This window comes from Perca fluviatilis, chromosome 8, assembly GCF_010015445.1.
Source record: "Perca fluviatilis chromosome 8, GENO_Pfluv_1.0, whole genome shotgun sequence".
Taxonomy (NCBI): Eukaryota; Metazoa; Chordata; class Actinopteri; order Perciformes; family Percidae; genus Perca; species Perca fluviatilis.
The window spans coordinates 11,140,195-11,212,283 of NC_053119.1; the positions used below are offsets into that span (position 1 = coordinate 11,140,195).

At 40.2% G+C, this 72,089-nt stretch overlaps 3 protein-coding genes across 7 annotated transcripts in view; all 3 read right to left on the reverse strand.

The window, feature by feature from the left end:
* Nucleotides 1-6,475: 6,475 nt before the first annotated feature.
* On the reverse strand, nt 6,476-29,729 carry sin3aa (SIN3 transcription regulator family member Aa). 5 transcript variants are annotated; one of them, XM_039807907.1, is made up of 22 exons: nt 27,220-27,469; nt 24,958-25,174; nt 23,840-24,037; nt 22,599-22,705; nt 20,474-20,768; nt 19,554-19,802; nt 18,313-18,465; nt 17,893-18,048; nt 17,669-17,758; nt 16,497-16,615; nt 16,179-16,389; nt 15,786-15,902; nt 14,307-14,545; nt 13,586-13,769; nt 12,734-13,310; nt 12,109-12,278; nt 11,788-11,961; nt 10,575-10,667; nt 9,964-10,058; nt 9,854-9,875; nt 9,460-9,652; nt 8,237-8,368 (listed from the first exon to the last, which is right to left on the reverse strand). In XM_039807907.1, the coding sequence occupies exons 2-21, from the start codon at nt 25,141-25,143 to the stop codon at nt 9,509-9,511; spliced, it is 3,579 nt and encodes a 1,192-aa protein (XP_039663841.1). In that variant the 5' UTR covers nt 25,144-25,174; nt 27,220-27,469; the 3' UTR covers nt 8,237-8,368; nt 9,460-9,508. The 5 variants fall into 5 exon arrangements, with proteins under 5 accessions (XP_039663839.1, XP_039663838.1, XP_039663840.1 ...); XM_039807905.1 differs by lacking the exons at nt 9,854-9,875; nt 27,220-27,469 and adding an exon at nt 29,704-29,729 and having other exon boundaries at nt 6,476-8,368; XM_039807904.1 differs by lacking the exon at nt 9,854-9,875 and having other exon boundaries at nt 6,476-8,368; nt 27,220-27,467.
* A 3,629-nt stretch (nt 29,730-33,358) lies between these two features.
* ptpn9a (protein tyrosine phosphatase non-receptor type 9a) lies at nt 33,359-59,271 on the reverse strand. Its single transcript, XM_039808176.1, has 13 exons — nt 58,693-59,271; nt 48,606-48,749; nt 44,864-44,953; nt 41,722-41,846; nt 41,159-41,264; nt 40,260-40,370; nt 39,435-39,751; nt 38,797-38,884; nt 38,358-38,427; nt 37,504-37,582; nt 37,130-37,351; nt 36,286-36,350; nt 33,359-35,931 (listed from the first exon to the last, which is right to left on the reverse strand). Exons 1-13 carry the CDS (start codon nt 58,723-58,725, stop codon nt 35,741-35,743), a joined length of 1,641 nt encoding a protein of 546 aa, XP_039664110.1. The 5' UTR covers nt 58,726-59,271; the 3' UTR covers nt 33,359-35,740.
* Nucleotides 59,272-65,259: 5,988 nt separating this feature from the next.
* snupn (snurportin 1) overlaps nt 65,260-72,089 on the reverse strand; it is a 10,040-nt gene continuing 3,210 nt past the window's right edge. The window contains exons 3-9 of the mRNA XM_039809719.1: nt 71,668-71,851; nt 70,812-70,916; nt 68,004-68,100; nt 67,381-67,478; nt 67,137-67,214; nt 66,545-66,625; nt 65,260-66,333 (exon numbers count right to left, since the gene is read on the reverse strand). Of these exons, the coding sequence (XP_039665653.1) occupies nt 66,013-66,333; nt 66,545-66,625; nt 67,137-67,214; nt 67,381-67,478; nt 68,004-68,100; nt 70,812-70,916; nt 71,668-71,851 (964 nt within the window). The 3' untranslated portion in view covers nt 65,260-66,012. The remainder of the gene's footprint in view (nt 66,334-66,544; nt 66,626-67,136; nt 67,215-67,380; nt 67,479-68,003; nt 68,101-70,811; nt 70,917-71,667; nt 71,852-72,089) is intronic.

Below are 72,089 nucleotides of genomic sequence, written 5' to 3' on the forward strand. Positions count from 1 at the left end.
GAAGAAGAAGAAGAAGAAGAAGAAGAAAAAGAAGAAAAAGAAGAAGAAGAAGAAGACATGAACAAACATGATGACGACAAAGAAAAACATTTACATTTAAAGTACCTGCCTAATATGCTCACCCAAAGCAACCTTTGCGTGTATTACATGTCAAACAGAGATAATAGAAATGTTATAATAGTGTTTTTGCATGTATTAGCCCATTAACTATTATTTGTACATACTTTAGATTACTGCAGATCATCTTTTGCATATCTGTGGTGAATATTCTAAATGAAAGGTCCACATTTCCAATGGTTTTTAGTCAGATTCTCTGGCTTTCTTCCTGGTTTCTATTTATTTCAGCAGGGAATGACGACCAACCTGCAGAAACCTTCTTTAAATAGATAATTTATCACATTTCCCTCCTTTACTTTTTGTCATTTTGTAGTTATTTTTTCATTCAGATAATTTGTCCATGGAGGTGCATTCAAGGACAATCTATATTTCAGAGTTGCAACCAAACCCAACGCAATCACGTCATCCTTGTCACACAGTCAATGTTTGCTTATCGTTTGTCCTCTGGTTCTGTATTCCAATAGCTATGCAATGCTTTAACTTGTACACTTTCAAATCACGGATTGCGGAGGATATTTTTTCTTTTTTCCACCCGGAAATGTCCTGTCCATGCAGGGGATTCAAACTGCCAACCTTCATGTTGCCAGCCTGCGTTTTTACAAGGTTCGGTTCACCCAGAATTTCTTTTTGAAATCTTATCTTTGGTGATGTCTATCCATGCAGTCAGTTTGGTTTTACGTGCTTAGGTTTTGTCTCTAATAATTCTGCAGCCACAAGAATACAATGGAGGCAGACACAATTTCATTTGGGGTGCTAAAAATGTTGAAAAATTACATTTAAAAAAACTCAACATCGATGTCTTTCCAGAAGCTGTGTCCCTGTTATACGTATAGCTACCAGAGCTATAGTGCCTTCGGCCACCAACAATTAGATTCACCTCCTCTGTATTGGGTGGAGGTGGATGTCTCAGAGATGGATATCTGAAAACCTGGGCGAATAGAAGCAAAACTATTAGATATCACTAGAGGTAAGTAATTACATGTTAACTCCCGTGTCTGTAGAGTGATTATATACTGTATGTAGGATGAGAATTTATTTTTAAAGGCATTATGTTTAGCAATGTAAAACTAGATGTACAATTGTGACTGTCAGAACAAATGAGATCATGGTCAACCCAAGTGACACGTTGAAACTCTTGGCAGTGATGCTGCTGTTTGTCAACGGTTGTTATACAAAACATGTGGGATATGGATCTACATGCCAGTAATTTGGGCAGAGCCACAGTAAAACAGCTTTGTTAATAAATCTAAACATGAATCACTAGTTAAGTGTTTGAATGTGATTCAAAACACATGCCCCATTGGTCATGTTTACAAGATAATCATTTCATCATGTTGAGCAGAAAACAAAGTTGACAGTAATTTCAAATGTTCACATTGCCATCATATGCGTCATACTTAATCAACAGTCAAATTCTCAATCTTTGAGTGCAGACTTCCAGATTGCTGCTAGTGTCCATTAGTCCACTGCTGATGTGATATGTTTAATGTGGTTGGATATGGATATTAACACCAGTAGAATGTGTTGTACTTTCCAATGTATTTCTAATGTACTCAAACAAGCCGGCATTGCTGTACCGCTGGGTTAACAATGCAAGAACAAGACATGCTCGCTGTTCTGTATGACTGTACTTAGCAGGTATAATGTTGACCATATGTACCATCTTAGTTTAGTGTTAGCATGCTGTCAGTTGAAAGTAAGAAAAAAAAGTGTTGCACACTCAGGCCCGAATAGCACCTCATGACAGCCCTTGGTGTGCGTTACTTTTCTATATCATAGATTGCTTACCAAAGTTACCAAAAAGCACTAAACATAAAGTGCAGCTGAGGCTGATGGGAATTACTTTTGCAGGTATTTGGTCATAAACCAAAGTAATGGACAAATTGAAAATTTGACCCGATGATGCCGCTAAATAAAAAGTCAGAGGATCGCCAAAGTTCTTTTTCCTGCGAGTGGCATGAATGTGTGAACCACATTTCATGGCAATCCATCCAGTAGTTGGTCAGAAATTTCACTCAAATCCATAACAGTGAACCTCATGGTGGTGCTAGAGGATCGCCAAAGTGTTTTTTGATTCATCCTCTGGGGACCCTGAATGTCTGAATCAGATTTTTTGGTAATCCATCCAATAGTTGTCGAGATATTTCAGCCTGGACCAACGCCAACATTTTCATCTCCAGAGCCACGCCGCAAACAAGTCTACAACCTGTGTGCAAAGTGTGTGAGAAGGTGCATAGTGGTTTCTATTTTCCAAACAGTGCAGCTTGTGGTCTGTAGCTTAGATGTAAGGACATGAGATATCCATCCAGAGCAGGGCGGACTAGGATAAGTGGCATTCTTCTGTTCGACAACTCTGCTGTAGAATGGCCATTAATATGTTAAAACAGTTGGTGGGGAGTTTTTTTCTGATCTGTTGAAGTTGCTGGACCTGAGCATGTAAACTTGACTGTTCAGCACAGGAGCTGGCAGTGCTTATGTAAGAGTGCCAGACTTCACTAATCCTTTTATAGGAGGAGAGGAGCCTGCAGGGTTTCTCATCATCAAGACAAATCAGCCTGTAAAGGAGAGACATCTCAGCTGGGCTGTGCATCCACCACCACACAGAAAAAGATCCTCTCATATAGACACAAACTGACTCTGAACGCAGCTGGTAGAAATCACCCATGAAGTTGTGAGACAGATGAGTTGGGGGGGAAAAAAGGATGAGTGCTTTATGTTATTTATAGCTGCTGTAATTCATGCTTCTTATTCTTCTAATCCGCTGGTCTTCAAACCTTATAACCCATTCCAAAAATACATAATAGTTTTGAATTATCTGCCCTTATTCAGCAGAGCTATTGATGTCTTGTGCACACAGAGTGAAAACCTGCCATCACCCAAATGCTGCAAACGTCTTGTCATGATTGCCAAGATTGTCCACTCCATCAGGAAGTAAAGGACAAATATTCCGACGTTTTCTTCCTCTTCTGTAAAAGAGTGAAAGTTCCCGAATAAAGACCAGAAATCTACTGTACGTGGTAACTGTCAGTGAGTTAATTGCTCTGCATTGTGAGTAACAAGGCCTCCAAGCTTAAGGGGCAATGCCAACTCTGTAGTTGTGACAATAGCTCTGCTCTCTGAGTCAGAAGTTGCGGAAGTGCGGACATTAGGGAGCTGAAAGCTGTTGAAAAGTTCCGGAGTGTGCACTCCGAGGAAGAAATCACGCAGAAGAGCTTTGGGAAAGAAAAAGAAAACTCCCCCTCAGCCGGTGCTGCCTTTGTGGAACTCATTGTTAGCGCTGCCAGTGGGAGGCATGGAGGGCTCTGTTGGCATGTGTCAGCCTCACTCCTCATCAGGACCTCTGCACCGCAATGGCCAAGTGTGTTTTTTTTTGTTTTTTTTTAAGGGGCTTAAAGCTGCAGGTACTGTAAAGGAGGTGAAGTTTGGGTTTTGAGGACATGTTCTGTCTCACTTCTCTCTACTCTCACTGTACAGTATGTGGGACCACCCGTAGAGGCCTGACTGGAGCCGGGCCAGTTTCTCAGTGGAATTCACCTTTTGCATCACAGAGCAGATTGTCCCCCCCATCAGATCTCAAACTCACACAAAGCTGCCAAGAGATGTTGGCCCTGCCTCTCAACAGTTACTGATGACCTAATGTCTTGAAGACCTCCAGTTTGGTGGCTCAACTAGGCTGAAACAGCCGCACGTGATCATTTTTAGAGCCTTTCGCACTGACGTATGATTAACTGACTTCTAATAAAAGAAACAGCGTATGGGTTGTTTTCTAGAGATGATTTAAATTTGCTTTAAATTTACATCCCACAGTGTTACCCAAAATGTGCTTTTGCCAGTTTCTAAACTAGGGAAACATGTATCAGCGTGCACCATTTTTTTCCATTATTCGGTCATGGAGAAAAAGAAAATTCAAATGTGAAACCAACAAGGGGATATTTTACTGTCCTTTTGACGTCTCATAGCTATACAGGAGTTCACTGATGAGCCATAACATATTATATTGAAATCTAAGCAGAAAACCTATTAAATGATTTGTTGATTAAAGCAAAAATAACAAACAATCAATGGTTTCTACTTTTTTTTTTTTTTTTTTTATAAATTTATATATATATATATATATATATATATATATATATATAAATAAATGTATGGATTGGCTACTTGTCTCCGTTTAATTTAATTCAATATTGGTCGTACAACAAAAGTTATCCCCTTGGAATATGTGTAATTTGTAATGGAAATTTTCACATTTTATAGACTAAACAATCTAGATAAATCCATATACACTCATTACTGGAAACAGAGTCTGCTGATGACCACCTACTGCCTGGATTTTACTGCTTCTGCTGTGATGAAAACTGAAACTGATCCAATAATCCTGGAGGGAAGAAAGCAGAGAATCACATGTACTTAATCAGCTAATGAATAACGTGTACTTTACCATACCATAGAGACCATAAAGCTGTGATGAAGTGTCTTCAATTTATCTTTATATGAATATTTGGCTAGCCGGCTCAACTGCAACCAAGAAAATGATAGCTCAATGCTCCCCACTCGCTTTGTATAAAACAGTGGTTAGCGTATCTTCTAAACATAGTTATGCTTGTGCGCTCTACAGCAAGGATTAACAAAGCCAAGTCATCAACTATCAGCCTATGGAAAAGCACAACAGCACAAACATCAGACCTAATGACATCAGCGCCACAAGAACTAGAGGAGAGTGACTAGGCAAGGTGTGATTTCTGTTCGTTTGTTTTGTTTTCCTCGAGACCGCAGAGGGTGGGGGTGGGGGGAGAGGGTTTTTGTTCTTGTTCAATTTGTGTTTCTCTGTTCTGTGTACCATCTGATTTTACCTGGCACATATTGTGGAATTTGTTCTGTACGTCTGAATGATAAATGGTGCTAATAACAATACAAAATTGATCTAAAAAAAATATGAACCAATGTAAAATCAATACTCTATGTGTACAATACAAGGAGCTCTTTATGTTGGTGGATAGTTCAAGGACTCCATCTGCAGGATTTAAAGGGAATACATTTGATGGACGTTTATACAAAAGACCACCTTTGTACTGACAACTACTTGCTGATGCATGTTCAAAGAGGCTTTTTTTTAACCTCTGTCTCTACATGTGTGATCTACCAATCAGTGTTTCAGCAGGGTTAACCAAGTTCAAATTAAGATTTTTCACAGTCATACAGACTAAAATATGAAAGTATGAAGGAAAACCAGAAGGGACAACATGGACTAGAATTATTCGTTATTATATTACATATTTTCAGTACTTCCCAGCAGTATATAGCAGTTATTATAATAATTAATAATTCCTAATGATATACTTAATTAAATTAATGCGACCTGGATCCGGAGAAGCAGCAGAAAATGGATTGATGAATTTACCAAATAGAAATGCTTAATTCAATCAACTTCTGGCTAAAGTCAAGACTGGCCCATTTAGTACCGATGAGCTTCGTAGCTACTGTAGCTAGACGTAGTGACACCGTTAGCCACAGGTCTGATGGTGCTCACTGAAACTCCTCAAAAAATGGTTGAACAGCTTCCTGGGCGCAGAATCCACAGTTGAAGTGTGCAACGTCTCCTGAAAGCCTACAATCAAATACAAAAACATTTAATAACTAACATCATTGCCTACAGCAGGAAAGAGGAAAATATTGAAGACATTTTTTAACTCAAATTTAAGACTTTCTAATAACTTCTAAGGCCTTTTTTTTTTAAAAAGACTTCAGCGCTTTAAAAGAGAAATACAGAATCATAGTTTTAAGCCTTTGGCATTTCATAAAAAGAAAAAATATTCCAAAGATTCTGCACAACTAGTATAATATGTAATAAATATACTGTAGCTGGTGTTAGTATAATATAACTGGTGGTTTATAGTCAAGTACTGCGTGTTCAAACTTTTAATCTGCTGTTACTATAATTAATCAAGTTGTCTAATTGGATGTGAACGAGCCTGGTTTGCTTCTTGTAGTCTTGAGTACCAGGAAGTACATTTTAAAAATTTTATCTGACAAGAAACCCAAGTCTAATCTGCATATATTTATTGAGTGTTTGATAGAGGTTAACAGAAAAGGTTCTCCACAGCGCTGTGTCAGCGCTGCAGTATGGTCTGGCTACACCACCTATCTATTCTAAAACACTCTTGTTTGTATTTCTTTAAACCAATCACAACTATCCTGGGCGGCGCTAAACCCCGATAGAAAAGGTGAAGGGGGGGGGGGAGGAACATCTGGTGCGTATGTCAGGCCTTATCCCAGCAATGTACATCCGTTCAGCCAGACTACCCGCAACACGGACGACTGAATGTGAAAAAAGAAATCACTCAACAACTGCACAAAGGGCTCCGTAGGCTACAAATGTCGTTTTTATTATTACTTTAAATAATGTCTAAATAAAGGGACTAAAGACATGCTTGTGTGACTTCTTCCATTATCAAAAATATGGTGTGGGGTGATGTTTACAGCAGAAATCTATCCAGGGAGGGAAGCGTGCGTCACCAGGTGAGACCGTTGTGGAGTCAATTCATCCGAAGGCAAATGAAACGAGTCCCACCATCACCACGGACGGTGTTGGTTGTCAAAAGTGGGGCAGTGATTTTTTTTTAACAACCAAATGTCACATTCAGAAGAAAAAAAAAAAACTAAACTTTTTTCTCATATATAAAAACTGAAAGGCCTGGATATATTTCTACTTTTCCACATTTTTACTACAGAAATTAAAAAGAAAGGAACACACAAAGGGGGAAAACCGCTATTTTTTATAATCAACTCCCTTTGGTAAAAACTGTAATAAATGGTCTTGCATTTGTCTTTTTCATATACATACTAACTTTAGCCATTCATCACTAAAGTCCACAGTAAGCTTGGAAAGTATTACTAGCACAACAACACAGATCTGTCATAAAAAGTCTGAGACTATATACAGTGTATTTACAATGTGAACGGCATGTGGACAGTCCTCCCAGAATGAGTCGAGTGTGTGTTTGTGTGTGTGTGTGTGTGTGTACAAGCTGGTGTATTGGCAGAGGGCATTTTAAAAAGGTTGACTTCCAGGGCGGCGAGGATCATTTGTGTTAATAGAACTATATATAATATATATATATACACAACACATACACTGGAATACATGTCAGTATCTGACATTCACAAGCTGTACAATTTTACAGTCTGAGACCAAACAGTGTTGTGAGGCTAATTTTCTTTCTTTTTCAGTGTTTTTTTTAATTTTATTTTATTTTTTAAATAAATGCAACAGTGCTTTTGATGTTAACCCGACAATACTGTTTGGGGCTCAGGCACAGTTTCTAATAATGCTGCCATGTGTTTCGGAAAAGGAAATGTAACCCTCTTTCGTCCGTGATAGGTACATAATTGTGATTTGGCCTTAACGCAGGAATGTCAGAACCAGATCTCTCTGACTTTGTTGTGCTCTCTTCCAAACCTTCAATCTGGTACACAAAACTTTTCAAACATTTTCCTCTTTCTAAATAAGTGCACTTGTCCACCATATTGTTTTCCATGGATACTGTAGAATAACACTATCATAAAGAAATCCCTGTATGATGGATTGATTTCGATGGAGCTCTTACTCTGATGGCTTTCAGTCAAAAATCTAAACTGAAGCCCAGTTGTGATAAAGTACAAAAAGCACCACTCTATCGCACACAGACTCACTGTCGCAAAGCCCCTGTAGAAAAAGCTCAGGGAAGTTTGTTTGAGAAGTGGCTCCGAGTGCTGGTAAGAGCTCAGGTCTGCGACCGGATCATGACGATTCCTAAGTTTTGGCACCAAAGGCCCTGCGAAAAAATGGGCCCAGCTAAAAACGCTGGTAAAATCAGTAATCCTGCCGCCCTGGGTGCAACATACACGGTAGCTAGCTTAATTGTGCTCCCATGTCGGCCTTAAAAACACATTAATAAGCCCTCGTCCCTACCTCTACTTTTGACCTGTTTTGACTTCAGACCCAACACCCCCAGATATCAGTCTCTCTCCCGTTTCTCCTCAGCTACGGCGCCTTGCTAGGTGGGCCGTATTTGACGCGGTACTTGTTGATGTTCACAAAGTGAAGGATTTCTGGATTGCGGCTGGTGGTGCAGGGTAATAGGCCTTCACGAGCGTCGCCCATCAGCCACTTATTGGTCTCGGCGTTCATGTCGTGAGAGACGTGCTCCTTGGCCCACACGTCCACCCAGGCTTGGAAGCGTTTGTGCAGCCGTATGCTCACCCTCTCGTGTGACTGAGGAAAAATGAGACGTTGTTATAAAACTCAGTGGGTAGACAATGACATTTACGGATAGGATTCTTAAGTGACTAGAGATGATTAGTACATGGCAGAACAAACCTTTAACACTGAACACTCAAGGTAAACTGAATGTTCTGAATCATTAGTGCTACGATGAGTAGCTTTTTGCATTAGAGCTCCCCTCACTGGTGACTAACAGTCCCAACATGCAACTGTCAGCTCAGCTGTGATATAAATGTTACGTCCCTCTATAAGGCTATTAGTCCTATGAGCAGGGCTTACATAGGCTTAGTTTGTACTAAACTTAAATGAATAGTTTGACATTTTGGGAAAGATGCCGTCTTGCCACCAATTAGAAGAAAGATCAATATCGCTCTCACAGCCCCCTTCGGATCGAGCTGAAGATGGCTGTATCCCCCGTTTTCAGTCTTTGTGCTGAGCTAAGCTAACCGGCTGCTAGCTTCTGCTACACACACACACACACACACACACACACACACACACACACACACACACACACACACACACACACACACACACACACACACACACACACACACACACACACACACACACACACACACACACACACACACACACACACACACACACACACACACACACACACAAGAAAGCGAATAAACGTATTTCCCGGAATGTCAAACTATTCCTTTAACTCAACAGTTTAAACAGGCAATAGAGTCAGACTAAACTGAAGACAGAGCTCTTTACATCACCTCTGCTTAAAAAGTAAATTTAAAGGCTTTAGCACCTTAAACAGCAAGGAAATTTGGAAGAATCTGCTAAATTGCTTAATAATTAGATATACTGCGAAAGTTGCAAAATTCTAAATTTTTGTGGTTTCAAAAATATTTAGAAAACCTTCTGTCTCTTGGCCAAATGTATTTTCAACTGTAAATAATAATAAAAAAAAGATAAATACGTTTAAACAAAGGCCAACCCACACCCTTAAATAACAAAACTCATAAAAGAGATATAACACACTTAATGCTTGAGCACAGTAAGGGAGTAAATGGGAAATCCATTTGACTAACTACGTAGTAGTAGGAAAAAGCAGTGGATACCTGGTGAGCTCGCAGCAGGGCAGTGCGTCTGTACATGTAGTCCTCAGACTTAAAGACGTACACCATCTTGTAAGAGTTTAGTTTGAACATGCACTCCATTTTCTCCTTTTCCAGGGATTTCTTGCCACCCTCGGAGGCCTCTTTGTCCAGCTGCTCTCGGCCCTTCTGGTACTTCCTGATCCGCCTCAGATTCCTGGTTTCGAGCGCAAAGACAAACATGATGAGAGTGACTAATGACACCCAGCAGGAATGTGTCAGTACAAATCGATTGGAGTTCATGTAATCAAAAGGACTCATGTTCGACTTCTGCATTTTCATTTCATAGAAGGAGATGTGTTCAGTTTAATAAGCAAGATACTCTGATGTAATGCAGTAGAAAAAGAAAAGTCCTTACCATTAACATCACCCTATTTTTTCTGAGTCAAAAGAAATAAAACTGCATTCACAATTCAAAAAATTATTTGCAAAATTGACAAAAACAATTGACCTGATGTGACAACTTACCTGGGAAGAAAAACTGGCTTCTGAGCGAGGTGCTCCCTCAACTCAGGTGTGGTGGAATCTGGGTTTAAGTAGCGTCCAACATAATCAGACCAACGCTGCAAACAAAGGACAAGTGAAAAAACTAATGTAAGACACAGATTAGGTATATACACACTGCTACTAAACACCAGTATTACCAAAAGGTTGGCAATAGGTCCTTACTGGCATTTCCACTCCAGCTGGAAAGTAGACCCTCTTACTAGACAAAATGTAAAAACAATGACAACTTTTATTTGCATTTATACACTGGATATTTGGTTCCCTCATTTAATATAAAGATATTACTTATTGTGACAGCAGCCAAATAAGAATAATTCAAATCTGCGTGGAAATTTAAGACTCGTCATAAGCCAAAAATAAGGGTCCCAAGTCCCCCTAGTGTTGGCAGTTTAACAACCATCACAGATACTCTTGCTTTAAAAGTCCTAACTGGTTTGTAAAACAGAGAAAACAAGGAAACGTTGTGTGGCTTGAGAGTAAAAAGGTTATTTCCCTGCGTTTATCCAAACTCATTGCACACAAGCCGAGCCTTAAAAAACGGCAGTCTTCAAGTGGGTTTAACAGTTTCTCACCTCAGCCTCCATGGGCTCGTCTGAGTTCTCCTCCTCTGTGTCGAGCAGCTCCACCGTGAGCTGCACCTGCCCTCTGTGCCTTGAAAACATCACCTGAGAGAGCGACAAAGACAAAGCAAATGTGAAGCAAAATGTATTCAGAGTGAGAGAGATGAAAAAGCCAGGACGTCCTGAAGGCTCAGAGGGCTGAGGTGCAAACTAAGTAACTGCAGCATCCCAATCGTGTGCCCAATTTCCACTGCATGGCTCGGCTCGACTCACTTTTCGTACCAGGTTTCCGCTATTTCGTTTCCCACTACAGATAGTAGCCCCTGGCACAGTTTAGCGGGTTGCCCTTTTTTTTTTTTTTTTTAATCTGGGTCGAGTGAATAAAAAAATAAAAAAATTGTGGTCGCTATTGCCGGTAGTTTGCTATTTGGTCTCTTTGCGCAGGATGTCCTGTGTTGTGCAAGTGACAACTCTATTGACGATTCTCTCTTACAAACAAGCTTACATATCTGGATTAGGGCTGCATGGTATGAGGAATATATGCGATAATGTTGTTAAATATTGCGATAACGATGTAACGTGCGATAAATTCGTCTAAAATGCAACCAATTGCTTGTTGAATTTAAAAGAAATGAAATCATTTCCAACATTCTTTTCTAAAGAAATTGAACTTTAAATAAAATTTAAAAGGCACCACTAAAAAAAATGCAAGTGCAGTTTTCTACCAATATTTTCTTTCAACTAACACAAAACAAGCTCTGATTGTCTTTCGCTATATGTTGCAGCCTTTCAGAAGGTGTTCATTGCAGCAGTTGATATCATGACAATTAAAAAAAGATATATTGTGCAGCCCTAATCTGGATTAATTAAAGCAACCACTTTGCACTCTGCAGCCTTGATTTAAATGTACTGGCTCAATTTAATGATTTGAGTGGCTGGGTTAGCTCAGTTGGTAGAGCAGCAAATAAAGGCCTAAAAATGTCCCAAAAAATTGATTTAGTATATATATTATTATAATGTTTCTAACTTTCTTTTGTTCTAACAGTTTGTTTCTTGAAAGTATTTTTTATTGTTTATGTTAATATGCCTCTGTAAAGCGTTTTGAGTCTCCTTGTGTGTGAATTGCGCTATACAAATAAACTTGCCTTGTGGAAAATTTGAAATTGAAGTACTTGTCCTTAAATGAACTTTAATTGAATTGGCTGTGGGAACTTCGTGTATTTACCTTGAAGCAGTTCTCATCAGACATGAGCTGCTCGGCTTTCCGCTGATACATGGCCTCCGCGGAGCTCCTTGAAGACTGGGTGGACATGGTTCCTCCGCTGGCGCCGTTGGCACTCTCTGAGAGGTAGAGGTCCGTTACTTGGACACAGATCTCATCGCTCACGATGTGCTGGAGCTGGACGGAGAGAAGGAATTGTTTTTTGAAGTGGGAAACAACTATTTTAAAAGTGTCAGAATTACTCTCACTGTGCTAATGGAGGCTCAATGTGGCCGCCAAACGACACAAGAACAGCTGGAGGTGAGAGAACAAACAGATGCTTGCCTGCCGGACGATGCTTTGGATGAGCTTGTCCATCGTGAAGGCAATGTAGGCGTGAATAGTGAACATTTCTCTCAGCGAGTCCTCGTACTGAGAAGCCTCCATATTTCCATCAAGCAAATTCCTAACCATCTCCAAGAAGGCTGAGTAGTAATCTTCCACCTCAATGTCCACTGGAGAGAAGAAATATTATTAAAAAAAAACAATCAAGACGGCTGAGTGCAGGGTTTTTCCTGCATAGAGGAATTTCCCAAAGGAAAATCCCCAGCACCAAAATGACAAGAATTGAGAATATAATTATTTTCAAAGCCTCTCTTTGTTTTTTTTTAACCAGTTTTGTTAGTTGGGGTTTATTTACTCAAGCATAATATACGTCTTGTTTATCAATTTGACAGAAATAACAGGAAAATGCATAGATTTCTGTCAAATAAGGTAACACAGACTCATTGACTACCCCACCGATCATGCTTCCTTTAGAGAAAAAAAAGAGGAATGTGAAATATGTGTTAGAGAGAAGAAATGTGGCCCAAAAGTCAATGAAATCAGAGGTTTCATTCTCTGTCCTCAATAGGAAAAGCAAACAATGTAAGAACACAAAACATGCGAGGGACTGTCTGTTGTTACTCACTGGGCTCCTTCAGTCTCAGCTGGATGGCTGGATTGTCGCTCTTCTCCTTCTTCAGTCCCAGGACCTCCCTCTCCCAGTCTCGTTCTCGGACCTCTTCTTCGATCTGTCGCTCCGCCTGCCCGTACAGCCGCAGCAGACGCGAGCACAGCGTCTGGTGCAGCCGCAGGAAGATGTACCAGTTGTTGTTGACGTAGTAGAGGTTGTAGGCGTCGTCCGAGCCGCGCAGCTTCTGCGCCGCCGTGTTGCTGAACAGCAGCTTTGACTTGGAGGGGCTCCCGCTGCCGGGAACGCCGTTGTGCTTTTTGGGGGCGCCTTCCTCCAGGTCCATCTCCTCTTCCTCCTCCTCCTCCTCTACGTCGGAGAGCTCGCCCCGCTGCGAGAACAGCATGTCGGGGATGAAGTGGTAGATGATCTGTTTGATCTTGTATTTGTCCTCCTTCTGAATGCTGGTCTGCCGCTTGACGTGGTGGATGATGAGCGCCGCGGCGTCCTCCAGGATCTGGCTGTCCTCGTACGGCAGCGCCAGGTGAGGACCCGTGGGCGGAGTGGTGTTCTCCTCTGACGCCTGCTCCTGGTGCTGCGGAGCAAAAACAATTCAATGTCAGCATTTTGGATTGCATTGAATATATGATTCTGTGTGATGCTAACCTTAAGAAAAAGTGGGTCTACGGTCTCCTGTTTATTCCTATTTGAGATACATTTTAATCTAGCACTTTTTGTAAAATAAATAAATAAATAAAAACATATTATAAACAAAATACTAACCACGGCATTTGGTAAATTCAGGTTTTATTGCATATTTTGTGTGAATGCAGGTAATGTAGTGAGGAGGTCCATGAGAAAGAAACTTACCTCATCGTAAATGCTTTCGATTTCATTTAGCAGGGACTTGGATCGAAGCACTTTGGTGTCATTCTGTTTGAAGTTGATGCCTTGATGGTCCAGAGACTTGAGGTAATACTTCTCGTTCTGCTCCCTCCAGATCTTGTTGAAGCCGCGTTGGGCTTCCCGCCACTCTTCCTCCTTGGTCTTTAATCTGGTCGGAGGAGAAGGCAAAGTCAAGTAATGTACACAAACAATCTCTGAATTCATATTTTACTACTAACTAAAATCAGTGACTTTTACACTCAAACTACAAGGTTCAAAGGTGTGTCACTTCACATCATCACAAGATTTAAACATCTGCTGCATTATACATTTCAGGCAGGAGTACTAAATTAAAATACTGGTTCAAATTCTTTTGCAGCAATTGAGAATGTAGTCTACAAAAGCATGCATTACTTTTAAATTCACAACTCCAACATCATTTTAGCTTTTCCTTCCCTGTGTGCATTAGCGGGTTTATGAGCAATGGTCCATAACCTCAGTCTGGGCCCAAAAGAATCACACAGGTTTTTGTTTGCATGTGTGTACCTTACTGATTCTTCACAATTTTCAAAACTACATCATAGATACCTAGTTAAGAAAAACAATCTCTTAACTAAAAAACAGCTTCTATTTCCCAATACACAGATCGGATAATTAAAAAGGAAATAAAGAAATAGCATCATTCAGGAGTTGGTTTGACTCCCACCTTTTTAACACGATGGGGACAGAAACAGCAGGGTTTTTCTTCAGGCCATCGATGATATCGGGCGCCTTGTCTCCGTATATCCTCTGGATGGCCTTACGGTGTACGACCTCCGAAGAGCCGCCCAGTGTGCTGTCCAAGCGGAACTTGGCCTGCTCCTCCGCAGACATGCGGGACAACTTCCGCTGTACCGTCTCCAGGACTCTGATGGTAGCCAGGTTGGTCTCCAGTACTACATCCAACTGTGGGCGTGAAACCACAGTGGTTTTAATATGCATATCCAATTATCTTTAATTAAAAAGCTCATACTGTGTAATATTCTCGTCGTCTACTGTTCGCCACTGAGCAATTTCACAGAAGTAACTCAAGTCAGGTGGAAACTAGCACGTGCTACAACCTGGTATAATGCATTTCTCTTGTCTAAGGTTAATGTATATTGTACGTTGTCCCTGTTTAAATAAATAAATAAATGAAATGAAAGTCTTCGTTCAGGGATGTTTTACGACAAATATCAGAAATAAAGAAATTCTGGAAGAGGACAACGTAACATCCATTGGAATTAGGGATTCTAGTTTAGATTTTTTTTTTCTCTAACCATTAGCTGACCCAGACAAGCAGGCAACTCAGTCCCAGTTCACCTGTCCGGGAGAGTTAGCAGCCATGATGTTGGATGGACACATGCTGCCACTTTCTATTCAAGTTTAGCTGTGAGGTTGTCAGCTGTGTGTCTTCTTGGCATACTCTGTGTTAGTAGGACAACTGATTTAACCCTCCAGTCCTCATAGATAGAGTGGCATGTTATTGTCACATACTCTGTTGTGAGCGCCGTCCAGAAGACGGTCATGAGAGCCACGAACTTAGCGGGGGGAAAAAAAAACACTCGCAAGTTGCAGCTCTCTTCTTCCGTCGAGTTTTTCTGGCAGTTGGCATCCATGAGTTGTATTACTGCCACCTACTGGATTGTAACAGTTTCACAGTGCAAACTATTTACATTGTCCACCCAGGGTTCAAAATTAACTTATTTGTCCACCAGCCAAATGGCTAGGGAATTTTCACATTTTCCCAGCTACTTAATAGATAGAACACCATTGTTTTTTGGCTGGTGAGTGAAGCAAATCTACCAGCCACATAATATACATATTTTACCAGAATTTGGCTGGCAAATTTTGAACCATTTAATTTTAAAAAGCGGTTTTAAGCTCTCCAATAAGCTACTCCAATAAAAGGCATGTGCATGTCGCCCCTCATTTGTTGTATTTAAAAAGTAGATTGTATATCCTATGTTTCTATTACCATGCAACAACCTTTAATAAAAAAAAAAAAAAAAAGAGAGTAAAAAATAGTTTGATTTAACTTTTGAACTATATTAATTGGTCAAAATTCTTATTGTCGGTTAACGGTTATTAACATGGAATAAAATCATTTTTCACACGTGTGGTGGCATCAACATACAAGTCGTAAAAGTTTAACGTTCCTGCTCACCTCAAAGCGTTCGTCCTCACACCTGTAGATGTGCTCCTCGTACTGAGTCTTCTTGGAGCTGACAAACGTGGAGTCCTCAGACCAGGAGGGGAAGGAGACCCAGGTGTCATTTAAGACCTGGACCCCACAGAAACAAACGCAGTGTCATCTTTAAAAAGGTCCACACACTTTTCGATACAGCTAATCTGTCCACATTAAGATATATTTTTGTTCAATCACTAAGTTGGGTATGTTCTCGATTGGATCAAGATAAGACAATTGGAGTTTCAGTAATCAGAAAACTTGTCATCGTGTTTAAAACAGAAACTTGACCCATTAAACACAAATGTTAACACCGTTTATGACATTTTCTAAATCTAAATCTAACTCTTAACTTTCAGTTTCTCTCTCTACCTCTTTACAAAGTGGAGTTCTGCCGGTGCACTTGGGCTGTTGGTAGCTTTTGGGCAGAGCTCTGTAACTGGAGCCGAGTCTCTTACAGGAAGCATAATCAATCTCCATGGCGATGCCCTCGGTGGCCCGTTCCTTGGGGTATGTTTCGATGTGGGACATTTCCCGATATCCCAGGAAGTTCTTGAACCAGTTGAAGAGTTCGGGGAATTTTCTGTGAAACATAATTAAATGAAAAAAACATATGTATGATATACATATAGTGTACTGTGAAAAAAAGACATTTATGTCATTTGCCAGGTGAGACGACGGAGTACTCACCCTAAAAAGGGCAACACCAGCTGCACTAGTTCAGCCCTGGAGATCACCTCCTGATTAAAGATGACCAGACACCGCAAGAAGTTGTCGTAGGCCTCTGCACTTCGCAAGGCTTTGCGCACCTGTCGTGAGAAATAAATGGAAGGACGGTAGGTGACAGAGCCGAGTGGAGGAACATAAAATTGCCAAAACACCTGAGCATAACTCGGCTGTAGTTTTCTTCAGTCATATTAGGCCGGTTACACACTGGCTGCGTTGCGTGAGTGTGTCAGCTGCGTGGCGTGTCCGTTTATATTTCGGCTCCCATGTTAACAGGTTAGAGCTTACGCACTGCCTACATGACACACACGTCTCAGGCGCGGCTAGAGCCGCGCCGAAAACGTATGCCTGCTAGAAATAGAACAGACGCCTATTTTTCACGCAACACGCAAGCGTGTTGGAAGCGTTTCCAGGCAAAATATAATAGGAAAAGATGTTTATATGTCATTTAGACACGAATACAAATGACATGTTGATGTTTGAAAGTCTCTAGGTTTTGATATAAATGCAGATATATATATATAAAAAAAAAAATCTAATATTGCACCTGTCAATACAGAACGAAATATTCTGTAGCCTATTTTGCCGTTAATACTGCCGACATCGTCTTTGCTGTAATCTAATCAGTATATATATTTATGTTTAACATGGTATTTCATTTTATCAATGGGAAACATAGAAAACATGTGTCCAGACAAGGCTAGCAGCAGCAGCACCGTCAGACACGTTTCTGGTGTGTAAAGACATCCACAATCCAGACAATCCACACAGCCGCCACGCAGCTGACACGCAACAGAAACGCAACAGAAACGCCACGCTCACGCCACGCAGGCAGTGTGTAACCGGCCTTTTACTTTACTGAAGTGTTACATACTTCCGTATTTCAATATGTTCACAATTTACATGCTGAACTATATTAGAGCGTCATTATTATATACTTGATAAAAAAATCAATTTTAAAAACAGTATCACTGTCTGAGTGAATTCTTGCCATTATATATCCTAGAACTTTAGCCTTGCTTTTCTAAGCTTTTGCTTTGAATTTGAAATGCTACCTGAGTAACTTATTTATTGACTTATTTAATGACTGTTTGTTTTTCAAATCAACACAAAGATAAAACACAGCAAACCCTCACCTTCTCAAAGAACAGAGATTCTGTTCCGACTCCATGCTTGCTGGCCTCTGCCACCGAGGGATCTTTCAAATTCAGTAACTTGGGCTTCTTCTGTAGCGTAACCAAAATAGAAAAGAGAAGTCTTCGGTACAATAATTACTAAAAACAGACAGGAAGCACGTCAAATAAGAAGGACACAGGAGTGGACTATAGCTTCAGCAGTATGTGAGAACACATGCATGTACCTTGACAGGGGGTGTGGTCCCTGGAGTTGGATGACGACGGATCTGGCAGCCGTTCTGATTGGGCCTCTGTTTGTTGTTGAGCTGCAGCTTTTTGGCAGTTCCACCATGGTCGTTCCGTACAGACTCTGCCTTCTCGGCTGTGGTCTTACTTAACAGCTATGAAGAACACACAACAGTGATTAAGACGAGGGTACATGAATACGCTCTCTTCAACTCTGGATCTGCAGAACTACAGATACAATGGGATTATTCCAGCAGGTCATTGCCAAGAACAAGGCTTAATGTGGACTGTTGAACTGGTACAAAGCATCTAAATAAGACTTATTGCATAAACAGCACATCCTAAAAGAAACTCCTCCACTCCATACTTGACATGTGCTTGTATATCTGCTCTAAATCAAAGAAAGGGTATCTGCTCACCACTGAACTGTTGGCATCAGGGAGAAATTGCCCAAATTCTGAGAGCAGGTCTTCTTGGTTCTTGAAGAGTCTGGCCACCTGAGCGTACACCTCCTGCTCCGTCAGAGCTGGTGTGTAGTTCCCACCAGCCTCCTTAGCGTTACGCTGCTCCTTCTGTAGTGGACAAACACATTAATGTGAAGTTATATTCAAATATATTTGAATATCCATTTTTGCGCATCATGCCTATAAGAGGGCTAACCAATACAGCGGGAGACAGCACTACTTGTGTAATGTTAGCTCTCTCTCTCTCTCTCTCTCTCTCTCTCTCTCTCTCTCTCTCTCTCTCTCTCTCTCTCTCTCTCTCTCTCTCTCTCTCTCTCTCTCTCTCTCTCTCTCTCTTTTTTTTTCTTTTTTTTTTTTTTTTTTTTTTTTTTTTTTTTTTTTTTTCTTTTTTTTCTCAGGAGGCAGACATGACTCAGCAGATTACACCGCCGTCACGGAGCCGTTCGTAATTTGGTCATAAACCACCGAGTGTCTTGCTTTTCCGTGAATTTCCCCCGACGATATTTTCTCGTTGTCTCTGCAGTTAAAGATTTACGTTGTGCTGTATTCTTCTTTGCCCTTGTTGTTTGTTTACTTCCGGTGGCAGCAGCCGGATGATACAACGTCATCAACACGCCCACTTGCTTGGCGTTAACTCTCTTCCTGACCGTCTCAATCAGACAGGAAGCTAAACGTTTAGGAAACAGCGGCCCGCAAATGATCGTGCGCAGCAGATAGCTGACGTTTTTTTACTTGCTTACAATAAAAAAATTGGCCCCTCCCAAACTGACAAAATTGGTAGGACTTTGAGGTGTGCTGTATTCTCTTTGATGATAAATTAAGAGCTTAGCAGCATATGTAGAGATGCTGAAAAGTCATGTGTTAGCAAACAAACAGCTGGGTTATGTTATGGCTATGTACTGACAATCCCCCACAGACACACCGGGTGAGCATCTCATAGTCACACCTACGACTTTGTGCCTGTGTTAATTGCAAGTGACGTTGTGAATTCTTATTCGTTATACGTTATGGACAGCCTGCTTACAGAAAAAACGGTACAAACATAACAGACTGACATGAATGACACAACATAACAGACAAATACCACACGACAGAGTGGCACCATTTCATATTAACAATGGAAGAATTAGATCTTTTTAAGCCACAAAAGTACTTGATAGCAAAGTATCACCTAGGTTTCAGTTGGGGCCACTGACCTGGTACGTGTGGAGGATCTCCAGGAAGGCTTTGTAGATGTCGGGCTGGCCCTGGAAGCGGTTCTTGATCTTGTTGACGTAGTTGATGGCGTGGTTGAACTCCACAGGCTGGTTGTTCTGCATGGGTGGCCCAGTGGGGGTCCCGCTGAGTGGCGGGTGGAGCTGCATGGGCGGGGAGCGAGGAGAGGTGTACGCAGGGATGGACGGATTGCTCTGACTGCTCGGTGTCAACGCCTGGGGCTGAAGAGGCTGGAAAAGGCCAAAACGTTCAAAGTTTTAGGGGTATTTAAGCAGATGCTGCACCACAAAACACTATTTTTAAAAATGTTTAAACCACTTTGTAAAGATGGGAATAACAAAATATATTAGGGGTGGGAAAATCAAATCTATTCACATACAGTATGTATCATGATTTTTGTTTTTAAGACAATTTTTAAAATGGATTCCTTTCCCCAGAACCAATTTTATTTTTTAAATGTATTTATTTACCAATGATTCGCCTAAATATTTTCTGTTTATACAGTACCACTGACTACATCATAGCTGTTTCCAGCAAAGCAGAAAATGCAGAAAATACATATTATGTACTTCATTACAAATGAAATACATGTCAGACTGACTGACTGACTTGTGATGTGCATTCTTTTCTAGAAAACAATTTGTTTTTAGAAATGTCTCATGATATACTGTCTCTAGAAGTGTATTATTCAATATTTGCTTTTGTTTAAGAAGGAAAAGAAAATCACAATACTCAACACTATCGAATCCCAATACTTCTAGAATCGCAATAAATGGAAATCGCAACACAAATCGAATCGGCAGCCATGTATCGTGAAAGAATCGAATCCGGACAAAAGCTTTTCATGTATTGTTTGTATAACTCTGCTGGTATCGATCACTTCCCACTCGGAATCACAGACCTTGCTCGTCTTGGCGGGGGTGGGCTGCGTCAGAAGGGGCGGAGCGGTGGTGGTTGCAGCAGACGGGAGCTGGGGCGGATGTTGGGTAGCTGCAACTGTTATGGGGAGGTTCTGGACCGAGATGCCATGCGGGGTGATGTGGTGGATCTGACCAGGCGTGGTCACGTTGACTAGGTCGTTGGTCTGGACCTCGATCTTGTAGCCAGGTGGCAGGAAGGTGTTGAAGCCCATGATGAGGTCGGGGTGGCCTTTGAAAAGCTGTGACACTCTGCTGATGACTCCAGGGGTGTCAATACTAGAAAAACAACAACAACAAAAAAGACTTCATTAAAATCTATTTTTGACTGTCATCCCGTTACATTTTGAGTGAGAATGAACGGTTTCAAAAACATTAAGTAGAAGCCAAACAAGCCCTTTCATTACCACAACAACAGTAGTTATATGAATACCAATAAGTGACTCGATGTAAGTCTGCTAGTGTTTTGTTGTGAAGGAAGAGATGATAACACTGCTAAATAGATAAAAGAAACAAGGTTCAATTGTGCACACATTGTAGAAACTTATTTATAGGTTATTGAAGGATTTAACCAGTTGATTGTCGCAGCAATCTGTATTCATGGCATTCACTTTGTACTGTATCAAACTTCATCAGCGCCTGGTACATGTAGGGGAAAACACAAACAAAATCAAAGCGAACCAATCTTGAAGTCCAATAAAGCTCGGAAAAAAGTTAAATCTTTTGAGGATGTGCGTGTACGGTGGGACCATCTATAGAGCCTCTGCATGTAAATATTGGGTTGCTTACTCAGAAAAGATTTTGGGATTATTCATGTATTATGGATTGAGATGTTTGATTACACAATTTTAAAGATGACTAGAACAATAGACAAAATTATTAAACTCACAAAACCTTGCACAGCTTCTAGTTGTCATACTCACAAAATGGCAAAAATAATGCTATTAGCTACCGTAAAACAAACAGCTGAACAATACTGTTCTTGATGAACTGTTAATGGAGGGTTAACTGGAGTACTTCTTACATTTGAAGTTGCTTTAAGCTTTAGTGCATAACGTTTTGACATTAATAAACGACCGCTACTTTCAAGCCATTGCCAAATGAGTTAATACAAAGTTAATTAAGACTATCAGCTCCACACAACTCCCTCTGTATTTCTCAGTATGGCTATGTTCAGAAGACTGTGGCGTCCGGTGACTTTCCCACGCAGAAACTCGAGTGAAGATAATTAACTTTTCTGAAGAGTCCATCATGTTTTTTAATCCTCCGTGTCTTCCTTGGCTACTAGCAACTCTGTGGAGGGGTGGGGGCTGTGTGCGATCACGTAAGGCTGTATCATGTGGATGCGCCGACAGTTTTATTGTTATTACTTACGTAAACTACGCACTATAGCTTTAAAGTAAAGTAATGTTATCAGGTATTTCCGACTTATGTTGTTTGAAGAATAAATGAACATTTCTTGGTTGTGGCTCCATAATTGAGTCACAATTTCATCCTCACATATTTTCCCAATTTGACAAATGCGGCTGCAACTGTCTTGTATCAACTGTCATCGTGCTATACCTGAGATGTGTACATTCAAAAGCTGCCAATATTGTGGGTTATTGAGAGTTTTACCAAACCAAGAGCAGCTCGTACCCTTTAAACTTTAGATTGTTCTGAACTAATGCCAACTTTTAGCTACCATCTGTGACAGGGACAACAGACCGGTCGTTAGTTAAAATATGCTAATTATCTTTTATGGAGGCAAACAAATCTCATGATTTTTCCAGGATTGAAAGACTAGTCAAAGACTTGTGTTTTTTTGGGACACTAGTCAAAGACTTATGTTTTTTTGGGACACATGGGAATCATTCTGGTTAAAATAAAATCTGAATGAGATTTGTGGCCTTATCCTTCAGCTTCTGCTGACAAGCCAGTTATTATTTCATATAGTTATTATAATATTATTATCAGTAATGAATTGTCCAAATTATCACACTGTTGTTTGAGGCAGGACTGAAAGAGTAAGAACTCATCAAATGTACATTTTGAACACAAAGTTGGCCGACTTTGGGTGTGCATCCTAAAACCATCGTCGTCTTCTGTAAAATCAAACATTGTCCTCACCTTTGAGACTTGAACTCTTTCATTATGTCCAGAAAGTCATTGTAGACCTGAGGCTGGTTGCCAAACTGCAGTTTCACTTGATCCAAGTAGGACAGAGCATCTTCCACCTTCGGGGACAGAGAAGAGGGAAAGTCAATTACAGCAATCTGCCAATCAGTTTTTTCTTGTACATTTCACTATTGGCAGTTGTGCCCGGATCATTCATTCATTAATTAACAACATTAATACAGTAAAATAACTCTAACTTCATATAACAAATCAGTGACCATTTACACTACCATCACATTTTTCCAAATCTTGACCGACACTGGGAAAAAAAGAAAAGCAGTAAATAAATAATTTAACCCAGGTCTAAAAAATTTTATTAAAATAAAATAATTGACTACAGAATGCTTTTGGTTTAAATGCTTCCCTGTGAACTAGTGGTGTAATAAAAAATTGATACACTTGAGTATCGCGATATTTTATTTTGCAATACTGTATCGATTTTCAAAAGTCGATTTTTGTTTTGTTTTTTTGTTTAGTTTAGGTGCAAAAATATTCATGTAAGACAGTGGTTCACGTTTATGTTGTGTTCAAACCCCCTACTGCTGGATAGCTATGCTGAGACGCACCACTACTGTCCTTGCCTAACAGTGCCGGACTTTTTGCTAGAAGCTAACAATGTAGCTATGGCTGAACTTTGGCCTACTTTAGCATATAAATATTAGCTCACTAAGACCCTGTGAACCACAATCCCAAACTGGCAGTTTGATTTTCTGTCTACTGAATTGTTTACCTAAAGTAAACTTCTTTGACCTTTATACACATCGTCTTTTTTTAAATATAAATTTTTCTAAAATAAAAAATCCCAATATATCGCCTTACGCACAGTATCGAAATATATTGCAATATATTGAATCGTGACCCATGTATCGTGAAACGTATCATATCGCCAGATTCTTGCCAATACACAGCCTTACTGTGAACCATGTGTATGGATGGATACACCAAGGGTTAAAAGGGGAAACCCTTTGTGTTTAGGGTGAACCAGCCATTTAACTAAACAGAAAATGTGCTCAAACCAACAGATTAACTAAATATTTATTTGGCAAAAAATACACACGTCCCTAAAACCTCTAATAAGGTCAGTATATTTATTTTCACAAACTTCTCTGGCATGAAAACTCTTTGACGTTTGCATTTTTCCCATGGGTCCTGGCAAATGTAAGAACCTGTCAAAATAAAACATGCTGACTAACCTTGAGCCTCTGGAACTGCTGGCCCTGTGCAGAGGCTTGAGGAGGCGCTGTATGGCTGTGCCCTGACATCACTGAGGGCCCGTGGGACTGGACTGCTGGGCTGTGGTGGTGGGACCCACCATGGACGGGTGGGCTTGGAGTGTGCCCATGCCCGCCACTGTTCTGGGCCACGGTGGGAACCTGGGAAAGTAGAGACACCTATAACAATGATTGCAAGTTGTTAACTTTAGTAAATCTGGTAATATATCTGATGGATAGCACTATGACCTTATCATAAAAGGAAACATTATTTAAATCACCACATACAAAAAGTATGTACAGCAATTTATCTTCATAAAAAAAAGTGAGACATGCTGGCGGCTTACAGAAAGAAAGAAAAAAACAGAGTCTCTGACACGCTCCACAAACTGACACAGGTTAAAATGTAGGGATGCACCGAATATTCGGCCACCGAAAATGGCCCGAAAGGGCATTTTCGGTTTTCGGCCGAAATGCTTTTATCACCGAAACAATACGGCCGAAATGTTGTGATGACGCAAACAGAAACCGCGACCTGCACGTGTGTCAGTACCCGATCCGTTCCACCTGCAAAGCGTCTCCTAAAGAGGTTGAGACAGACCACGGAGTGAAAACAATGAAAAGTACGCTCTTAGAGTCTGTCAGCACACGTTTCAGTGAGATCGGATCCTTTGCACTTCACTTGCAAGAAAGTGCCTCAAATAATAATAATAATAACAAGCTATTCTGTTCTTAGGCTACTATATACTGTATGGGACTATCAGATTGTAGCCATATTTCTGCTAGATATTTTTTTAATTAAACTTTAATATTAATGTATACAATTGCAATGCCTTGATTTTAGTAAAGTTAGTACACAGTCATAGCCATAAATGCAATGGTACTAATAATTGGCATAATTTCTTTCGGTGTTTCGGTTTTCGGTCTTGGTTTCCTCTTTTTCGGTTTCGGCCAAGAATTTTCATTTCGGTGCATCCCTATTAAAATGACAGCCTGAGTTATGAGCGATGGGTGACTTAAAATCTGCTGTATTTGACCTAGTTTCAAATCTAAAATTCAGTGAGCTTAAGACAAATCTGCAGTGGACAAGCAGAGTATACCTGGTATCCCTGGGGGACGGAGTACTGGACGCCTGCTGTGGGCTGCATGTTGTCAGACACGGCCTCATACACAGCTGGGGCAGGGGCAGGGGCCAGGACACGATGCTGGAAAGCCTCCGCGTTGCCAGCGAGGCGCCGCTGCTGGGACGCAAAAACCGTTTCCTGATCCTCCAGTCGCCGCTTCATTATGAACTCATACTTGTAAAAGCTGAGAGGCCTGCAAAGAAAGAGCATATGGACCCTATTTCATACTGGCAGCCTTATGTCAAGTTATCAAAATCTATTAAATCAGCCTCTTGGTTTAATTCAATACTTTAGTCATATGGTAGTAATTTTTCTTTTACTTCAACTGTGACTTTATGGATACATACAGTGCCAGGTAGCCACTTCTGTTGTTCAGCTCGAAAAAATAATAATTATATAGCGTACTGATTTACTAACTTGTGATAAGGCATGTCAGTTTTAGTTTGTGATATACTTTTGGGATGTTTTTTTTCCCGGAACTAGGTCAAAGTTACAATGACATAAGATTAAGTTTGTGCATGTCGTTGCAAACTGACTCCAAGTGTCTGGTTACACTTTTGTTTGAACTTGCGACATCCCGAGCCTCTCCAGCAATGCCAAGCCTAGAATTGTATTCACAAGAGAAGGACTGATCAGCCCCAAACCTAAAGCACCGTCCTGCTACATACGCAACAATAGAGCAGCTACGTCACCAAAGGACAGCCGCACAGATGGTGCAGCCATGCAACAGTATGAAAATGAGGAAACACTGTATGTGCACAAGCAGATTGGAGGGGGGTATTTAGGGAAAAGTAAGCCGTTAGGAGTTGCAGAGCACCCTGAAACAGCAACGTACAGCTTTTGCTCTTCTATGGATCGCCTCAGTTTTTTATTTTATGTATTTTTGTGTGTAAATAATCTCTTTCTCTGAATAATAAAGTTAAATGTTATTTGGCAAAAAATACTGTGGGATCATTAACTTACATACATTTCATCTTCCTTGTTATAACAAATAGTTTCATTCATTGAAGACTTGTGTTTTTAAGTTGAATTAAACCTCCACACTTTGGAACTACATAACTTGAAAAGCCCTGTGAATACCTTACCGACAGTTTGGGGTTTACAAATGAGAAAGAATGGTAGTATACTACTTAACATCAATATGAACAAGCTACCATTTTCCCCACAATGCCTTCATCATCATTCTCACTCAGTGCTAAAGCGATGACTAAATACATCTAAATGTTAACATGCGCTGAATGTAAAACTTGCAGTCTCCGTAGCCAATGAAATACAGACAGCCTACGTCATCGATGCAACAAACAGGTGCTGTGGGAACGTGGGAAGTCAACCTGCCATTCACAACTTCCTCAAGACAGCAACAACTCCATAAGCATCTGAATGAATTGCGTTAAAGACAGACAAAGCTAGAAACCCTACGGTGGAAGAATAAATACCGTTTCAAAGCCCGAATGTCGAGCAAAAGTGACACAATGACTGCCAAACCGAACTAGTAACGCCTCCGACCGTGGTGCTGTTCATCAACAATTCACGCTCTGAACAGCCGCGGCCAAAGAAAACGAGGCTGTTGTATTTTTAGAAACTCCACTTTACTTAGTGTAGTAACGTTAGAGTCACGTAGAGACAAATGCAGCTATGTCTGCTAGCTACGTGCTAACAGCCGTTAGCCGACAACAGCGCTTCACCATCCCCTTTATGGCCTGGCAACACAAGCACCGACCTCGAGTTACTGCACGACGCTTTCTCCCATGCCCGCCATTTATCTAGAGCGTGGCGCAGGAGTGCTGCAAATTACACTCCATTTCAGCAGGTAAGCACGCAAAGTGGCTGACTTACTAGCCGTCTGGTGCCTTTTGAGCTTAAAAGTATACGAAAGCGTTTTTTCTGTTAACTACGCCGAGAACTTGTTTTGTCGACAGAGGTTGTGGGCTGCCAGTTAGCTGCTAGCTAGCTAATGTAAACAACATAAGTAGCCCGACACCGAGCAACGTCTGGGGCTAGCAGGGAAGCACATGCAGCTAACGATTAACGATCTGGTCCGCTGTTGCTGAAACAGGCTAACGTTATCTGAAGCGAGAATTAGCTATCGATTTATTAGAGTACCTATATTGGGTCTACATACGAGTGAGTGACATGCAAATAAACGTCGATTCCCCGTGTGCTGTACTTAAAACATCTGCTAACGGTAGGTATATAGCTAGCTGTGTTAGCTTGCTGAATGAATTCAGCTGAACTCACCCCTCTCCCAAATAGCAAGCTGAAGATCGCAAATGATGCTTTGATAATCCGTTATTTGTGAGTTAACCGCTACACCTTTGGCCAGGGAAGATAGCAAAGTGACGTATGTGCTGAAAGCAACTTATCAGTTGCTTGTGATTTTAAAATAAACAATTCAAGCTGTGGGCTGCAAAGTGAAAATCTCCCCGAGAGAGGAAAACAATCTCCGTTCGGTTAGCTCGGGGGGGAGGCGGGGTTTCAGATATGCCCCCGCCCCCGACTGGCGCTATTGGTCAGTTCGTTGAAGGACCCACATGAGGGCGGTGCGACGGGCCTGGGTTTTGAGTTTGAACTGTCAATCAAGGATTTCCTCGCACAGTTACCATGCACGCCCATTTTGAGTTGAAGCGCGACAATACCAGCGGTGAGAGGAGTCCCGCTTGCGGATAGTATAACATTTTAGGTAACTAAAAACCTATTTTAAGTATATAAAGTATGAAACGTTAATATACATCCAAACTTGCCTTCTCCCCCAGTACACACAAACATACTCTCCATATATTAATAACAATAGTAATATAACGAATAATTGTAGTGCATGTAACTAATTGCGTTGCATAAGTGGGCAGATTTCCACTGAGTGAAGCATCAGGCTCTTATTACAGACATACAAATTTACATGTAGGCCTACATTCAATGACATTTACTTTTGTGTGTGTGTGTGTGTGTGTGTGCGCGCGCGCGCATTCATGGCCTGATTAATCTGTTTGGGGGCCCCTGTTCACTCCAAGTTTCCGTCAAGTACAGTGCACACAGCACACGTCATAGTATTTTGCAGTATAGTACTCGTATAACGGAATATTACCTAGATTTTCTGTATCAGTTTGTGGTAATATAATGAAAAACTTTATAAATGCACCACGTGAGCATAAAACATTACAAATAATGAAGGTCTTACAACTAGATTTTGCCGCATGGCCCCTCTTACAGGACAGGGACAAAATATTATCAACTTCTGACCCAGCGGTGATAACATGTGTACAGTTCCACTGGACGTTTCAACACGCAATTATTCAACCAAGCACCTGCCAAACCAGTGATACACTGCAGTTTCTAGACTTGCATATATATATATATATATATATATATATATATATATATATATATATATATATATGCAAGTCTAGAAACTAGGATCTAGCTACACAACTAGCTACTTCCTGGACTTTGGTAACACGTGACTTTGTTCCGTAGGAGAGTGTCTTCTTTTGCACTTGTGTCCCACCTCTTTGTGAACACTTCAGCCAATCGTTGCCTGTCACCGTCATTACAAATCCCAAAAAGGTGGAACTTCCAAAATAAACCATCGCCCACGACAGGCGGAGCTGCAACACCAGCCCGGGATTCCTCACTCGGATCCAGGCATCGGATTCAGCAGCAACCGTAGGCTGCAAAAACACACACGCAGTAGCCTATACTCACTATCCCAACTGGCTTTCCCCACGTAATTGCGTTGCACTTTGCAAAAGATATGCTCCAGACCGAAACCAGCATTTGTCAAAAATACGCCTGGGTTTAATGCTTAAACGCACAATATAAGAGTATTTCTTTCGGCATCTTAACAAGTATTTTTTTTCTTCTTCAAGTTTTGTGCAAAAGCATGAAAGACAACGCACTGCGGGCTGTTGTGAGACCCCCCCCAACACCGTACTACACGGTGCACACGGTTAAGAAGGAGGATCAGCCGGCCCCCTGCACTCAGCGTCGATCATCGACATAGGTATTTGCAGGCTGCACTCCAAACAAAAGGCACTAAAATGCATCATCTGGTAATTGACGCTTGCATGAGCGCTGGTAAGCATGGTGAAGTAAGGCCTATAGGTGGCTAATACCGCATCTTTTCTAGGCGGCAAGAGCTGATCCAGTTGCCCTTAACTAAACAATGCCAAAGTCAAACGAAAGGGGAACTACGGCGTCGCTGTGTGGAAACATCGGCACAGTGGAGCCACGCCATTCTCCGCGCTCCCAAATAACACGCAGCCCCATTTTCCCGCAGAGAGAGAGAGAGAGAGAGAGGACGACCGCGTCCTTAACAAATCATATTCTTTGTTTACTTCAATAGTCGGGAGTAAAATGTCTAACCTGTCTCACCACAACAACTCCCTCCCCCCCTACCGATCCATTAGCGTATGCTCACACAACGCTGCAGACATGTAACGTTAAATGTTTCGACTTCCAGACAGCGGGATGCCTCACATTATCAGCACACAGCCCGGGGGGGGTTTACTAGCAGAAGAAATTACGCCCTGCAGATTTAGCCATCTATCTCGTTATGTTTTGGCTATTCTGTAGTCGTTTACGACCATAAAAAGCCCCTTTCAGTTCATTTAAAGACACAAAAGGCACGACTGACCACAAAACGCGTTCCACTTCGAAATAAACATCGTTCACTTGTTATAGAAGCAATACTGTTGGTATTATTTAGTTTAACCAGCTGTTACATACCCAGGAAAAAGACTCCTTACTCCGGATTCGTGTTTGTAACAAAATAGTTGGATACGCCCCCCTCCGTTGGCATTGGAGCATACTACAAGACACGTCATTTTATTTTGAATATCACCCGCTAAAACCGAGGCAGCATCAGTGAAACAGGGTCTCCATGACCATGATCTAAACTCAAAATCTCTATTCCCTACAGTGGAAGAAATTATTGGAAGCAGTGGTGGAAAGTACATATACTTAAGTTATGCACTTTAGTAGTTTGTACTTTTTTTTAGGTTCTAATCTACTGCCCTGTAGTTTTTTTACTCCAATCTTTGACAGCTATAGGTACTAGTTATTTGGTTACTAGTAGTTACTAGATTCAGATTTTACATACAAAACATGTGCTCAAAGAAAATATGATGTATTGTTACAATTAAACCTCCCAGCAATATGAACATATATATATAATAAATTCAAATGAACCCCACCTCCAGCTGCTACATCATAAAAAATGCTGCTAACATGCTTAATGGTCAGTAATAATCCAATGAGATCTAGATAAGACAAAGTATTTAACATTGTTTTATGACTGCTTTTATTGTAAAAAAAAAAAAAATCTGATTATGCCTTACACCACTGCTAGCCAGACTGTTTGTGCATTCTTTGCACTTGTCAAATATCAAATGAAGTTACTTTTACTCCAACAATTTGCCCTTATTGCAAAACATGGCGTAAGGAGAAAATGTCGGATCCCTGAGGGGGTATTGCTCTTCAGCTTCTCCCCTACAAACCCTTTAAAAAATCTATATATATAAATTATATGTATTAAAATATAATATTCAAATTGTGCTGGAATTTTTGTGAGACTTCCTTACATTTTACCTGTGCAGTTGCATGGAATATTACTGTATGTTTAATAAATATTGTGTTATTTCTAATAGAATCATAACCTTTTTTTTTATAAATATACAAGTTGTAGATTGTGGTCTAAATATTTGTGTATGTTGTAGATTTGGTCTACACAAAGCCTTTGCATTTTTTTGATACAGTTTTATATTCCTAACCTCTTATTTGAAGTTACCACACTACAAGAGAGAATACCAAGAATACCTATCTTAACACACTTTACATCAGAAGAATATCTGGACATTAATCTCATCTATTATTACCCTCTTAAAATAAGCTTTGCTATGGAGACCTTTGTGGGCAGTTAAGGCAGCGAGTGGTACTAAATGCAACCTTAATACAATTAAAATAAAATGGCTTTGATTCTGGGAATAAAAATGCTGGTGGTAAGAGTGGCTAAATGGTTTCCTTCAACCAAAAATGATACTTTCTCTTAACCCAAAGGTTAGGTTGTTTGGTGTAAACGTCTACTTTTCTCACATGCAATATGACAATCATACTAAATTTAAGTAATTACAACACTTTAAGAAAGGTTGAGACATTTAGATTTGTTTAGATGAGCAATACAAATCTTTAAAGTTAAGGAACTTTCTTCTGAAGACTAAAGTTATAAAAAAACAACATATATATTATATATTATATATATAATATATATTTTTTTTCTAAGGTTAGTAAGCCCCAGGACTCTAATTTTCATACATGATGGAGCAGCTCCATTCATAGCTGACTTTGTGATCCCTGAAAACATTTTTGCAGATCCAAAAACCAGAAATGCTATGTGAATTCTGTTTAACTTTTTACATTTGTCAAATAACAAATTCTCAAGTTGAGAAATTCACAAGCTATTCATGAGTTTTTTCATTTTTTAATAGGTTGTGCATTCGTAAACATGCCCAACACAGTTAAACACTACAAAATTAAGTCTCACATGGTTTCAAAGATTTTCAAACATTTTCTGTGTACTTGGTCCTAGATTGATGCATTCAAAGGCTCAGCCGTGGCATCTTTGTTTTACGCTGTAAAGAGGATGATTAGAGGTCTCAAATGAATCGTTCTTGTTTAGTCTGTGACCATATCGTCATCAGGTGGAGGATTTAGGGCCAGTGATGCGGTGACACGTGTAACACACGTGTAATACAGGGATATTGTCATGCCATTTAAGGGTAAATAAAAAGTTTGAAAATTGTCACAGTGGTCCTTTTTAAAAGGTGCTCCATCAAGACAAGAAGAAGAGTTTTAGCAATTTCATACGTGAATGTTGCTAAGGAGAGAAAACTGTCGGCTAGCCAAAAAACATTTACTTAGCTTTAGGATAAATTAGATCAATATTAATTGGAAGGTATATGCATACACTAAATCTTGCTCTCAGTCAGTTTTACTGCTGCAACATACAGAGAGCAATACCACACCCAAAAATAAGCATTGTTTAGAGAGAAATACCCACACGCTGCTGAATTCAGCTCCCAGCATGCTTCACGGTTGCAGTGTTTCAACGTACTGAAAATACACACTCTGTGGGTATTGCTCTTTGAACGCTGTTGATTACACTGCTCACTTTGGTGTGGTGGTAAACCCCACGGTCTAGCTAAATCCAATGTATTTGTTGAGTGTATGCAGCAGTGTAGGAGTGTTACTGCAACCACCAGCTCTGTATTTTAAGAGAAAAGTGATGTTTTGGACGTTGAGCTGTCAGCTGAAATGACTGCAATCAGTGTCTAGCCTTGTAATGAGAGATGGAATGGTTTAGGTTAGTAGGATGTGTAGAAAGCTTGAAATGACAAACTCAACTGATCTAATTCTTTAACCCTCCCATTGTCCTCGGGTCCAATTTGACAGATTTTCAAAATGTTTCTTTATCAGAAATTTGAAAAAGACATCCAAAACGTTGACTTTTTTTTTTAACATTTTCAGACCGAAAAACAGAAAGTTGCATGGTTGACGGGAAGACAACACAAGGGTTTAACCTGCAGTAATTGATTTCTTTGGTTGCTTGGGAGCAGCAGAATAAGCTGTAAACTCAAAATTAACAAAATTACTTTTATAAATTGTTTTTACTTGCAAACGTGTTAGCAAAAAGTTGCCTGTTTTTTTATTTTTATTTTTTACAACCAGCAGATACAGAGCAACTTTAGCATTCATTTGAAGTTGTTTCAAGACGCCCGGCAAAGTTCAATATTCACTCCTTTTTGCTCGGTTTTGGTTTCCTCCAACTCTTGAGGGAAATATGCGGCTCTTTAGCAGCTAAATGCTCCACTATGTTCATAAGCTAATAAGCTTTCACTGAAAACAGCTGCCTTCTGAAAAGAACGCTATAAGAGCGGTGAGAGTGAACCGAAACCGTAAAGTTGTGGGCCGTAAAACCAAAACAACCAGCTGAAAGACACTCAAACGCAATTGAGCTGAGTGTTCGTCTCACGAGCGATGCCTTTCACATTAAAAAAAAGGTTCTTTCAAGTTACTTATTAAAACACAAACCCAATTCACACATTGTTCATCTTACCCACTTTTGATTTTGTGACATTAGATTTGACTTATCTCCCCGTGTATGTGCATGTTTTCATCAGGTTTACACCATTGTTTTTTTATATACACTCTACTTTTAGAGAAGTCTGAAGAAATGTATGATAGTACACAAGACAGTGCAACTGTTGAAAGTACCATAATAAACAAACATTTAACTGGAAAATGAGAAACGTTGCAGTACATTCCCAATAAAACTAAAGCGCAGTTCTTCTAAATCAGCCAAAAAACACGCAGCATTACAAATGTATACGTTGACAGTTTGTATTTAATACAGTATAGCTTGATTCAATACTCAAAACGAATGATAAAGTAATAGGTTATAATAGAACAAATATAAATTTAATGTAGATAACTGTATATCCTGGGTAATTGTATGAATACAGTAGTTGAATATAATAGAAAAATAAAATAGGGCACATTTTGCGTCCATCATTGAAAGGAAAAATAATTCTAAAATCAGAGTGCATGAGGATGGCAGACTTAAAAATGCTTCACTACAAGCAAATTCAATATGAATTCTGTAGCAAAGAACACATTTTTTCTTTCACCCGGCAACAACATAATGCAACGTACAGTATAACAGACATTTTTGTACATGTACTATAATAATGGCAAGATACTGGGACCAGATGAAAGCACTGATTACAACCACAGTCTGTAGAACATAAAGTAACACAATAATAATTATGAGAATAAACTTAAGACAACATTTGTGACTAGTGCCCAAGAAGGACTCTAGGGTGTAGGCACATACTTGTGCATGCTTATCCAGCTAGTCTATCATTAATTTCTGGGTTCCCTGTAAAATCCTCTTGATTTGTCCCAAAAGAGCTCTATGCAGATGTTTACAGTAAGTCCAAAATGTCACTAAATGTTTTATAATTCAGCATTACTAAATTTAACAATCAAGTTATCCCAGCATCACATGCAGATCTACAGATTTAAGTTCTGCGTCATCCCAATGATGACTAATCTCAGAGCACACTGGGAATAGTTATTTAAAAGTGCTAAGACATGATTTGTGTAAAAAAAAAATAATAATATTGCACTACTCATGACTTCTGATGACTTCCACAGATGTTCACAGATGTGCACTTCAATGGCATAGTCACTTTAGACTGCTCTAAATGTGTGTGCATGTGGGTGGGTGCTAACCGATAACTTTCCCACGATCACTAAAGCATGATGGCACTGCTAGTGAGAAAAGGCGGCCATATAGGCTAGACACTGGTCACTGTCTGTACTGCAAGTCAGGAAATCTTAATATTTAGGTGAGATGGAAGGTCAGGCTTTCAGTGGATGAATTTGGAAAATCAAAAACTAAAGAGGAATTCACATGGACAGCAATTTAATTAAAGAGTACAGAGGGGCTTAACAGCCGTTTACAGGCAGGTCATTTTGGATGTGCTTCACCCGTCTCACTGCCGTTCAGGGTTTCTTTTACTAAGGCTGAGGAGAATGCATCATGCAATCTCAAAGGAATACAAACACTTCTTGGCAAAAGACTTTCTGACTAAATCATTTTGATAACCGGTTGAGCAGTTTCACCTCGTGTTCAGCACGACACTCCTGAGACTGGCTCGTACCATCTACGTGACATATACCGTGTGCTAAAAATGCAATAAGCAATATTTCCTGGACACAGGAGGTGTAAAAACTGTTACCTATCAAAAAAAAAACTATTATTGTTGGATGACCGTGGAAATCAAGCTCCCTATTTGGAATAAAAAAAAAGGTGTACTTAGTTAAAGGATCATTTCACCCCAAAATAAAAAATGGTGTCATTAACTTACATCTTGCCCATGTCACTTAAAACTCCAATAAATAAATTTGTACATAAAAAGAAAAAAGCATACAAGTTATTAGCTTCTGATGTTCCATCTTCAGCTCTTTTCAAAACTATTAAATTGAGTTTAGTGCTTAGTTCATGCACCTGACCAAGATACTTTTGTCTGTGTACAGTAATTATGCCTATGGGGCATTTGGCTACAAAAAAAAAAACTTTCAACGGCAGTTTTTTGGCACACAATGGCTAAGTTAACTTTAGCATTTAAGGAGCTTTGACTGAAATACAATAAAAAAAATAAATAAAAAAAAATAAATCACTGTTTTGCAGTCATACAAACTTTGGTGGAGTTTTAACTGATATGGGATGAGTGGATAATGACTGAAGTTTTATTTTGGGGTGAAGTACTCCTTTTAAAAAAGGTCCCCTAAACCACCAGTTTAAAAGTTGCAAATAAATATAAAAAAAGGTTAGTGAACGTAACCGCGATCACTTCACCCAATGTGCCTGACCATACCACAAAACTGCACAACACAAGAGCAGTTTGTTCACGTTACCACGTATTGTCTGAGATATGTTCGGCATAAACAAAATGTCACATTATTGGAAGCGAGAAGGTTATCACACTGAAACATAATGTCAACACTGAAGCCTTTTTTTTTGTCACCGTCTTGTCTTGGTCTGGCTTGTCAAAGAATGGCCTAGTTTAAAAAAGACAGCTTCTGTGAGGAAGATAACTCTCCTGGGTTCACAAATTGGTCACACAACACAGCTCGGGGTTAACAGATTGACTGCAGAAATCTCAGGGCTCATGGATTAATTTGGTAAAGTCATGGCTGAAGCTCACTGATTGGCTGGGAGCAGGCCCTGCCTTTGGGCGTGCTCCAAAATGGCATTGTAGCAGAAGTAGTACTGGTCCGGGGTTTGAATGCTGAAGGCCCTCTGCGTTCTCATGCGTCGCACTGTCTGGCATACATTTAGTGAGCCTACGTCCTGTAACTGGGACAGACAGATGTCCAGGGCACAGAAGGTACCTGCAAACAACGGGACCTCGTTAGCAGCGACACTTTTTAAGAAGGGACAATGAAGCACTGACAGTTATTACTGTCTTAAAAAAAAAAAATAGGCAAATTAAGTCTTTTTGTGTTGAAATTTGGTCTAAACCTTCACAATCTCATCCACTCTGTTACCCATATTACCCGAGCCCTGAAGCTCATAATATACAATTTCACAAAACTTTTTTTCAGTTCTGGAAATATGTGCGTTTAACAAAATAAATATTTTATCTGAAAACAATCTGATGAAGACAATGACAAATGGCAATAGTCGGATGTCAAGCTTTTATTTTGAAAAAAAAAAAAAATATTTATACAATCTCAGGATCTCACCTGTTCTCCCAATCCCTGCACTGCAGTGGACTACCATTGGGCCTTTTGGGGGCCCCCCCCCCCAAACCCCCACCCCCCCCCCCTCCCCCCTCCTCCCTCCTCCCCCCCCCCCCCCAAAAAAAAAAAAAAAAAAACGGGGGAAAACCCCAAAACCCCCCCCCCGAAAGTATTAAAAATAATTTTTTTTTTTTTTTTTTCTTTTTTATTTTAATAAATTTTTTTTAAGGAGCCCAAAAAAAAAAAAAAAATAAAAAAAATTTTTTTTTTTTCAACAAAAAAAAAAAAAAAAAAAAAAAAAAAAAAAAAAAAAAAAAAAAAAAAAAAAAAAAAAAAAAAAAAAAAAAAAAAAAAAAAAAAAAAAAAAAAAAAATATGCTTAGTTTGCACGTTATACTCTTGAAATTTGGATGAAGGAACAGTTTGATATTTTGGGAAATATGCTTACTTGCATTCTTGCCAAGAGTTAGATGAGAAAACCAATACCGCTCTCATGTCTGTACGCTCTATATAAAAATGGAGCCAGCATGCGTTTAGCTTAGCATAAAGTAAAGACTAGAAACAAGCTTGGCTCTGTGCAAAGTAAAAAAATAAAAAATAAAAAATAAATAAATAAAAAAATAACAAGAAAAACACCTACCAGCACCTCTAAATTTGACTAATTAACACTTTGTTTATGCCTGGGCTACATTGCTTATCCTGCTTCCATCTGCCCCACAGAGGGAATATGGATCTCACTATAGCAATTTGTTGGCAAAACTTGAAAAACTGAAAAATATATTGGACTCTACTATACATGTTTGCAACTAGTATGCTTTTTGTTGTTCGTACAAACTGAATATTGTCGCTACATGAAAAACGTCCCCGGTATGCTCTTTCCCGTTGGAATACATGTTCTCGCAGTGTTCCATGGCTGTACCTCAGTGTTGTGCAGTTCGAGGGTGGTGTGGTTGTAGTGGGTGTGGTTGTCCACCCTTTGGTTAACCACTGCCATGTGGCCATAGACCTCCTGTCCCCCTTCCTCCAGAGGCCAATACTGTCCACACTTCCTCCGACTGCCCTCGTCTGTCCTGCAGCACAGAGACAGGACATACTGGATTAAATACATTTAAGTACCACTTCTAATTCAGACTAACCTTAAAAGAGGAAAAACTGACACCTTTTTTTTGACTCAACAAGTAGGAATCATATTTGGCATTTGTTAAAAATCAACCTAAATTACCTGGTTGTCATGACGATAACAAGCACATTTTGCTCCCAGACCATTCTCCAGAAGTCACTGTAGGTCTTTTCCAGTGGTCCTACACAAGTACAACAGGAGATTCAAAGCACATTAAATGACTTCAGTTCAGTCATCAGTGTAATGGGGCATATCCATTTGATTGCATGACAAAGCAGTTTAATAAGCTACTGTTCACGTATACCAAACACTAATAAAAGACATCCATTACTTTTGGACATTTACTGCGCGCGCACACAGAGAGAGAGAGAGAGAGAGAGAGAGAGAGAGAGAGAGAGAGAGAGAGAGAGAGAGAGAGAGAGAGAGAGAGAGAGAGAGAGAGAGAGAGAGAGAGAGAGGGAGAGAGACTGCGGCCACTGCGCTCTAATAGGTGAGCTACCCAGGCGCCCAACTGTTCATTTACTGCTAACAATTCTGCAATCACACCTCAGAGTGCATTGTTGTTTGCACATTCAGTACCTGTGGTCCACCAGCTTATTCTGTCAGTTTGAAAAAGTCTCCCTAGATATCTTCAGAAAATTAGCACTTCACGAAAAAACAACATCACTGTCCATTTGACCTCTTGCCAAGCATACCCACACGGTGATGTTTTACAAAAAATCATTTCAGAACACACACACACACACACACACACACACACACACACACACACACACACACACACACACACACACACACACACACACACACACACACACACACACACACACACACACACACACACACTTTTATTTATTACATGTATCCCATCTATACACACAAATGTGTTTAAGTATCTTTTAACTACTTCAGCCATCCACAGATCATTAACTGAGAATATGTGACAGTTTTCATACCTTGAGTACCAATGTATGCATTCCTCTGTTTATAGCCGTCCATGAAGCTCGCGTTGATGTAGTCTGATCTCTGTGGGAACAAAGTGAAGTTTATAACGTCAGTTCAAGAAAACACTAAAAGGGGAATCGTTCTATGATCTGAATGAGACTGTAGAGCTCAGTTATCTATATGGGCCGGATGGAGTATTTAGTAAACACAACAGAATGGAAAAAATACTCTGGTTGCACTTTCTGGAGAAATACCAGCTAGCCTGTAAATCAGAATACTGGCAGTGTGGCTGCCTTTCAAAATGTTGAAGCTTAGCACATTTCTTGGCATCTGTGAGTAATCATGAACTGGCTTTTTCTTTTGTAACTGTACATTGACTGTAATGTGCAGACCGATAGACAGACAGACAGACAGACAGACAGACAGATTAATAAAAAAAAAAGCACCAACCTCGTTTCTTCTGGCTTTCAAACGAACTCTTGTTTGATCAAGGCACAAGACGTCTCCATAGCGGTTCCTCTCCTGATTGTAAGCTGATCTGTAAACAAATAATACCAACATGTACTAATGACACTACTACTGTAGCCAGCTTGGTAGCCGGATTGATTGTTGTATACAGCCAACAGTGCAAAATCTATACATGACAAAGATAAAATCCTCTCATTTGAGAATCTGAAACCATCAAATTGTTGGCATTTTTGCTTGAAAAGAAATGTTAAAATGATTATCAAACTAGTTGCAGATTAAATTTCTATTAATCGACTAATCAATTATTTGTTTCAGCTCTAACAAAACTGATTATCATTTTGTCTGCCTCTGCTAGTAGTGTGAGCTTGGGTCCACAAGGAATATTCACCCCAATGAACACAAGTAACCTAAACTAGGACAATCATTTTAGAGTGTCACTCTATTGCTCCCAGGTGAAAAGTAAACTAATTCATTGCTTTTACAAAAAGTAATAAGTAAGAGAATTGTGTAATAATTCCTTGTTTTGAGTAATGATCCCACTTTGGTAATTAAACACCAATACTCCAAATGTGATCCCTGAAGTCTGAAGCAGGCGTGTATGCCTGCTGCTGTAAACTCACTGTGCACAATGGAAGGTTCCAGGCGGCGGTTCTTTGCGGAGCTCCTCATACTCTTGATGGATGCCCGAGCGCTGAAGCCTCCCGAGGTGCGTCAGCAGCTCCTGTGGGCGCATGGACTCGGGTCCGGGGACGTGAATGGAAGAGTCTTCCACGGGGATGCCCACCAGCTCGTCCACTGGGTCTACCCGGCCGTTCTGGCCCGCCAGTAGCTGCTGGTTCCAGCTGTAGGACTCCAGAGGCAGCAGGCCGCCGAGGTGCTGGGGGAGACAGTCTCTGGGGAGGTGTTGGCGCAGCTCAGCCATTTTCACCATCTGAACCTGGAGTTAGAAGGCGAAAGGGACCGACAGATGTGATTCACATAGTAAAAAATGTAGTTCACTCTGGCATCCTTTGGTGGAGGGTGAAATTGCTGACAAATAGTATTCTGTATTCTTTTTCCCTTTTTAATGTAAGAGTATTTGTTGGTTGGTTTATTCTTTTTTTTTCATGAATAATCCTAAAACACAATTTACAGAAGACCATCAGGCGACTAAAGAAATCCATACTAATGAAATTCTTCAGGGACTGTGTGGTAGGGTGATGGTGGTGACTCCTGTGTTTCAAGCATTAACATCCCAGGGATATATGAGGCAGCAGGGTGGATAAGTGGTTAGAGAGAACCCCCTAATCAAATCACCACTTGCAACAATCAATGACACTGAATTCCCTGCTCACTCAATATGTGCTACTCCGAATAAACTAAACAGAATTTTTCAAAACTCTTCAATTAGTATCATTGTAAACACGCATTAGAATAAGTATTAGAACATTAGCTCCTCCATTTACCCTCTCCCTAAGTTTCTCCTTGAGAAGCAGGCTGAGCAGATTGTAGGGCACTCGAAACCAAACGGGGGCCCCGACGATCAACACCTTCTTCAGCCTGGCAGGGAACGCCCCCTGGTGGAGAGAGACAGCACAACAAACTACAATTTATATCGGATTCAACAGGATGCATTTCATTCTTCTTTGAAAGTCATGATTTAGACAATTGTGTGCTACTTTGTTGGGTCTGAAATAAAAGTAGTTTATTCTCAAAACACGACTTGGACAGAGCAATCGCAGAAGCTCGCCCTCTTTCCGTTATCTTTCACTTTATATTGTGGTTGTTCTGAATTTGATGAGCACAACTCTACTACAGTCAAATCAATATGTGGGTACAAAATGCATGCCATTCATGCTGATGTGGCCACATAAGTGCCTGTGTTATTTACTCCTTAAAAGCCCAAATCACTTAGAGTGGTGCCTATTTTGTACCTGCAAGTATGCCTACATCTTACACAGCCATGTTGTATGGATTAAATCATTCTGATGCTTGTCAACCCAGTCAGTGAGCCATTCATCTTGCCCTTTGGACCGGCTCGAAATTCTGCGAAGACACCAACCCTGCTTTAATCAATCTGCTTCTTCACAGAATTGAAGACATAACTTTACGGTTATGTATTAACCTGACCCTGGGAAGGAGTGAATCATTTTCAACAATGGCAGATAATTCAACCTACCTCCTTTCAATATACATAGTACGGTTTACAATAAGTAAGTTTACATCCAATCCTGTGAATATTACCCTGTGTATTTCTCAGGACCATGCATCTCATTTCTCAGATATTTGTCTTTGTTTGGCGTTTACAGTACACACATAACATTTGTATGTGTATATATGTAAAATGCAGCACTGTAAGTCCAACCTTGAGCAGGTTGAGGATCTTCTTGCTCAGGTCCAGCTCAAAGTTTGTGTAGTTGGAGCCCGCCATGTCGTAGATGAACACCAAGCCGTTCCTCTGGGTCTCAAAGCTGTGGGTAAACAGACATTAATACTTCTCTGTTAATGTTTTAGACATCCTAACAAACAGGTCAGGTAACAACTAACTTATGCAGGCAAATGATTTTTTTCTTCCAACTCAGGGAATAGACAGCATACTGAAATAGCACTTAGAACTTCAAATACAGTATAGATACCATGGGAGACGGTGAAAGCTGTCTTAATAGTCACATTAAAAGCCAAATTTGGTATTACATGTTCAGGATTCCCTCAAAGAAAACTAACCCACTTGGAAATAAATTGGGTGAAATATTTGGTTTATCTGCACCAGATTCCAATGCTAAAGCAGGACATATTATTCTAGGGCGAAATGGATGCCCAGTATTGATCAGATAACATTTCACCAATAATTTTAAACAAAAATGTTTTTCTATTTTATTACAACTTATTTTATATTCAGACTATCTACCTAAAACCCACAGTCCTCACCTTTCCACGGCCCGATCCAGGAGGTAGAAGAGGGCCTGAAGCACCACATGGTTGCCTGTCTTGTTCGGGTGATGAAGTTTGGCCGTGTACAAGGCAATGGAGGCCCCCGAAGGATCCCGCACACTCTGGAATACACAAAAACAGGTTAACAGGTTATGTCAGCATTCAACCTAGTGTGATCAAATTGCCCCCTTGGTACTACCAACTCAAACTGCACTGGACTGTTGACAATATTACCATTCATATTCATTCAGTTTTCTTTACTTTTTCCTGCATCTCCAATAACTATCATTGAAATTCTCATTAGATGCATGAATGACGATATCTGAAGAAAATGTTACTAGTGGATTGACAGATGTATTTTTCATAGAAGTCATGTGGTACTTTTAGCCACTTGTAGGAGTTAACTGGGCCTGGTTTTAAGTGGAAGCCAAATGGACACTCTGCAAAAATGAAGAATGAACAATGACCACAGGGGGGCACTTAAGTTCATATGCTGGTGACTGGCACCCAGCCCCCCCCAAAAAAAGAAAAAAAAGGGCTGTCAACGATTCAGCAGGAGGTACAATTCTTGTCAATATTGAAAGCTCTTTAATTCCTGAGGAGGGACACAGGACATATGGTCCATGTCAAACCTGATCAGAATTAAGGCTGCTGGTGTCAAGAGAACTTGAGATTCTTCACTTGAATGAAGCTGCTGTCCAAAGACACTTCAGAACCGTCCTCCTCTACTGCCGAGATCTTTAAGTCTCGTCTTAAAACACATTTTTATTCTTTGCCGTATGATTTACTTTAGGGACATTTGTCTAGAAGTGTGTTGTTTGTATGATCATTGTGTCTATATTTTTATTGTCTTCCTTTGTTTTTATAACATAATATATCTTTGTATAGGACTTTGTTCAGCATAGTTTGGTTTTATGTGCTCTATAAATAAATTGACTTGACTTTGTAAGCAAATATGCCTGTGTTATCGGGCATGGGCTGCTAAAAATACCTCAGGCAGGATATGAAGCCCGCTGCTGAGGCTGGAGACCTCCGACGTCAGACAAAAGGATGTGCGGCATCAATGCCACTGTGACACGTCAACAGGGAAGAGAGAAGGGAAATGCAAGAGAGTGGGAGTGTGTGTACTGGAAGTGGTGCATCTTTTATGGTTGCAATTTGGCTGACAAAAGGCTCAATTTATCTGGCACAGGAAATCAATTGGCACGTCAATCAATAACTTGCACCCTTAAAAGACTTAAATCCTCATTATGAGAACTTGCTTTCAAAATTTGTACATTAAAGATGCAGTAAGTAAGTCTTATAAAACTAACTTTCTGTCATATTTGCTGAAACTGACCCTATGTTCCAGTAGAACTACATGAATTATGTATATAAAAAAAAAAAAAAAAAAAAAAGACAGCTCCTCTGGCACCTCCTACAGCCTGTAGTGCCATTGGCAAAATTCCACCGCTCCCGGTCGATTTTCTCCAATCAGGGCCACAGGGGTGGTCTATCTGCCTGTCAATCACTGCTCAGGCACACGCATACATAGCGTTCTCCCCTCCCCCCTCCCCGCGCACGAGCTGCAGAAAGGTTTTCCAAAACTCTAAACTAATGGAGTGGCTTTTCAGAGGTGGTGTGGCTGCAGGATTTTAAAGATCTGAAGAACGATGCAGATGTAGCCACATTTCCTCTCAACAGGTAACATAATTACCATGAATGATTTATCTTTCACTTGGTTATTAGTAGTCAAAAGTCCACAAAGCTACGTTGGTGAGGATGATAGTAACGTTAGCACAGTGGTCGGTCTGATATGATGCTGAAATGGCTAACGGTAGCCTGCTAGTTAGCATCGTTTTACTGTTGGTGAGTAAAGTTAACATTGTGTTGGTGTTTAGTTATTGAACATCTTGTCTGACATGCCGGCAGTTCTGTCAAACTCCGCTGTGTGGGAGGGGCTTAGGAGACGGTTTGGGCTGCAGCAGAAAGGGGGGAGGGACAGAGAAGTTGTCGATGTTCAAATTTGTTGGCAAAGTCCTGGCTCTTCACAATCTTACCTACTGCAGCTTTAAGCCCTAAATCTTGTCAATGAAAAGTGAGCTCCTTTCAAGTTGGGATCCTTTGAAGTATAAGTTACTGACTGATTGATTTCCAAGCTGGTCCAGAAAAACCAACATTTCTGAAAGTTAACACGTGGAAGAAGAAAAACATCCCAACAACAACCCAACAATCGTAAAGTGTTGAATAGGGAATCATTTTGTTAGCCTGAGTAATTCTATTCAGGACAGAACTGAAGCATGTTTAACTGTTACCCCCCACCCCCATCATTCTATCAGAAATGTACTGAAACCAAGAACAGAGTAGCAGCCTTTTACAACAATACTCCCACAAATATGTGATTAATGTGATAAGCAACAGCCGAATTTGAACATTTAAGGATAAGGCTGGTATTATTCTGTATTTTTCTTGTCAACAAATCGTAGTTTTAAAAGAAAGGCTAAGTCATTTCCTAAAAGAGCTGGGCACAGCAGTTTTTAGCAAACATTACGCAGTAGGAGTAAATAGATCTGGGGACTATTTTCAGCTGCAAATTAATACTGATTTGGTGCTCTAGTAAGCATACATGACATCAAGACATTGTATGTGTGATCAAAAAAAACAACAGTACCCATTCATCATAATAATGAAAGAACATGCAACAATCTGTCTCCTTGTTCATGTTTCCAATAGTTGTTGGACAACAGTGGAGGTCTATGGGATGGAGGAATAAGCTATATCAGGCCTTGGACGGACACACACACACACACACACACACACACACACACACACACACACACACACACACACACACACACACACACACACACACACACACACACACACACACACACACACACACACACACACACACACACACACACACACACACACACACACACACACACACACACACACACACACACACACACACACCTTGTCAGAAGGATTAAGTCAATGTTGGTTTTTGTCTTTTCATTTATTTGTTTATAATAAGGAAAATTATAGAATTTTGCCTGCCTTATCCTTAAATTGTTCTGTTACATGTTACATGACATTAGACTGAGCTTTTCCATTTAAGGGATGCCAAATGTAGAGGAGATTAAAAGGACAACCTTACCAACACAGTGAACTTTCCACTGAGCAGCTCCGAGCGCAGAGGTTCTTCCTGAGGCTGAAGTCTGACGATTCCTTCTTTTAGACGCGTTTCCTGAAGAAAACAGAGCACAGCAGGTGAAGTCAGGCTGTGGAGTAACTATAACAGGCAGTCACTTTGAGGTAAATTCCTCTCTGTGAACAATAGAGAATTACCCGCCTGACTTTTCCTGCCAGGAGGATCCCTCTCTGCAAAGTTTCCATTCCTTTTTTCCAACACCTCCAAGGAGGTTGAGTGGGAGTTTCTTGAACAACTTGAAAGAGCCAAGCATGGGAGGTGTCATTTACATTTACGGTTTCTTATTCTTCTGAAATAATACAGGATGAACCTTGCCTAGCTGGAGGAAAAGTAATCAAACCCAAAATAGTTTCCCCATAATTTCAGTTACACTGATTTTAACAGTTTGGTTTTCATAGAGCCTTTTCCATTTGATTGAGAAGACATGTTCTTTTAAGTGTGATTTTTTTGTGTTATTGGTAATGGAGACAAATAAGAAAGAAAGACCACACACACACACACACACACACACACACACACACACACACACACACACACACACACACACACACACACACACACACACACACACACACACACACACACACACACACACACACACACACACACACACACACACACACACACACACACACACACACAACACACACACACACACACACACACACACACACACACACACACACACACACACACACACACACACACACATGTCCTATCAGAGCTCTGCAAATAGACCTAAAGCCTACTGCAAGACATGGACCTGACAACTGAGACTTGTCTCGAGAATGATTGATGACACTGAAACAGTTAAAATGACCTGGGACCAAGGAAATCCACCTACCAGCACCTCTAAAGTTCACCAATATACACATTACATTTTGTTTTAAGATATACGTACAAAATTACACGATTACATGCTTCATTAAAATACAGCTACAGTCTTAGCTGAAACTACTCACGCAGCAGTTACAATAGATGATACTATATACAACACACTGATGTTGTTTCCTGCCAGACCCTACTCGCACGACCAACCGCCTCAGTTTTAATGCCAGCTTGGCCCGTTTGTACGTTCCCCCCCCCAAGACCAAACAAACACTTCACTGGAAACTTTCCCCCTTAGTTTGTTCTGACAAATTACTTGTCCCCGGCCTCGGTCCCGGTGCTGACGCAGCATTAAACCAAGTTAAATGAACTGTGGCGTGGCAGGGGAGACTAAATCCTTCTCAAAGTCACAGTCAAGGCATTCATATACGAGTCGAGTTTATGCAGGCCAACTATTTATTGCAGAAATAAGAACCCACCTTGGTGTTTGAAGCAACATTACTTAAAAACGTAGTAGGTAAAATCCTGCCCTGTCTCGAAGCTATTCAGATCATTAGAGTTAGTGTGAGACGTCTATGAACTTTCAGTGTGCTGCAGTGGGTAAACCCGAGCACATCTGAGCAAATGAACCCCATTTGCATGTTAAGATTTGTCCAGAATTAAATTTACAGCAGTATAGACCATTTAGGGATAAAATGAAGGTTATCCTCGACTTCCTGGTAGTTATTACGTGGCTCGGAGGAGAAGGCCTTGATTATGTTATTATCTAGAGGTTATTTTCAGATCATAAAGTAAATGAGACCTGCAGTATGATCCACAGGCGCTGCCCTAGAGGTTTCATCTTGATCATATTTTTCCGGTTCGAAGGTAATAATATCACCAAGGTCACCAATGGCTATTTCAGTGATATGGAGTGAACAGCCATTTTCACTGCTACGCTGTGGCAGTTGAGAGGCTGATGGCCTCTCAACGTCCTTATAGCAGGATCTTATAGATATACAGCCAGCTGCTATAGACACTCCCACACATGTTTTAAACTTGGTCCAGTTTCAGTTTACTGTTCTCCACAGGGAGGTGGTTAAGAGCAAAGCAAACAAACAGGAAACAAAAAGGAGATCAGAAATGTTTATAGGTGCATAACAGCTATGCCTTTCTATGAAACGCTTAAAAAATGATTCCGAAAATAAATGACCTAATGTACAGAGAAACCACATTCCAAATCTTTGACTTATCAACATTAGAAATATTATATTAATAATATCTATCATTGTGTTAAATATTGTTTTGCATGCAGGCCCAACACATCCTTCCCTGTCAAACTTTATGTTCCTCCTAATTTAATCTAACCTCATCAACTCATAACCTCAGCTGTACCAACCAATGAGCTTTTCTGATGACAATGCAATACTTATTTTGCCATAAGCTCAAAGCTCTCTGGTGTGTGTGTGTGTGTGTGTGTGTGTGTGTGTGTGTGTGTGTGTGTGTGTGTGTGTGTGTGTGTCTCTCCAGGTTTTTGGTGCATCTGTTTAGGCGATCTCTTGCTTGGCAAGGGCTTTTGAAGACATTTGGTAAATGAAAAAGGCCTTGTGTTACTGTGCTGTGGGTGTGGTAAAGATGCTCTACAACATGACCTTCACCTTTCTACCTCTGGACCAACCTGTATCTTTGTGTTGTTAGATTCTTTGTCCAAAAAAAAAAAGGCCCTTTAATACATTTGCATGTTGACCTGATTTTATTCATTTTGCAACAGGTCATCAGTTATTTCTTCCCTTATCTGAAATAATCACAATAAGTAGTAAACTGCAGTTAGGTGTCAGAAGCAACTTTGCAGTTGTGTTATAGTCATCCAGACAAGCAGTTAATATAATACAAGTGGTTCTGTGGAAATAACGGAAATACTATTCAGTATAATGAGATAATTGTTCCAACGTGGGTGTAGATTCTTTTGATAACGTTGAAACTAAAAAAGTGTTGACTGACGAGATAGATAAGTTTCTAAATTTAGGTTACAGAAAACTGGAAACTATGTTTTTACCAAAACAACAGAATTCAACAGTTAAAGCTTGAGATGAGCCAACGCATCAAAAACTATTTCTTCGTGACATTTGCCTCCTCTGGCTCTGTTATAGCTTTCCAATTGGCCAACAATGTTAAAGCAAGCGACTTTGGGCTTTTGTTAACTTAGTTTGAACCTGTTGACAGAAGCCATAGCTCATGCCATGAGCATCACTGTCACGAGGTCTCCCTAAATCATGACCTCGAGCTCGGCCGAGAAAAGAGACAAAAAAAAGGTAAAAGTTTTTTATAAAAACACCCGTTAGCACAGAGTAATGACACTAGGCTAATGTAGGTCTTTTTTTTGGGCTATGTAACATTCACATTAATGGACAGGGGAACTCCAATACTTGAAAGTACAACCAAAATGTGTATAGGCTACAGTATATCCAAAACTAACATATTGGTCTCATTTGCAAATTTCAGAAGCATAAAAACTTAAATTGAAACTGGTAAAGTCTAAGACTAAAGCTTGATATTACCAAAATTAGTTTTGACTATATTTTGTGACCTGATGTGCAGTTCATAGGTGTTTATAAAGAGATAATAGTGTGAACTGCCCACTTAGTTAGCTAATTAATATGCTAACATTTAACATTAAATATCACTTGCAAAATCCAACGCCCACATAGGGAGTGCACAAACTTCCTGTGTCTACTGGATTGTATTTAGATGGACAAGTTGTTCACTATGTAAGAGATGATGACTTCCAAGAGGGTGCTATGTCACCACTGCTCTGCTGTTGTATATACATAAGCAGCTGCAAGTTAGTTTGAATCTAAAGGATTCTCTGGTCCCTTCTTACCCTGTAGCTGTGGAATAGCTCGATGGCTCGGAGGACGTCAAACTTGCGAGCCATGAGGAACTTGACGGCCAATTCCCTGGACAGTGGTGACACTCCATGCTGACTGGTCCACTTGTTGATTTCCTCCAGAAACTGCCTGGTAGCCTGAAACAGACACAGATGTGGTCACAAACTTTGTATTCCATAATCGAAGGGTCAAACAGCAAGGAAGTGGAACTAGGCTTTAAACTTCATACATCCTCACAACAGCCTCACAGAATATTTGACACAATTTTAAGGCCTGGTAAGAAATCTATGATAATGTTTCATGTGCTGTTGTATAGTCTGCTCACTGAGTGCATTTACATAATGTATATACCGTACACAGGGAGGTACAAAATTAAATGTGTGAACTATAATTTGTGCAGCCAACCTAAAGTTATTCCTCATTTCTGCTGGTTCATCTCGTGTGTTAACCACAGCTATCTTGGGGAAAGTTTTGGCACTTTGTAAAAAGCCACGAAGGAACCAAATAAAATGAAAGCTGCAAGCAGCGTTGGACGGGCCCTCGCTCCTCTGCGCGCGTCGGGGTTACAGGCGGACACCGATCCTTGCGGCCATGCATTTGCGCTAAACACTCAAAATGGCTGCCGTGGCTCTGCCACACCATTTGACGAAAAGTTTTGCTTTTAATCACTTTTCACCTTTAAGGTGTTGAGATGGTACACACCAAATTTGAAGTCCATCGGATGAAATCTGTAGGAGGAGTTCGTTAAAGTATAGCATCTATAGTTTTGGGACTACTTCTGTTTGCCACAAGGGGGCGCTATGACTTTGAGTCAATATCAGCCTTTATTTGTCCTCAGGGTTGGACTCTTATGAATCATGAAAAGTTTTGAGCCAGTTGGACAATGTACACTCAAGTTACACCCACTTCCTGTTTTCGATGGCGAAACGCACAAAATGGCCGCCCCACCACGGCTATGCCCTATGACGAAAAGTTTCTTTTAACAACTTTTCATCTCAACGGTCTTAAGATGGCACAGACCAAATTTGAAGTTGATCAGATGAAATCTCTAGGAGGAGTTAAAGTACGACATGTGGAATTGGCCAAAATCACACCAATTTTGACCTTTCAATTCAAAATGGCGGACTTCCTGTTGGGTTTAGGGTATGGCTCCAATGAGCTTTTTTGTACGTCTTGACATGCTACATATGTGTACCACGTTTCGTGAATCTATGTTAAACGCACTGCAGGGGCTCCATTTTTTAAGTTTTGTAGGGGGCACTAGCGAGCCATTTTTTTGTGCGCCTATTCCCGAAACCCTTGAAATACGTACATTTTCACCAGACTTGAATTTTGGTGAGTTTTTGAGTATGTTAAGCCCCTCAAAAAGGCAATTAATTTGCTGGAAGAAAGAAGGAATAATAATTCCTTCAGTTTCAATAGGGCCTTCGCCGCTGTCGGCGCTCGGGCCCTAAAAATCAAGTAAAACTGAGGAGTGACACATTTAAATTGCAGTATGTAGATGAACAGGAAATTTTGTTAAGTAAAAAAAAATTATATATCTTCCAGTTCAGAGCGAACAATGTTCACAGTTTTTTATAAAGGAAGTGCAAAAGAGGGGAAGAAGCTGGAATCTTGCTGAACTGGTGTTTATCACATGAAGCTGCAATAATGACAGGGCAACATACTTATAGTTTTAATAGTACTTGGCAGTAGAACCAGTAATGTGTAGTTGTTGAGTGCTGAGATATCAACTAATAAAGTAGTTCTTTATTGATAACAAATGTTTGGTGAAAGGATGACCCTAATGGCAATGAAATTAAAAGGGTTTTAGGTTTGATTTGTGTCCGATTTCTTCTCCAGGAAGAAGATGATTTATTGGCCATTACACTTTGTGATGGTAAAGCTTGCACATGTGCATCTAGGATGTAGATGCTAATTTGTTTTGTGTGAAATCTGGCTGCAGCCACAGGAAAGAACACTATAAGAGCAAAGCGGAAAAGAGCTTAAAAATGACGACATTAAGATGTATTACTGGTGATTATGTGGCATTAATTAGACTCCCATATTAAATAAAAACAAAAAAACTTAGTGAGACAACTGAGTGTTTGGTCTTTACTATTTAGTTTCATAGTAATTTTTTGTGAGATTTAAATATTAAGTTTTGAAGCTTATATCAGGTATTCACAAAATCAAATGTAGCGTATATTAAACCTACTTTTTCAGCCACTTGGGGCCAGTGGAAACAACTGACATTATTTACTTTGTAAGTTGATAAAATATCAGCGTTAGCAAACAGTTGCTTATTTACACATCCAGCAGACACTACAGCAGCATTCATTTGGAGATATAAGTCCAATATTCACTGGTCTTTTAGCTCTTTTTGGGTCTCCACCAACTCACCAAATCTGGCTCTTTAGCCACTAAATGTCCCGCATATTCACCAGCTAGTCACTAATAGAGTCTGGATAGGGCCGAATTTTTCTGTCCGAGCCCGGCCCGCGTCCGACAGAGCCGTGACTGAACCCGGCCCGAGCGGCATTAAGAAATTTGTGTCCGAGCCAGACACAGTTAAAATCTAATTTTTTTCCTCATACTAATGACACATGTAGGTTGTACGTTGTACATTTTTGTGTGGAAAGTCCGCTTTTATTAAGCAACGGTAGGAAGGCATTCGCAAATGTCAACAGATGAGTGCATCAGCGCCCACCCGGGGCAACAAGCGCACGTTAAAATGTTAATGTGTTAACCTTTCCTGCTCGCTTCGTTTACGACCGTGATCAGAAAACCAGGGGAGACTTGTTACCTCCAGGGCCGACGTTATAAAATGAATACCGTCGGGGTTAAAATCCCGTTTCTGGTGAGCAAATGAATGAACTTGGCTTTCAGTCTGGGGTTTATTTCGGACACCGGACACACTGTGTACAAAACTTAAACTTTTATTCCACCAACTCTGCTCTGGTTGCATACAACAAGTCTGCTTCCTCTTTCTCTATCTCTCTTCTGCCCACTTACCACACACACCCACATGCACTGAGCTCTCTTAAAAAGGAGCAGCAGCACCATTTTACAACAAATGCCTTATCGTGCTGATGTGACCGAGCCCGACCCGAACATCATTTCTAAATATTTGTCTGAACCATCGTCCACGTTTCCATGCCTTAGTCACTAACTGTGTCCGTCTGCCATTTGGTGCTGGGAGGTAGCTTACTGTCTGTTTTTAGAGCTTGTCCACTGAAAACAGCTACCTGCTGTGGCCGAAAATGTGCTAGTGGCACATAGATAAAGATTTCCTTGCTTACAAAATGTGGTTATTTGTTAATTTTTTTTTTTAAATCAAAATAATCGTAGACACTGGTTCAAATCTTAAAAAAAAATAAATAAATAAATACATTAAAATTGATATCATACACTGCACTTGTAATTTGGAAAATGCGTTTACCATAAAGGCCTTCCACCAATCTTACAAATAACTTATGCATTTAGCCAGCAGTCTTTCAGAGGCTTCCTGTCCTCCCCTCTGCTCTTATTATACACTCCCTAAGGATCCCACCCCCACCACCCTCAGCACCCGCAGAGTTAGCGAGTCAGCACCCAGTGAATCGTCAAAAGGCGACACAGGAGGCAATGAAAGCTCACACTTTAAACACAGGGTCCCACTTCTCTTGTGAGGCACAGCAGCGGTGGGGCATGCATGGGAGACAGGAAGTCAAGTTCTGGGAGTCCACAGCGCTTTAGTAATACAAAACGATCACTGACGAGCGCTGAGCCTCGAGACAGGATGCCACTGTCTCTCCTCAGGAAAGCCAGTGCTTTCACAGACAGGAGGGCCTGCAGCTTCTGCTCTGTTCAGATGCTTTAACATGCAAGGGATGAGGGATGATTGCACCTGACAGGGCTGAGGTCGTTTCATATCCGATTCACATGGCGAGGGGTGTTAATCTGTGTCCGGAGCTTTTCAGTGCAGTACAGAATGGATCTCTGATTATTATCGGAGCGGATTCCACAATATTGGCATACAATATTGACATTTAAAACATAAATTGACTATTTTTCAGACCTCAGAACTATGAACGGCACATTACGAGCCTACAATGACATATGTTACAGGGAAAACTGGGTGTATTACCATGACAGAACAGTTCCAAATAGAAAACTCTACCTATACTTTGTGTTAGCATGGGTCTCTTTTCAGTCAACTTTCTACTATACCATCTTATGTTTGACTTTTGGGAAAAGTAGAAAAGTTTTTTACCAGGTCATGTCTTTTTTTTTCCAGAAAATAGAGAGCTGTGACACCATCTGTCTGTGAACACCAGACTAAAACCCAAGGGGGTAAGCAAGCGTCCACAAAGCGTAGCTCCTATGGAGCCATTTTGTTGCTATCAAGCGATCACCTGCCGTTAGCATCCCATTGACTGCCATTCATTTTGGCGCCACTTTGACAGCGAATAACTTTACATCAGAAGCGTTTAAAGACTTCATTTGTCCATTGTTTATTTCTAAAGAAACAACAATGTATAAAAGGCTCCATTACCTTGTATCTCACATTATGGCTCTGTAGCAGACATTTTTGTAAAATTAGGCTAACGATTGTGTCATAACCACGCGACTTACTGTTGCATAGTAGAGGAATTACCGCACAGTACAGGAGAAGCTCGCAGGCAGTTTCGACTTATATTAGCCGTTTAAGTTTAATTACTAATGTTAACTAGCATTTTAGTTAGCAATAATTAGCCTGTGTCTATGTTATCTCCTTATATATACACACACACCTACGCTCTCCGTCTCTGCAAGATTGGAAATGATTGAGATTTCTCTTGGCACAGCTACCAGAAGACTTCCAACTTTCAGACAGGTTGCACACGTCACATCTACGTAATCAAGCTCAGTTGGAGTCTGCGCAGTAACGCTCAGCCATCACCGGAAAAGTGCTTCTAATAGCCTTCACTGGTCTCCGTAGAAAACAACGGCGTCACTTTGTCCACTTGTTTAACTATCTATGCTAAAACCAGCCAGAGCATCGACTGGGAAAGGGTCAAAATCATTGACCAGGAGCCAGTGGACAGCCAGAGAAAGATCAAGGAAGTCATCCACATCCCTTGCCAGAAACCATCTTTGAACATACGATCGCATGTTATTATATAAGGGTTCAACGTCCGTTCTGCAGCTTAGCCAGCTCCATTCCAGAAGACAACCAAGAAGTAAAGACATGTTCCACAAAATGTATTTTAACATCTCTCCCTTTATTACATTTTCTTTGGGTCACTAGGTGTACTCACCTTTTTTTTTCAATATCTAAGGAGTTTAGTGGCTGTACAATTTGTTGCAATTGATCTGGTGGAAATCACAAAGGAGATGATGACTCAGGGCTTCAGACAATAAACGACAGTGGCTGACTTTCTGACTTATATCTTCTGTCCCCTAAAAGTGAGTTTTGTTCAGGTTGCATCAAGCTGGAATGGGACAAAAATCAAGTTCTGTCAACTTGGTAAACACGACAAATAGAAAAAGACTAACGACGGGAGATACTGTAAAATTATTTACAGCGAGAACTGCAGTAAGACTAATATATGTCAACAAATACATTAAATCTGGAGTTACTTTAGAAAATGTAGTTGGTGAAATGGTTAAACAAGGTTTTCTTCTGAAGAAAATAAAGTTTTTGTTTCCGTACTTTGTTCAGTGGATTTATTATTATTATTATTATTATTATTATTATTATTATTATTATTATTATTATTATTATTATTATTATTACTACTACTTTGCTTTACCAGATGAATAATCACATTTCTTGGTACGGCCCTTTAACATGAATTCCATCAAATGTGGGCCGTCTGCTCTTTGTTGTTGCACTGTGAAGCGTTAATCCTTCAGGGCAAAGACAACTTCCTGTCAGATTGCTGTCAGGTACAGTACACTCGGGTTTCCAAGATTTCAATGGTCTGACAGCTGCTCTCTCTCTCTCTCTCTCTCTCTTAGCCTTTTAAGGAGAGCCTGCCAACTCCAGGCAGTGACCCTCTGTTCCTGGAGAAGCCAGTCTTGTTTGGTTTTTCTGCACTAGGGCCATATCCGCCAGAGTGGAATTTGAGGATGAACCAGTTTGTTTTCATGATAGCACACCAGACTGCATTGGAAGACTCACTGCGGAAGAGTGACCTATTCAATTCCTGAAAGATGCATAAATATTTGCTTGACTTGCTCCAGTTCTGATATGGCGAGATAGGTTTTCCTCAAAGTTCTTGAAACACTTATTTCTGGCTTAAACTGCCGGACATACATTTTTAAACAGATTGACAAGTCGGTTTGGAGAAGTACAGAATTAGTCTGTATGTAATCACAAGTCTTTATATTTTACTGGTTCAGCTGTCTTCATGTCCTGAGTTTGTCGTTCTCAAATGCTGAGTGAAACATTTAAACAATAAACAGCTGACATTACATAATCCAGTTTGCTGTCAGGGGTTGTTCATCGGTGGTGTTGACAATGACTGTCGATAACTAATTGATTAGGTTCACTAGGTTAGGAACATGCGGTGCTGTGAGTTAGTGAATTAAGTTGGTTCTTTGCCAACCAGCCCTACAAACAAGTCCATGGGTCAAAACAGGTTGGGGACCCTGACCAAGAGAACTATGTCATCAGAAAACAACTGCTGCCACACAGAGACGAGGGCCATGTCAGAAATCACTTTTATTTACTCATTTACAACTCCCTAGTAAATGACAATATACACTCAGAAGTCTGCAGATTGCTTGTTTTGTCTGACCAATAGTACGGAACCCAAAAGATATTCAGTGACCTATCACAAAAGACTACAAAAACCAGGATTCATTCATATTTGACATGCTGGAACCAGTGAATTTGTAGCATGTTTGACTAATCGAGTCAGCTCTACATGATTTGTCAAATAGTCTTTAAAAACAGTTTCTTGAATTTCCAGAAGATTTTGATCATTTGTTCAAAACTACTTGTACTGTGATAGATTGTATCCATATTTCCAATCACTAATACAACTCTATAGACCATCCTGATGATGCACATTTTGAGTTATTAATACATGTAGCCTAAATCATTTTTTATTAATAGCTGAATTCCATTTTAATGTGTCAGTGCCAGGGCAATGGCATTGTACATGCTGGCTTACTGGCACACAAATGGATTTTTTTTAAATTGTTTTACTTACATCATAATCCTTTGTTACAGGAATTGGCCATTAATGTCCAAGTATTGACATACTGTCCACTGTATTCACATTCCAGCCAGAAGGAGTTGTTTGTCTCCAGAAAAAGACACTCTATTGAAGGGTTATGGAAAGTTGTAGGGGGTTACTGCAGTGTCATGATTACACCTTGATCAGACAGAACTACTGCATTTTCTTTATTATTATATTTAAAAAAATAAAAAAAGGATTTATGGCTGCCCTTGACATTGTCTGTCCAGAATCTATCTGATTACAGATGCAATGCTAATCTATTTACAAATGTATGACTGCTGGTGCCAAGCAGCTTTGCTTCACTTCAGTGAGTGCAATTTGGCACGAGTCAATACCAAAACAGGAAGTCAATGACGTCACTCTCTCCCTATTCCCCAATTTCTCCACTCCACTGCTTCCTGGGAGTAGACTCACACACACAAACACAGGCACACAACACACACATTTTCTCTGAAGCACATGATAGACGCACACAAACGCACTCTGTAACTCATAAACTCCCCCTTCCCCCGAGTCCTGTGGAAATGCTTTTAACAGCTGCCTTTAGAATGAAGTTCCACACTACACTCGTGTATGCTCCCGAGAGAGCCACCCTGCCTCACACACACGCACATACACCACACACACACACACACACACTCCACCCAAACACCCCCCACAAGGCTGTGGATGTAATGAGGGCGTCCGGTACCCTAGCGGGGGCCCTGGCTCACACAGGAAATGGAGTAGCCAGATATGGCTTTCTTCTCGCCAGATGATGAGAGGAGTCAGCGGGAAGAGAAGGCATGCACGTGACCAAAGCACCAAAGAAGAAGACTCGAATAAATCATACATAGATTCAAAATCTAGATATTGCACTGATTAGTATTCCCCCACAGTAACTGTTCTTTAAGAGCAAAACAAAAAATTTTACAAAAACAGTATCTAGTCTATTTGCTCATGTTGGATTTCTTATGGTTGGTACCAGTTATTGCCAATATAGCTTTGACTGGTCAAATGTAAACTACAAACTACAATTTACACTCAGTTGCCAGTTTATTAGATAGGCCTACACCTAACTTAAAAACGTATACAGTCTGATACAACAGTCCTGCAATAAATCCAACCTTCATGAAGGTTATAATGTTCAGTTTAGTAGAAACTGTTTCAGAGAGGTGTTGATTTAACTTTAAGGTTTACCCTCATTGATGTAAATGAGGTGTACAAAATATTAGAGACACCTCTCTGTATTACACAATACAAATAAACAGCCTCCAAAACAGACCATAAAGTTGAATCAACACAAACTGCTACAACAACTATAGTCTCGCTTTGCCAGACCTTCCTCCAAAGCGCGCTGAAGCAGGGTCTGGCTACTCCACATAGCATTCAGGGATGGGAGGAAAACGTGCTGTGGTTTAATGGCATTTCTTCAAACCAATCGGAATCATCATGGGCGGTGCTAAACTCCGCACAGAGCCACTGCAAAAATAGTCGTGTGAGAGAAAACTCAGATTGGACAGATAGTCTAGCTAGCTGTGTCAATTTACCATGCAGAGATTGTAGGAGCAGTTAACCATAGTCCTCATAAATCCACAAAATTATAAACTGACTTCGGGCAAGTAGAATTGTTTTTCACTTGCCCGTAACATTGAACCCTGCTTCATGAAGGTATGGATTTATTGCAGGACTGTTTTATTAGACTGCATTACTTTTAGCTAGGTGTACCTATAAACCTGCCACTGTGCATATTTAGAGTATTCTAATAAATAGTAGTTTAGCAATTTAGGTTTAGCTGGAAAGATTCAGATTTAGTCTATTAATCACAACAGTAAATCAATAGCCTGTTTGACACCAGACCCTTCTCAGAGATAATCTCAAATTTGCCAGAAGTTCATCAGGGTTTTCCCAGGCTAGTAAATCAAGCCTTCAGGGCATGAATCCATGAAGCATAATACAGGTACTTAAACCTAGAGCTGAAGCGATTATTCAATTATTCGATCAACAGAAATCGGTTCATCTGCAACAGTTCCATCAATCACGTAAGTAATGAAGTAATAAAGTAGTCATTTTTCACAAAGGCCAAAACATTCTACAAATTGAACTAAATAACTTTGGACTGTGAAATCAATTTTAAACACATACAACTTAAAACATATAAAGCCAAGTGATGATGACTTGACAAAACAGTATAAAATCTATATTAAGATATATGTTTAGCCAGTAACTTACAGTTACTATTTATATTCAGGCATGTAACAAAAGGAAAACTTGTCAAAACTGAGTTCACCGCTTTTTAATGGGGTACATACTTAAACATCTCACATTATAAACTCTTCTGTGCTTTGATAAGTCCACCAAATAAAAAAGGAAAATGCATTTCCTATCATTGAAATTGGACTGAATGTGTGAATGTTTACCCGGTTTTTCAAAGCCACGTTACTAGCATGAGAGTTTAAACGAAGTTTCTACTGTCTACATTTCTGAATGACCCAAATGTGTAACCAGACAGCGTTTCCAACTCTTCCCCCAAACCCGTTCCCGGTGTAATATCACGGTCTGTGCCCACGAATAACCAACTCTTAAAGACCCCGGAATGAATAGCCTATTTTACATCTGTGGAGGCTGATAAAGGCAAGCTTGGCATGTTTCGCAACACTTTAAGCTTATAGCCGCCGGAGAGGAACTGACAGTGATGCAACGAGAGCAATAAAGCGCCAGAAATCGATACAATATTTCCGCTCCGCATTCAGGACCATTTCGCAACAAATCCATTGCGCACTGCCATCGCCACTCGCCGCGGTGCGCTCAGGGCTAATATACCTCCAGGTAGGGCCGAGGCTGGGGCATTTAGGGCGACGAAACACAGAAAGCAAGACGTGTAAGCATAAAGACTCTTAAGGCCTACCTGTTCTTCCTCCGCCGATAAAGTAGCTGCCATGGTCCCCGTCAGTTCTCCGATCACCTTTTACCGAGACCCGTCCTTTTCGTGAAGTGGAAGACGACAGAGATGTACGGTGTGTCTACCCCTCGTGTAAAAACGGGGTTTAGGGGTTGTCCCTCTAGCTCAAAGTTGACGGCATCTGAATCGCTTCAGTATGAGCAGAATGTTTCTTTTCTCTTGATAACCTACTCTTGGACTGCGAGACACACAGGCCAACTAAGCCTGAATCTGCCACCCAAACTAGATAGAAAAACCCGCTGATGTTGTATCAGATTTCACCGAGGAGAAGAAAAAGAGGACAGGGAAGAGGAAAAAAATGCACTCGAGCAGCTAGACGATCGAGGCTTTGTTTCGGCTCGATAATAACTGGGTTCAGACCATGATCTGCTGCTCAACCTAACACAGATCAGAGGACTGCAGCTGCTCGCTGACTTCTCCATGCCATGAATTGCAAGTTTTTAGCCCTGAACGTCGCTTTTATGTTGTGAGGGAGACACACGCACAGCCCTGAACAGTGAGAGAGATTGGAGGCTTTCTTTCTGCATGTTGCTCTACCCCCTGGTGGTTAAGACCAGAAAATGACAAAAGCTCACGACCTCCGCCTTCATTCATAAAAATAGGAAACCGACAGGAAAATCACCATTTTGAGTGTCAGTTTGCAGCTGGAGGAGGCACGAGGAGGACTCTCAAATACAGGATGCTAACGTCAATGTTATGCATTTAACAGAAATAATGGACACTTTGTAACGTTACAATAATATTAAGTCCTACCACTCATGTGCCTTGCTAATATAACCTTCCTTCATGTTTGACCGTTCACTACTGTCGAAATATGTAACATTCAATTAACATTAGCTATGTGTAGAGTTAAGTCTTACCTTTAAGGAAAAGTCTGAGGCTTTCTTGTCAAGATGAGAAGATTGATACAACTCCAATAGTTAACAATAACTCCTTTCACGTTAACGATAGTTAAACATGAAGCTAGCTACAGTTAGCTTAGCACGAAGACAGGAAACGCTAACCTAACGTTAGCCTGGCTCTATCCAAAGGCAAAACAAATCTACAAGCACTTTTAAAATGCACTTTTGTTTAATAATGTAATAAACCCGAAGTGTAAAAACAAGAGTTCGCCATTTTATGGGGTTAGCCTGTTCTATGTATTTACTTAGAGCAGTAACGTTAACTTCCCGTCAGTTAGCTAGTCTAACTAAAACACATTTGCCTATTCACAGATTCTACACTTTTCAATGAGAGAGAATGCCTGGGTATCATGCTTTGAAGAATTTGTTTGTGTGGGGAAAACATATTAGACAATTACATGTTATGTCTTAAAACATGTCAGGAGATCTTTGATATAGCCTTTTGCTCATCGGCCACTGCAGTCTATATTTAAGATTATAGGCTACTGTTTTTGTGCACATTATGCATTCGTCTACATCACAAAAGCACTCCCCACTCTATCACTGCACATTACTAATGCATGAAATAAAGTGAGAGGAAATAACTAATAATAGGAGCAGGCCCATCTGCAATAGTTGGTTGCAAGAATAGCAATTTAATTAGTGAAACTCTCGACTCATGCATCCCCCAGGCTACATTATTATCCAGTACACATTACAGGAATTGCATGACATCATAGGAAACAGAAAATACCCAACCATATGATAAAGTCACTGTAATATGACCCACAAACACACTGCAGGTCTCCATTGAAATATTATATGCTGCTGATATATTTCAGCAGAGAAGTTGGCTCAAGTGCAACCAGGAGACTGCACTTCCTGTAAGACTATTGGTGGCCTTTAATTTATACCTTGATGTGTTTGTAATGAGGTTGTAAAAGTAATCATCAATGCTGTGTTAACCTTCACATCATAGACATCTTGTTATTCCTGTAGTTAAAGAAGGAAAAGCCTTTGGGAGACAGTTAGGGAATTCATTAATCTGACTTCAAGTGTTTGTGTAAGAAAAGGTTGGAAGTTATAGGTACATTCACATGGTGTTTATATTTTCTTTCCATAAAAAAAACCAAGATCCTACAATAGGCAAACTGTAAATAATAAGGCGTGAGAAAGTCTGGCTTGAAAACTAAAGGGAAAAGGGAGTGGGCAACAAGAGACTTCCTGTCAAACTAGCTGACATCATCATTTGTGAAAATGTGATTGGTAAAGCCTTTGTCCTTCCCACGTTATGTCAAAAAAGTATTTGAATGCATTGAACATGCAAGAGATGAAGACCTGATTTAACTCATTGTGGTTAGTAAAAGCTGGAGAGGGAGATACACTCATTCATAGTCCAACCAAATCAGTTTACTCCAAGATGATGTTTAATGTATGGTGTGTGGATGCCTCTGGTTGAACAAGAACCACTCTAGTCCCCACATTACAAGTTTAAAGTGACTCATGTCTGCATGAAAATCACATTTCACTGGGTTTTTATAAGAATCACAAATGAGCAAAACATTGTGGACTCAGGATCATATAGCTACCACTGAGGTTAAGAAAGCCACGTCCTCAGTATTGTGTCTGAGATTTTAAGAGGAATTCAGACTAAATATGTTTAAATTTGATTGTTTGACAAAAACAATCTAAAGTTAAGTTAAAATGTAATAAACAAATTAAGTATTACTCCCCACAGAATTGTATTTGCATTGTGAAAAAGGCTTGAAACAGCATTTAGGGAGGTATAGGCTGACATTTTGGGAAGTATGCTTATCTGCTTTCTTGCCAAGAGTTAGATGAGAAGATCAATTCAATTCTCATGTCTGCACATTTATGAAGCTACAGTCTGCAGCCGGTTAGCTTAGCTTAGCACAAACCCTGGAAAAGGGGGGAACAGCTAGCCTGGCTCTGTCTGAGGGTAAAAAAAATCTGCCTACAAGCACCACAAAAGTTTACTATTTAAAAAAAAAAAAAAAAAAGGAACACATTCCTTGTTTTACAGGTTACACTTTGGGTTTAGAACAGAAAAAAACACACAAAATATGTTAATATAATGTTATTTTGTGATCTTTAGAGGTACTGGTAGGTGGATTTTGTTACATGCCATGTAAGCCGTTTCCCCCGTTCCCCCATTTCCAGTCTTTTTTGCTGCTATACCGGCTGCTGGCTGTTGCTTATATTTACTATACGGACATGAAAGTGGTTTAATTTTAATCATTGTTCATCACTATTTAAATATTAAAAAACATTTTGCTGGCTAGTGCCTCTTTATCTTTGGATTTTACCTCAGTTTTTGTGAATCCTGGCTACAGCCCTATGTGGACCTGGCTACAAATCAATATGCAATTTATTATTTTTCACACTAATGCCAGCAGTGTTCCCACAAAGGCTAAACATCATGTGTCTGACAGGTGTTCAAGAGTTGAAGAAAAAACACAAATCTTCCTTCCTTAGAAGGCTTGTGACAGGGTTTTCATAGAGATCAAAGAGGCCTAAAGTAAACCACCATTTAACGTGTGTGTGTGTGTGTGTGTGTGTGTGTGTACACACATATATGTGTGGGAGACTGAGCATGCTCTGACAAGTGTGCACAGTTCCTGGAAAGTGATCAGCGCTGCTGACTAATAGCTGGATTCTCGCATTAACCACATGCCTGACTATGCGCTCTTTGACAGGCCTCTCGGTTTAGTGGTGACTGAATGTAAAAGAAAAAACATCCGAATGTACTCGATGAAATGCAATTGTCAAATTCTGTAAGTCTGGAGGAGTCAAATACTTTGGACCTTTTTGCAGAAATTTGTATTTGCAAACACTTTGACCACCGATGCAATTAAAACAATGGGAGGTTAAAAAAAAAACACGTGGAAACATTGCTCATATTGTTTTCTGTAGAATCATCCAAAGGAAAATTCTATCTTAAATCTGATTGATCACAAACTGCATCAACACTGTTATAACCTATATCATTTCCCCCCTTAAGGTAGAACTGAAACCTCACCAAAAAGCAGATAACCAAGAACCTGCTACTACTAAATACTTCCATCCACTATTATTACTGTTTAGATCGGTCTGTGATATTTGATGCTTTCCAGGAGTTACCAGATATTGTAATTGTGGTATACTGAGTTTCCTTCCGCTGCATTGTGCACCCTCCACTACTTAAGTCAGTGATGTCCTACGTTTCCCAGAATGAGTTATAACAATCCCCCACAGAAGGATGGTGAGCGTGTTATTTTCACCTGTTGATGTTCCGTGTAGGTGGTTGAGCAATAGTGATACCATCGAGAAAACAAGATATTTTTTTTTTCCAGTGTAGAAAAAGTTAGTAGTGGCACAAACAGAACATGGCTTTTAGCTGCAGTGCATGCTGTTCTAGTGAAGCTGCAATTGGTGAAGATAACTACGGCTTTTTTTCTCCCTTCTTTTTTTTTTTTTTTTTAAATCCGTTTATTACTTGGTGATTATTGGACATTTAAATTGATGTTTCAAGAAAGAGGCATACTCTAATTCTAAGGGTCAAACACAAAATCTTGTACTGGTCAGCCTTTTATTATTTTGTACGTAATCTTGAACGTTATGTCTTGTTATCTGTAATTGGGACACTAAATATATATTTTAATATGACAAACTAAGCACCAAAAGGTTTGTGTTAAAATGTTCTGAATTTAGTCTACAGCCAAGCTAGTGGCTCATGGAAGTTGTTCTTTAAAACAGCATCGCTTACTCACACAGACCATGCTAAAATGCCGACGGTAAGCAGGTAGGTTTACCTTTTTCACCGTATTAGTTTAACATGTTGGCATGCTATCATTAAATAATTAAATTTCACTACTTAGAATTTTAATAAACATACAGCTGAGGTGTAAGGGAATGTCAGTTTAAAATTAGATGATGGTCCCTTAAAGTTAAAGGATTCGTCCAGAGGGGGGCATACATGTCTGAACCAAACTTCATGGAAACCCATCGAATAGTTGTTGAGACAATTCACTCATAACCATGAATGTCAACCTCATGGTAGTCTTGAGGAAAAGTCAGGGGATCACCAAAGCCTATACGCTTTATCCTCTGTAGATCATAAATGTCTGTAGAAAATGTCATGGCAATCCATTCAATAGCTGTTGAGATATTTTAGTCTGGACCAAAGTGGTGGACTGACCAACAGACATTCCTATAAAGTATGTATAGCCACGCTGCTAGCTACACGTAGAATTACAATGTTTTTGGGTGGACAGTTCCTTTAAAGTTACCACTACTACCTCAGCTACCTTTGAAGTCATATTACTAATTTGCACTTTCAGTTAAAGCCACAAACAACTTTATCTCAAAACTATTCTCACCAAAAAACATGGTAACAAGAAGGAAAAAGAAAATCAGGTTGCCTCCCTTCCTAAGATATTGTAAACTACTTCATACAGCCCAGATATGATAACCTGAGGCAATCATTTTAGGAGTTCCTACGCAGAGGATGTGTTGGCACAGGTTGCCAAAATGTACAATCCTGCCAACACTTTCACATCTTTTCCTGTTGACAATTCCCCCCCAGCTCTTTACAGTTACACAAATGTCACAGTAAGTGCAGTACAAAGGGTAAGAGATTCTGATGAATGCCATTATCAGCAGTATGAGTCACATCTTACCATATACTAGCACATCAGCTACTGGCAGGTATATTGACAGTGCATAGTCATGTCTGAGCTGCTTTGAGAGGATTTGAAAATCCTATTTAAAAAGGATTTTCTTAACTTCTACTTAACTTTATTGTATAAATAATGTAAATTATATTTTTTTTAAAACATTTTTCTTGCTTAATTATATATAGCAATCTTTAAGCACAGAACCAGTATTTAGCTACGGACTTGATCTAAATGTACATGTTTATTCCCTAAAATGTATATAATAGTGAATGGTTTGATACTTTGAATTATACCCAAACAACCAATTAAATGAGCATGTTATACATTGATAATTTTCTTGAAGTCTAATTAAATGTCCCATGACATGGTGCTCTTTGGATTCATTTATATAGGCCTTACTGGTCTCCTAATACTGTATCTGAAGTCTCTTTCCCAAAATCCAGCCTTGGTGCAGAATTACAGCCACTAGAGCCATTTCCAGAATGAGCTTTCCTTAGTATGTGCCATTTCTGTGTATGTAGCTAATGAGGAGAAGAGAGGGGGGCAAGGTGGAGGGGGGGGTGTGGCCTTGACCAACTGCCACTTTGCTCGCTTGAAAGCCATGATGTCTCTCTCTCATGGGTGGGCCAAATTCTCTGGGTGGGCAAAGCAGAGAAAGGGGAGGTAACCTTGCTCCTTATGACCTCATAAGGAGCAAGATTCCAGATCGGCCCATCTGAGCTTTCATTTTCTCAAAGGCAGAGCAGGATACCCAGGGCTCGGTTTACACTTAACGCCATTTCTAGTCACTGGGGGACCACAGGCAGGCTGGGGGAACTCATAGTAAATGTTAAAAAAAAACTCATAAAGTGAAACTTTCATGTCATGGGACCTTTAAAGAATTTCTGTATTAAATGTCTCTCCTAAAGGATTGAACCGATTCTGAAATAGACCTTTCAAAAAAAGTGTAGTTAGTGTAGGCCGATAAAAAAAAAAAAACATTTATTGAGAAACATACGCTTTAAAAACATCATCTAAACAATTTTAAATTCAACATTAAATTGTAAAAGTCCATGTCGCTGCTGCTGTTCAGCATGCTCCCAACTCACAGGGTCTGACCAGTCAGCAACACCTCAACTTCCAAATCACTGAGTGCAACTCTCCATTATGACGAATGATAATCTGTTGAAAAGTTTTTGCCGGCTAAGCATCGATGATAGTTTTAGAAAGTCTGCAAACAACTGACAACAGTAAGGATGTTTCTTAAGCGAGATCTGTTTTAAGGGCAGAGGAGCAAAACCCCTCACCACAACATTTACCGTGCTGCACTGTGCATATCTCGCATAAGAAACCTCTCGTCCTATTTTTTTGAACACGTGACTACCTATGGTGTTATGAAAGGGAGCTGCATGACACACTGTGACTAAGTAATTATAGTGATTAATGACTGTGCAATTACTCACAAAGAAACAAATCTGTTTCAGAGTTCTGCAACAGGTACAACATGTAAATGGCAGAGTTTTTAGCCATTTAAAAAACACACATATAGAGCATAGCTCTACTAATCGGCACTCTGAGGGCGTCCTGAGCAGTACCGGATTAGAATTAGCCATGCTTTGCAATTGGTCAGATCTGCAAAACCATTCAGCAGATATTCTAAAGAGCCATATGTGGGCCGCCACCACTCAGAAACCCAGAGTTAGCAATTTGCATCTCGTTAAGCCTCCCACTCAGATCTCCATGTGAGCTTCCCTTATTGGCTTTTGATTCAGAAAGTTGAGAGTGTCCCCACTGTCCAGGCTTGGTGTGGACAGGTACTCTAACTCATAGCCTCCACTTCTGTTGGCCGGGCGGACTTCACTTGAGGTTTTCTTGTGTTCCAGGATCTGCTGCAGCTGGTGGCAGGCGTACTCAGGCTTGGTGGTGAGGGGTCCTACGGGGACCTCTATGCCCAGGATATCAGTGACCATGTAGGGGCGAAGCCAGCCCACCAGAGGGGTGCTGCCGGGGGTGTAGTGGGTCTGCCGGTGGTAGAAGAGCAGACCGTCCACCTGCAGCCAGAAATTCAGAATGAAACTAATCCAAGCTTGACGGGAAAGCAAATAAAGGCTTGTTCACGGTTCATAAAAAGATAAGGAATTACCTCCCATATACATCGTTACACCTAGCAGTTTAGCATTTATCTGATTCTAACACTACTCCCAATGTGCAGCATTAAGGTGTTAGCAGAAAACGGTTGGAGGACAAGATAATTTTTCTTACGCCGAAGCTATACTCCGCTGCCAGGGCTTTCTGAATCAGCTCTGCTGTGCAATCTGTGCTTTGGAGGCTCACAAACCGGAACTGTTGGACAAAAGCAAAAGCAGAGCACCATGTTGTTAGTTCCAAACACAATTTGTCTTCTTGTCAAATGTGAGAAATTGCTTTCCAATGGCAAGTTTACTCTACAAGGACTAAGCCTGATTTAGCTCCTACTGGGCTGTTCTACACAAACTAAAGATTAAAAGGTGAACCATGAACTCAATGTTCACTCCGGCTTCCTCAAAGCCCCATAATCGTCAAGATTTGTGTGCAATAATCACTTTAGTGCACAATTAGTAAGAAAGACTAATGGAAGGTTACTTTTAGTTTTCTTTCGTTTCATTTCCCTCTGAGCAGGTTCAAGTTCAGGACTTTACTTATCCCATATGTGGAAATAAGGTGCAGCAAGGCATAAAGCACAACAAACACAAAATACAGGAAACCTAAAATAGAATAAACATGTTGCAGTATCTCAAATAACAATACTGAGTACTGAAAACTAGGAAGGACAAAATGGGGCATGAAGTGAATGGGCTCCATTCTGGTTACTCACAGGATTGCGTTTGGCGATTTCTGATAGGCCGTCCGTCTCCTGGACTTTGGACTGGAGCCAGTAGAAACGGAAGTCAGTCTGTTGATGAGAAAACAAGCACTGTAAACAAAAAACCTCCTCTTCGAATCCCGAGCCAATGAGATGGCCAACGTGGCAAAAAAGCACATCTGTGGCCCAGACTTTGCTACTTAAGCAATTAGACAAGCATTCCTGGATTGCTGGAGGATTAGAAGCCAAGTCTTACCGGGCAGTCGTAGACCGGGTGGCCTCTCCAGCACATGACATCCAGGATGTAGTACGTTCTGTCCACCTCGCTGTAAATGCAGTCCAGGATCGTGTAGTCTGCACATACAAAAGGACCATTTACAGATTTACAGAATTCACTTTTATAAAACTTATCTCAGCTATTATTTACTTTAAAAAAGGCAAAAGAAAAGACGTTTATAACCCCATAGTACTGTAACTGTATGCAAAGCTTTTGAAAGGATTATTGATTAATACCAGTAGCAAAGTTCTGATATTTTCAATTGTGCAAATCACAATCAAATGGAAAGGTTTCCTCGTCATTTTATACACCTTTACCCAAAATCCTGTTTGTATGTGGTCCCTTTGGAAAATTTGGGATCTCCCCCTCCTCTCTTAAAAAGCGTTGTCTGCGATTAATACATTTAAACCCTAAGTTGAAAGTTCTTTCAATGTCGTTGCGCTACATTTAAGCTAGAACATAACCTGAAATAAACTTGCAGGTGACTGGGAGCCGATGGGAGAACCTTCTGTTGGTGGAACTCTTTCTTGTGTTGCCTGAGTGGTCCGCCATAGTTAACCAGGCCAAACCAGGCCAAACCATAATTCAACAGGCCCACCTACCTTTACCCATGGCCGAGTTGTGTCGGTTCCCGCCGGGCAGCAGGGAGGGAAAACGGTTCACACAGTAGCCGCTTTTAGTGTACGATGCAGTGGAACCCTTCATGAGAAAAAGTCAATAACAGAGACAATACTGTTACCACAATGTCCGCTACTCTGTCATTATAACTGTTAAACTGAGTTTGAAATGTCTTGTGCCATGGTACTGGTTATAAAAAAAGAAGAAAAAGACACACACGGCAAATATTGGCAAAAATCAAACAAAGTAATCAAACTGTCGTTTAATGCAACGAACCGTGTTACACTATTACCAATTATATGAGACAAACCTCATCACATTTGTTAAAACCGTAACTACTCATTTTGTTAGTTTTCAATTATAATTTACTTCAATAATATAAACAGAATTCAGTAAAACAATAATGTAATCAAATCGTCACTGGAGCTGAAATAATTAGTCAATCATCACTCTCACTGAAAGTATGAGGACAGACCTATTTGAAATGTATCATAATGTATGGCATATTGTATTTGGATGTCCCTACATGCACTTCAAAATAGAAAAGTAGGACAATTCATAAGACAACTTGACGATTGTAACTGCTCGGGTCATCAGAATATTGGGAGCTACAAATGGGGTCACAGATCACAGAAATTGACTTTTGGTGAAGGTGGTCCCAACAGTCATCACCCACCTAACGCCTGGCAGCATTAGGGCTTGAAGTTACCACAGAGCTGCACAGGAACTTTGGAGAAGATACGATACACGTATCTGTCACAGTTACCCAATGTGACAGATACGTGTGAATACTAGCGAGCGGATGAAACCCGTCTCATTCAGTTTTCCTCGAGCAACGGAAACCATCTGTTGTTTCTGTTTGGTTGGTGAAGAGTGCTGTGCCGCGGCGTTTCAAAGGTTTGTCGTTAATGAGGTCAAGATCGGAATTACTGAATGAGAAACCAGATGACATGTCATAATGACAATATAGATGGTTGCATCACAGGGTGTGGAGTGACACTAGTGTAGCAAATGTTTGTGTGTGTGCTGAGGGAGGAAATCTGTAGTCTAGGCCAGTATGACAGGACAGGCGTGTTGTACCAGAGTTACCAGTAATCTAATGCCGAGAAGCCTTTTCATTACTTGTAAACCACATACTGAAACAATACGTGGTGAATGAGGCAATTGTTTTTACATATAACACTACCACAGAAAAACACCTTCAATGTTGTAAGAAAGTGGAAATGGAAAAAATAAGCTAATTTCACTTCTTATAATTTATGTCTTGATGATGATTATGAAACTACTGTAGAGGAGGACTTAAGAGGGGATTATTTGGGGATGCATTTCATATGACGGACAGGTTTTTTTATATGATTCAACACAGAGCCCTGGTGACTGCCACTCACCTGCCTCTACTCAGCGTGGCTTCCAAATTCTTTTGTTTTCAACAACTGACGAGATGGTGATAGTGTAAATTCAATTCCAAACATGTCCTGTAGACAAGAGGTAGCAAATCTTTTTGGTGGGGTTGTTCAGGGGCCACAACCACAAAAAATAAAAATAAAAAAAAGTTTCAAAAGGTACTCTCTCAAGGTTTCTTTGTTTTTGTATTCATGTTTGCAACTTTCAATACAATAATGTAATTTAGTTACAGCCCTAATCCTGTTGTTGTGGGCTTGAGAGGGAGAGACGACGAAATTAATGCACAAATACTGTATAAAGCTTTATAATTATTATTCAGCTTTTATACTAAATAGTTTCCTTGCTGTGTGGCTCGGTACCGGTCCACGTTTGGGAACCACTGCTATATTTACTACAGCAACAGCAGTCTGTTGGCTAAAAAAATACACCCAAGACTAGGATAGCATTGACAAAATATTATACAAATTAAAACCTTCCTGTACCTCTTTTCACCGGGGGCCCTTCCAGCATAGAGGCAGACTATCAATCTCTTTTCTGATTAACTTTCTGTATTACAGTGTAATGGCATTATTCATGTTAACATGAGCATAATGAAAACTTCTGTTATGAGAGACAATGCATCATTACTTGTGTGTCTGACACAACTTTGTTTAGGTACTTCTCGTTTTCTCCACACTTCTTTGGTGTCAAGGCCAAACCGGTTTTCTTTTTGCATTAAATTCTTGTCGCCATGTAGCCTACTTGTGTTCTTAAGTGTTTGAAACAATTATATGCCAGTGGCTATATACAACTATGCAGCTGCATTATTTTATTTTGATAAAACCGCCTCACATAGCACCTCAGACTCAAACATATGGTACTGTGAACAGCATCATAATGAAACCACTTCCAGCTTACTGCTTTCTCCATCACAGGCTCAGGAATATTCTTCCCAACTGTTCGTCCACATTATTCATTTTGTGTAAGATTTCTCAGACAAGGTGCCTCATCTTACTCACAGGCACGACTCACCTTGTTCTCCTCAAAACCAGGAATGCAGTATTGAATTTACAAGCAATGAATGCAAAGCACAATATAATCCTCTAAAAATATTGATTCAGTACAGTCATCAAAATGCATTTAAACGATAAGGATCCTGACTGCTGTTCAATGTTAATCAAATTGTGAAAGTGGCAAGACTTTCGATCAGGGCTGGAAGATGACACAACAGAAACAGCAGAGGTGGAAACTAGTCCAAAAGCCAATATAAGCTAATCGCAGAATCTCAATTGTATTTGACTGACAGTTCTATATGTGTTGAATTATCAATGTGGTGCCATTAAAACAGTCATTTCTTCCTGCAGTAACACATTAAGTGAAACAACAGAAAAGCAGTGGTTGGTTCTTACCTTGGAGGCAACAATGAGGGATCGTTTCCCGATAGGACAGACCACCATCAGCCAATCGGTGTCAAGTTCAGATGGCACATCCACCAGCCACTCTGACAGCATGAGCTAAGGAGAAAGAGGAACTTCGTTAACAAACTCAGCTTTTTATCTCCATCAACACTGTATTTAACATAGACAGTAAAATTAATGGACAAAACGACGCCATAGACTTGCACGGAGACCAGTGAAGTCTATTAGAAGCACTTTTCCGGTGAGTGCTGAGCGTTACTGCGCAGCCTCCAACTAAGCTTGACTACGTAGATGTAACGTGTGCAACCTGTCTGAAAGTTGGAAGTCTTCTGGTAGCGGTGTTAAGAGAAATCTCAATCATTCCCAATTTTGCTGAGACGGAGAGCGTAGGTATATGTAAGGAGATAACATAGGCACAGGCTAATTATTGATCACTAAAATGCTAGTTAACATTAGTAATTAAACTTAAACAGCTAATGTAAGTAAATAGAGTCTTTAAACGCTTCAGATGTAAAGTTATTCGCTGTCAAAGTGACACCAAAATGAATGGCAGTCAATGGGATGCCAACTGTGGGTGATGGCTTGTTAGCATCAAAATGTCTCCATAGGAGGTACGCTTTGCGGATGCTCGCTTACCCCCTTGGTATTTAAGAGTCCAAAAATGAGGCTCTCAAGTCATTTGGCATTTAGTAAGCTCATTGGGTGTCATTCTAGAAACTCTAGTGCCCTCTGCTGGCCCAGATGAAGAATGCAGAAACAGAAAAGTACATAGCTTAATGCGCACTAAATGCGTCATTCACACATGAATAGAAAAATATCTCTGGATAATAACACAACAAACACTGACCTGGTTTGCATAATGTTTTGGCAGCTTCCTCCTCTCAATCTCCATCTCCTCTTCCTCTGTTTGGCCATCTTGCTCCTGTCCCCCCTCCTCTGTTTTCTCCTTGTCCTCCTCTCCATCGCTGTCTGCCCCCGTCCAGTCCCCATCAGCCAGACGCCGCGCATGGTTGACGTAGTTTAACCTTTTGCTGAGAGCAGCGATGGAAAAAAGGCTCATTTAAGTATGTGCACTGTGGCCTTATTTTAGAGATGAAAACAGCTGTGTAATTTACCAGTACACAAGATATGGTAGTCACTCAAAACATTAAAACATGCATTTAAATTGCAACCAGAACTGACATCAGTGGATCCGCACACCCTGCATTCTTAAGTTGACCAACTCTGTAAAGCTGGAAGGATGCCCTCTTTAAAAGGGCTTTCTAGAAT

Bases quoted from the DNA above. Each gene is read 5' to 3' on its own strand.
- sin3aa (XM_039807905.1), bottom strand. From the start codon at position 25,143: ATGAAGCGGCGACTGGAGGATCAGGAAACGGTTTTTGCGTCCCAGCAG. The intron at 22,706-23,839 runs GTTAGTCAGCAT...CTGTCCCCGAAG, and splicing joins AGCAGTTCCAGAGGCTCAAG to GTGGAAGATGCTCTGTCCTA. The intron at 13,770-14,306 runs GTGGGAGTCAAA...TCCTCCGACCAG, and splicing joins GTCCCCATCGTGTTAAAAAG to ATTAAAGACCAAGGAGGAAG.
- ptpn9a (XM_039808176.1), bottom strand. From the start codon at position 58,725: ATGGCAGCTACTTTATCGGCGGAGGAAGAACAG. The intron at 44,954-48,605 runs GTAAGAAGGGAC...TGTTTTCTTCAG, and splicing joins AGCTATTCCACAGCTACAGG to GAAACGCGTCTAAAAGAAGG. The intron at 39,752-40,259 runs GTAAATGGAGGA...TTCTAACTCCAG, and splicing joins AGGAGAAACTTAGGGAGAGG to GTTCAGATGGTGAAAATGGC.